Source organism: Eupeodes corollae, chromosome 3 (assembly GCF_945859685.1).
Source record: "Eupeodes corollae chromosome 3, idEupCoro1.1, whole genome shotgun sequence".
Taxonomy (NCBI): domain Eukaryota; kingdom Metazoa; phylum Arthropoda; class Insecta; order Diptera; family Syrphidae; genus Eupeodes; species Eupeodes corollae.
Genome location: NC_079149.1, coordinates 117,338,938 through 117,411,026, shown reverse-complemented (window position 1 = coordinate 117,411,026; position 72,089 = coordinate 117,338,938). Strand labels below are relative to the sequence as shown.

The window sequence follows — 72,089 nt, the reverse complement described above, 5'->3', positions numbered from 1 at the left end:
GGGCTTGTCGTCGCCTTCCGTCGACGGGAAAAAAACCTTCCTTCATAAAATATCTCCTCATAAATATCAAAAAATAAAAACAAGACCTATTATTCAATTTATCAACGAGCTTCATCAAAGCAAAAAGCTACAAAAACTAAAAACTGTAGTTAATACCAAAATCCCCTAAAACCTACCTAAATATCTTTGTATGTTTGTATGTCTTAAGAATTAGAAAAATAAAAATGTACCTACCTATACCCGACTTTCAAAAAAATAAGATATGTATTCGAAATCAATCCAAATACATCTACTACTTCATTTTACAATGACCCCATTAAACTATTTCATCCCTCTGTGAGAAGGGTGCCAAGAAGAGTCGTTATCAAGTTGTTGGTTACGTATAACAGATGAATTTATGAATTAACATTGAAAACAAATACATAACCATACATACCTTAACATCGAACTCATATACATATACATATTCATTAAACTAGAACACCCGACAAATTGGCGCCAATCTATCTGGGAAAAGGAAGGGGGTCAATGGGTTTAGGATGTCGTCGTTGTAGTCGCCACAGACAAAGGACGACAAAAGCTGACGCCATTATGTGAGATTTTCCAGACTCTCTGGAACGATAAACACATAGCAAATTTTTTGAATTCTGATGCTCCAGCTCCTTAGTGATTTTGTGCGTACTTCGTATTTTGGGTTATTTACCCCCCTTGAACATGAAATAAAATAAGGGTGATGATTTTGATTGTTTGTTCAGTACCATAAGATATTTAAAGCAGTAATAAATCGGGATAACAACACAGAAGAGTATTCTTCGTTATATTCTTCCATGAGCCATGATGTCATCGGAACTCTACATTTTACTATATCTGCAAAAAAAGAAAACCTCACCCTTCCGGTTGATGGCGAAGTGGGTGTGGGTAAGTTTTATATGCGGGCGTACTATTTCTTTTCAAATACATATATGCTTGTGAATGTTTTTATTATTTTATTCACAAGTAAGTTTTTAGAAAATCAGGTCATCTTATATAATAATTTGAGGACTTATTGAGCGGGAAAGGTTATTGGTACTCCTACTGTGTTCTTCTTCTTTTATTGTGTTCTCTTTGGCTAGTAAACAGAACCACCCTGTCAATAATTTTAATGATCTATTGAGGGCATTGACGAGTATGTATTATATAAAATATTTCCAACATATCTTTGACATTGTGTGGGTGTTGACATATAACAGAACTATAGAACAGTGGGATTTTCTTATCCTAGTAGACAATTGTCTACCATATCTACTTGAAGAATTTTTTATTGATGTTATTTTCCAAAATGACTCAAGGATATTTCAAATTTTAGTATTAAATGAAAACATAAGTCGTGACTAAATGTTATAAAAATTGTAGAAAAATGAGTAGTTTTTTCCGATAAAAATGAAAGATTTTGGTGTATGAAGCAAAAACTTTTGTTCAATTGGTTCATATTTCCTTTAAATTATGGGTATACAGATAAAAATTTAATATACAAGGACAAATATCATGAATCAAGACAGATATATAACAATTTGTCCTGAGTGTAAAAACAATAGTCCACAAATTACATTTGTATGTCTTCGAATAATATCGTATTTTATCAACCTATAGTTGTGGAAAGATTAGTCTCTCTAAAATTAATTTTTAATAAACATGTTTAACTTTAAAGCTTATTTGCATTTAGTGATGATATAGAATGCAAAAACTGAAACGATTGTATTTAAAATTTGGACTTCAGCTTGAGGTGAAATTACTATTTTAAAGAAAAATAAAATGAACACGGGGCAACTTTCTTCTAAGAAGGTGTATCTTTAAAAATTTAAATATCATTGGGGCATATTCATAGATGTTTACTAAACTCTTGCTAAGTTGTTATTAAGCTAGTCCAGAGTTTACGCTATTTATAAATAAATTTATACCTAAGTTTAGGGCTAAACCTGTTGTTTAATTATAAACATATGAATTGCTGTGTGACCAATTTCGTGCGACCTATTTTATTTTAAAAATAAATATAAATATTTTATATTTATTTATTATCGGATCCCTTTCATGGATATGGAAAACCATAATGATTTAATAAAAAAAACTATTGCATGATTTTAAATGGCCTCAGTAATTATTGGGTTCGATCCCTGCCTATGCCATCTAAATTCTTTTCACGGGTACTGCCTCTTGCGAGGAATTGACAAATTCTCCAAGAGTAACTCTTGTCATAAAAAAGTGATTTCGCAAATTAGCCGTTCGGATTTGGCTTAAAACTGTAGATCTCCTCCAATCCTGACAAAATTACTGTGCACACAGGAATGGTTGAGAGTCGTAAGTCACTAGGCACTAGTTCTCAACGGACTGTTGCCAATTTATTTTATTTTAAATTAAGGTTAAAAAATTGAAATTTGATTGCCAAGAACAAAATCTAAATCTTGTTGATAATTGTAATTGATTAGAGCTGATAGCAATTCTTTGTGTTTTTTTCTGTTATTTGTTTATTTGTGTTCCTAAGCCTAACAATTTGTATCTTAGTTAAGTAAACTTAAAAACTATTAAATTTTTTTTTTTTTTTTTAATTATTTGTGTTGTTCATAAAGGGGCAAGTTCATAAAGGGACAATATCAAATGAAACCTCATAGCTTTGTTTTGTAACCCAGGACGAAAAAAAATCTTTATATTAAAGTTTTGAGAATTAATATTGGTGAAATTAAGAACTTTATCCTTTGAAGAAGAATCAATCAATTATTTTCTCAAAAGTATAGGGCTGGAATTTGACATCTGTCTGTCATCAAAAAAAGTTGTTAAACAAATTATTTTCTTTCAGTTACATTTATGAAAATGGATCCCATAATATCGCTTAACAAATTATTAAAACCAACTACAAAAATGGTGATTCTGCCCTAGCCACATATTGTGCTTTAATAGGAGATTATGGTTTATATAATCGTCTAACTAAGCAAGCAATTATCAAAATTGTGAAGAAATTTAAAGAAACTGGATTGGTTACAAATATTCTATGGCATCGTTCGCTTGTACCACTGAAAATGTCGATGCTGTAGTTAATAGTGTCAATTCCTCATCGTTCTAAGGAATTGGATTGTCTTACGACACTTTAAGGCATATTTTGCATTTGGATCTACACCTTCATCCATATAAAGTCCAGCTTACCCAATCAATGAAGATCACTGACCATTCACAACGTCGTCGTTGATACTTTGAATGGGTGCTTGAGCAACAGGCTGTGTACGGCGATCTGTGAGCTTGGCAATTTTACGAATAAAAATGATTTTATATTGAAAACAATTTTGTGAAATGAAGTATAACGTTTTTAACATCTGGTAAAATTTTGAGAAATATCAAATTGACAGTTTTTTTTTACAAAAAATGAAAACCTAAAAAAATTAATAAAAGTTAGTAAAAATTGATTTTCGACTCAAACATCTTTCCAAAATTTAAGGTAAAGGCATAAATCGAATTCACAGTTTTCTTACAAAAAATAAAAACCTAAAAAAGCATTACTAAAAGTTTGTTAAAATTGATTTTTGACTTAAATATCTTTTTAAAAATTAAAAATATCGGTTTCAAACTTATTTTATCGCACAGAAAATATTATTTTCGACGTCCAATGTTTTTTTTTTTTTTTATAAAAATCCAACAGTCCATTTTTTATAAAAAATAAATTCTACAAAAAATAGTACCTTCATAAATAAAAAATACAATTTTTTAAGAAATGCTACTAAAATTGGTACAAATTGGGTTAGCAAAAATAGATTTCGAAATCAAACTATTTCATTATATAATGCAAAATATTGTTGGTAATTTTTAAGAATAATTCAAATAAGTTTTTTTTTTAAACAAGAAAACCTACAAACTTTTAAACAAGACAAATCGACAAACGGGATGAAAAGTTATCAGTGTGGGTCGCATCCCAGCCTCTTTTTTACGATAAAATATATCTTAAATATATTGTAGTGTGAACATTATACAAAATATTGATTACTTAATTAAAAATAAAAAAAAATACTAATTAACCACAAGAAAAGAATTTTTGGAATATAGCCAGAAATAGTACCTATCTAAAATACCTATAAATAATATATACAACAAGTATGTTTGTAAGATGATTAAACCGAAAGTATTTTCGTTTGTTTAAAAAACAACAAAAAAACATTGAAGTAATAAACAAACACAAAACACTAAATCACCAAAAATTTGATGTACCTAACCTATTCAACATTCAAAAATGCTTTACTTATACACACCAGGTAATATTTGTTGTTTGTATACTTTAGTAACAGAAATAATATTTTTAAATTTATAAATGTAAATAATGATATATCTCATTCAAACTAACGTCAAATCGAGCATCTGGCTGCATTTTTTCATATATTTTTGAATGAAGAATTCTGATGAATAATTCTTTTTTTACGATAGAATATGCATTTCTTTGTTTGTTTTATTTTCACACACGAAAAACCAAAATTTTATCGATTTATTGTGGCCACTTTAATTGAACAAACTCGTGCATACGGGTAGACCTATACATTTGTGTTTATTTTGTTTGGCTAGACCACTCGCTTTTCGATTGCAATTTTTGATTATAAAAGTTGGATTAAGAATTTAATGCCAAATATTTTATAGCATTTTGGTATAATAAAAATGCACCAGAGAAGAGCTGAATATGCTTCACCCCCAACCAATGATGGCTGACCTACACTGAATTATATAATCCCCAATATGCACTTTTATATACAAATATGGGATTTTGTTTTTAAAATTAAAAATTAATTGAAAAATATATATTTTTACCCTCTTAATGTTAAAAATAACTTTTGATTAATTTTGTTGGGGACGGTTGTTTGTTGCTTTAAGTTACACCTCAAAGTTTAGATCAAAGTCTATTACATTAAATTTTTTGCGTGTTGTCATTAAGAGTTAATTTATATAACCTTTATGTTTACTAGGTATTTTTTGTTTTAGGTAATTGTGTTAATTCATACATTTTTTGTATTTCTGTCATAGTAAGCCATTAAGTTTTATACAAGTAGTTTTATTTTTGTAATACAATTTCTTTTCATGTTCCATCAGGGAACTTATTGACAAGTCCGAAGGATCAAATTACACCTGTGCTATGAAATACACCGATTTCCCTTTGGGACGCCATAGTTATTGATCCATTAATACATTAAGGTTTCTGGTTTCGAACTTAGAAGCAAAAACAAAACCAACAAAAAAAGGAATCATTTATGTTATGGTTGTATACCTAAGGAGTGAGTACAGTCTAACAATCATGATATCGACATGGAGCTCAAATAACCAGCTGTGAAGGAATTACATACATTGAAAAGAGTCAGCAGGGTATATAATATAAAATATATAGGTAATAGGTAAAAGGTAAATTATTGTTTTTAAATGCGGTAAATAGGAATTATAGGGATTATTATGGATTTTTTGATGGAAATGATAGCGAAGTGGAAAGAAAATAGGTTTAACAATAATTTTACGTGACTTTTGGTATTTCCTAAAAGGATATGGTGTTATTTTTGTTGGACTTCGTTCTAAGAAATGTATTACCAGTGCTTAAATTTTTTAGCAGTTGTAACGTTGCCAGTTAAAAAAATTAAAATGTACCTTTAAAAAAATTATTTGTTAAATTTTTGTTGTTAAATCTATTTTGTGTTAATACAATTTTTCAATTTAAGTTTAATATATGCAATTTTTAAAGCTTATTAATATACGTTTTACATTTAATTTTTGTTAGAAAATACTGACCCGTTTTTGAGATATCGAATTGACTTTTTTATTTATCAAATATTATTAAGACAGTATAAGATATTTTGCAAAAAATGGCTTCATAAGTTCTTGAAAAGTAACGCAAATCTTCTTCATACCTAAACCTCCATGTTTGAACTCAAACGATTAAATTGTTTGGGCTTGAGGTGCATATACAAACCGACAGGTGGATTTAATCGGGGGGCCCACATTTTTCCACTTCGTTACCAATATAATATCATGTTTGATTAAAATCTCGAATTCGAATTTCTTACGCATCCAATACTTCTTAAATACCCTATTTTTTAAGTATAGAAATTTGGGTCACATTCATCTCGAAAAGGAAAATTTTAAACAATTAATTAATAATCTCTAAGCATTTAACTAATTCGTAATTTTCTTAGTATCTTGCTACTTATTATAGCTATTTCGGCCTTGTCCTTTTTATGATAAACGGTGTATTTAAACAAGTCCAAACAGTAAAAGTTTAAAAAATAAATAAAACAGCAAAAATACCTTAAGTTTGAGAACGGATTTGTAGTGTCAGAAACACAGAAGTCATACCGATTTAGTAAATAACTACAAGTTAAATTTTGAAAAGTAAAATATCACTCTTGCATTAGGTCTCTTTGAATTTAGTAGCTTTATTTCGAAGAAAATGTTAGTAACAAGTTGTTTTTAGTATTCAATAAAATTATAACCTTGACAAACCAGCTAAAACATGCAATTCCTTAAAGCACGTCAAATGAAGGTAAGGTTAGTTTTATTGAAAATATACGACACCATTATTGTATTATGACATAGCACGTTTTAATTTTTCACGATACGCGTTTTTCATTTTCTATACATATATATTTTGTTTTTGAAGGACACACACAATAAGTTTCTTCAACCTGAAGGCACATGGCCCATATACTTAAACCATATCCTATGCTTGCAGTCACAACAAGGACAAACGAAGAAGGGAAAAGTGTAAATGTTTGTTTGACATGGCATAAAATTAGCAAGACATAGTGTTTTAGAGGTTCATTTACATCATAAAATTAAATATACAAACAAAAATAGAGGAGAAGTTATAACTTTTTCTCGTGGCTAAACTTTCATGTGAACTTGCAACAAAGAATACATGTACCGTTACCATGACGACATACACCCTTTCCACAAGTTGTTGTTTTAAATTTGCAAGGATCATACATCCATACGAGTAGCTATGTACATAAAAGTAGGTAAAGGTTGTTTATTTCTAAATCATGTTTATAGTGAAATAAATCTACGAAGAATTGTAAAATTTAACTAACTTAATTAGGTTATGTACATAAGATTCTAATAGTAATAGAAAAACGTGCACATATCTTGTTTTTACTTTTTTTTTCAAACGCACCTCAATTAATTAAGAAATAAAATTGCATATGAGCAAATTACACGAACTTGATCTTGATAAATATAATTTATAGAGACAAGACATTGAATGGATAAATATCAAGCAAAATGATGTCATTAAGGAAAGAATAGGGGAAACATTCTCAGAAGATGTGTTGTTTTGTTGTTAATATTTTAAAAAACTATAGTTTTAAAAATTGATACTTATGTTTCCAAAGTTGACTTCAACCGTTTTCTGTAGATTTCTTAAGAATTCGTCCAATAAGTTCAATATTTAAAGAACCGCTTCAGTTCCCGAAGTCTTATATTATCGACAAATTTTGTCTGATCTTCTTGACAAGTGGAATTAATGTCGGTGTTTTGTGAGTTACAAAAATCATTTTCCAAATTATCTGAGATCAATTGTTTTCAAGTTATTTTTAACTTATCGCTTAGCTACATATAATTGGAATAATACATTTCAGGCATTTTTCGGGTGTCATCTTTTGACATTTAAAAAGTAAAATGTGCCCCATTTCTACAAATGGAATGATATACTTTTTAAAAACGTGTTAACATTGTTGGAATTCAATTGATACTTGTGAAAATTGTTCCCATAGATATTGTACTTTTAAGTCGTCGAAAATCACCTTCTTGGCGGGCAGTAGTGAAGTATGCCCAGGTTTGACGATTCGTTGTCAACAAAATGACATAAAACACAAAACTCGATTCCTGAAATGCATTCAAATTATACCGATTTTTATAATTTTTCACCATCAGCGGAAATAATTATTTATTGACTGCTAAATACAAAATTTTAAAATATCAATTTACAACCCCTTTTAGAAAGACATACCGTCTTAATAATTTCCCAAAATAATTTAAAACTACAATAAGAGTCGACGTGCTTAATTTTGTTCGAAACCCTTTTCTTTTCGTCAACTTTTGTATTTCCATTTCAAAATTTGTTTAGGATTACACCAAAACCAGGTACAGTATTCCCCGCTTAATTGCATTGGCCATTTTGTCAGATTTTTCGGTCAATTATCCGTGTGGTTCAATAAGCCCAATTTATAAAATTAAAATTTATAAAAATAAAATATTCATCTTAATTAATGCCCATGACGATGCGACCATCAAAACTGAAATTGGAAAAGACAGAAAACAAAAAACAGGAATCTGCAATTTTGTAATTTGTTATGAAGCAGCAGTGCTGCCAATTTCAGTGCTTCCAAGTTACAAAAGCTTCGACTATTAATGCACTTCTTGATTTTGACTTGTTTAAGGTTGTTAGTTGCATTTTTTTAAGATCCATTAAGCGATTAATTTAATTACAGTGTGTTTAATTACCAAAAATAAAGCTGTTGTATGTATATGGGAAATATACGCGATTTTTTCGATTAATTCAGAGGGAAAATCAATTAAGCGAGATGCAATTAAGCGGGAGTTACTATACCCTACTTCAAGAACATAGACCTAAATGAATAATTACTTTCACAAATATATAATGTTTGTTTGATTGGGCTTTAATGATCGATGTTCTTGATGAAATTAATAAAAAAATAATTGATCTTCTGTTACCCGACGTTTAGCTGTCTATTTTCCATCTTCTATAAGGGATTTTTCAAATTTATTAGTTTTGAGTTAACTGTGCTATTACATTTTTTTGTTGTTATGAAAAGTTGAATAAATAAATAAATAACACAAATAAAAAGATAAATAAACGAACAATTTTAAATAATGGAACAAAAACACAACAAAGGTAAAACTAATATCACAATTTATCACTTCTTATGGCAACACTATACAGCGAGCTTATGTTGTCGATGTCTTCTTTATGAACCAGTTTTAGTTTTTTATTAATTGCATCAAGAATATTGATCATTAAAGCCCAATCAAACAAACATTATATATTAAATCAAGTACTTATGATCCAACACCCAAACACATACTTTCGTTATGTTTGAAATCTCTTAGACCACTTTTGCGACTATCAATAATCAATTGATTGAAGTATTGAAATTCGTTCTTTTATAACTTAATTTATCAAGAAATTAAAACATTTTTTTTATGAATACAAGTGTCTGCAATTTTTTGATTATCTCATTAGTCTTGAACATCATACAAATTTGATACTTTGATATTTATCAAGCATCAATTGATAAACGACAATCGCGAAAGCGGTGATTATTTTTTGACCTTTGTAAGTTTGTTTGTAATCGATGTTTAGTGAGAGTGTTTCACGTCTATGACTTAGACTTAGCAGACATTTTATCTCACTTTCATACTCATTTAATTACAAAAATCTCAGAAGTTTGTTGTCTTGTTAAAGCAAACTAATTATGTATTTAAATTAGAAAAACAGGTTTTTTCTTCAACCTATGAGAATTCAAAATTAAGTTCAGAAAAAGTTATATCTATAGATAAATCCTTTTAATTTAAAATTCAAAAAATCCCTCTCACATAGCAATTACCTTAATTGTTCAATAAAACCACACGTTGCCTTTGAAATGAATTAAAAAGATTGCATCATACCTATTATTCGATTTGATGCAATAAGGTACTAAAAATAAAACGAAAAACATACAGTATTGGGTTGTTTTCAAATATGGAAGATACGTAAGTTATCCTTTGAGGTCATTTGTTGGAATAACAATAACGATAAATTCAAGGATAAAAATAGTTGTTGTTTTCTTAGAAAACTTTATTATTCGTACAAAAAATTGTGTTTCGATGGTATCCCATCAAACAATTATTACTTATGGAAACCATACAAAAATACCATCATAAACACACCTCTCAAATTAAGCAACAATTTCTATAGAGCAATGTAAAGGTAAGATACTTATATATACCTTAAGGACATCATGTGGCATAATATTCGTGCTATCATGCAACGAGTGAGTGTTGAATATCAAATTTAACTGTATTTTTAGCTTCTAGCTATCAAAACATGGAAGGAATATATCAAGGTTATCGATGAGTTCCGACGTACTTAATATGTAATTATGTAATTTTTTTCTTGAGACGTACACGAAGGCAAGTATTGGAGAAGCATTCGTAAAAAAATAGTGAAAAATTTTATTAATATGAAATTATATTTAAAAAAATACAATTTAACGGTTTTCAAAAATATATTTATGCATTAAGTTTTTTTTAATTAAATGGTATTTTTTAAAAGAAATGTCAGTTATAATTTTAAGTCTTAAAATATATAGCGCAAGAATTTTTGTAAATAACTTCTCTCAACAAGTGATTTCGGGAAAGGCTAAAAATATGATATTCAATGTGCATAGAGAGACGTGTTAAAAAAACTAAACGATATTTACAAAAATCATTTTTAAGATTGTTGGGCTTTATTAAAAAATACAAAAATTACTTGAAGAATGTAAATTTTTCCTTACATAGGTTTTGGGGTTAAAGTATTCCTTCAAGCACCTCACCTCAGCGACCGCCGCCGGGGCCACGACCAATAATAATTATTTCGAAAATGCAAACAAAATTTTAATGGTTCTCTTGACTTTTGGTATAAACAAAAGATCAGAAAAACGAACTTCTGTGGGGATCAAGGAAACATTATCCAGACAGATGGATTGACTCCAAATAAATTAAATGTAATTTCTATGAACTTGGCCAAATAAAATATGATGCACATCCACCTGAAATCGCTCATTCTAAAGACCTCTTTCGCCATCCGTCGTTGTTTGCTACCGCAGCATCAGCCGTCAACCTCGATATAGTCTCAGTCTCAAGAAGAAGCAATAATTTCACTTAAGAGTGGCCATGATTCAAGGTTATCCTCTTGCCCGCACCGTAGATGATCACCTGTCACGTGTATGTAAAAGAAAAACATCATACTGAGCGTTACATACTCAAAGTATGTATGTATATATTTGTAAGTCATTGGAATTTTCCTCTTTGGGGAAAATTGTTTTGTGCACGTCAAAGCCGCGTCAAAAGACACACTAAGCGATTGACGACAACGACGTACGACAATAACGACGACAACGGGAAGAAAGGACAGAACGACGAACGTTCTTTATGATGGAGGGTCATTAGCCTCACTATGACTGCCTGCCACTTGTCTTAATACTCTTAATATTATTTTCAGTTAATAAAAGTAATTAATTTCGAAAATGTTATATTTTCGAAAATATTATAGTATCTCAAGGCAAGGAGTGTCCTCGCCACCGCCGCCGCCGCGCCGCATGTTTAAATTTATTTTAAGTAATAAGCAAAAAAAATATTATTTTTTGTGTGTTTAATTAATGTTTTTAATTTTCTTATACGAACCTTCATTAAATGAAATACTAGCAATAAGGCATAGTCCCGTGACAAAGAGCTTTGTTGACTTCGACATGGTTTTGGTAAGATTAGTAGTCTTTATAATATTAGCGAACGATTAAGCAAGACAGAGATTGATGGAATTCAATTTATTAATTAATGCACACACAATAATAACAATTAAATCACATACACTGACTGCAGTCAGTAGTTACAGAAATTAAGGGTAAATCACAATTTCCGGTGGTGATGTGATGTTAAACTTTTTTTTTATTTTTGATTTTTTTTTATCAGAAAAGATAAATTGGAAGAGCTAAACTAAACACTTGCCCAACTGAACAACAACTGACGGTTATTTTCTTAAAGAAAATAGGAGCTCCACACAATTGGGGTTGAAACTTGAAAAAATAAAGTAACAAAAACAAAATACTGAAGAAGGCATCAGTTAGCTTCACGCACAAGAAGTCAAGAGTGTATGACGTATTTGGAAAAATAGAACTACAAAACAGTGTAAAGGAATTTTCACACAGGGGATGTTATTGAATTTAACAGAGAAGAGCTTTTATTTAGCAGACAGTTTGCAGAAAGCTCGAGTAAAATGCTTAGTTCGCAGTTAAAAGTTTATGTGATGGTTTGTGTCTATGATAATAAAAAAAAATATTTCCGGTTGCGACGTATGTTGTTGTTACAGATTCAATTTAAAATTTAAAAAAAGACAATGAAATTGAGTTGATTTGGTTCCAAAGGCATAGAAAAACAAAAAAAGATACATTCGATAACTAAATTCACTATAAACTTATTATTAATGCTTTTAATTAGTCTTTTTTTGTTTAAATTAATAACCAACAATTATTTTGCTGTTAGAACGATAGTAAATATATTTCAATAAAATAAATAATTTTATTTTGCGAACAATTTTTTTATTAGTATGACTAAAAATTGAAATTTATACAGAAAATGCAAAACATTGATAAGAAAAAAATAATTAAGAAGCTGAAAGTGTCATTTGTTTGAGTAAAACAATAAATAAATTAGGTAACGGAACAGGCCGTTGAGAACTATAGCCTATTGACTTAGAACTCTTAACCATACTTGTATGCGAGTAAAGATGTTAGTAATGGAGTGGCTTATAGTTTTAAGCTGGATCCGAATAGATAATAATTTGAGAAAGCACTTTTCATGACAAGAATTGCTTTTGGAGCATTTGTCAAATTCTCTCAATATACAATACCCCTTCAGATAGGGATTGAAACCAAGACCTCTGGATGATAGGTCTACGCACTAACCATTAGTACTTACTGTGTACTTACAACTTTTAAAATTGTTTGGAATATTTCTATGAATTTAAGTCGAATCGACTGCCGTAGAATTATTTTGAATTATAGGTTCGAATACTATCAAAAGAAGAAAAGATTTGTAAGAAAAGCTATGAAAAAAGAGGCTGGGATGTCGATGTTTCGAAAGGATTAATAAAATATTAAAAACAAAATTGTAGTCAAGATAAAAAAAAGTTGTAAGCTAATATCTTTATATGTTCTGGCAATACTTGAGTAAAAACACGTTGTTTATCGTTTTTTGTTGTTTTTGAAGGTGTGAAAAACAGTATAATAAAATAAGCACTATTTGAATATATGTTCCTAATTCCCAAGATTTTTATTCGAAACCCGATTTTAATAAAATTTTATAAAAAAATCATTTCAGTTTTTACCAATTTTGTGAAATGTTTTTAAAGATTTGTATTTAACAGTAATGGTAATTGGATTTTCTCAAAAATTTTGTCTGAATGGTAGAAACACTATTTCCAACAAGATAAAAGTAATTTGAAGGAAAAATGTTATTAAAGTTAAAATTGTTGTTGTTTACTTTTTGTAATAAAATCGTCAGTTCATTTTTTCTAAAAAATTTACCAAATTTGATAAATGGAATTCCTTGATACATACAATTATTTTGGATCATATATAATTTTTGTTCGGAAAATATTCGAGGTGACCATACTTACGCACACACTCTACCATCTCTCTAAAACCTATGATTTTTATTCAAGGGACCTTGAAACTTCGTAAAATATAAACTTTCGAAAAATCGAACAAAAACAATAACTTACAAATATAAAATTGTATTGAAAAATAAAAAAGAGGCTGGGATACGACCCTCGCTTATAAGTTTGTAGGTTTTCGTGTTGTGTTAAAAAAAGTTGTCAGTTGGATTATTCTTAAACAAATTAAAATTACCAACAATATTTTTCATATAATGAATTAATTTGACTTCAAAATCTAATTTTGCTAACGAGATTTTTTAGTCGTTAACCAAATTTAATTAATTTAGAAAATTGTTTACTAATCTTACAAGTTTTTGTTTCTTATATAAACAAATATAGATTAGATGAATACAATTAATTTAAAGTCAATATTGTTTACGTATCGAGTATCGAACATCATTTTTACAAAATGTTTGTACTGTTCTTTGTAGATTTTATTTTTCTATGAATAAACGGACAGTTGGATTTTTATCAAAAATTCACCAAATGTCGAAAACAATATTTTAAGTGAGACAAATTAAGTTTGAAACCAATATTTTTAATTTTTGAAAAGACATTTGAGTCGAAACTCAATAGTTACGAACTATTAGAAACGCTTTATTTTTGGTTTTAGTTTTTTGTTGAAAAACTTGCAATTTGATTTTTAAAAAAAATGATCAAATGTTCATGACAATATTTCCCATAAGATAAAATTAGATTTAAGCCAAAATCTCAAAGTTTTGAAAAGTTATTTGAGTCGAAATTCAATTTTTACCATTTTTGAGTAATGTTTTTTTAGGTTTATATTTTTTATAAAAGAAAACTGTCAATTCGATTTTTCTCAAAATTTTAGTAGATGCTAAAAAAAATAATTAGTTGCACAAAACTGTTTTGGACATAAAATCATTTTTTATTCGAAAAATATTCGATGTGACAAATTTTGTTCAGTTTTGTTAAATGGATATTTTTCTAAAAATATACTGGTTTGGTATCACGTTACACTATATAATATAAAATGTATTTCAAGTCTCTAGCGTCGTTGGTTCATGAGATATTTTGGGTTAACCAAAATGTTCACCTTTTTTAAACTGCTATGGTAAAAATAAAACACCCACGCTATGGACGACGAAAAAAATGTTTGCGAACGTACGGATGTACGGACATACGAACGTAGGCACACCCACACGCATACACATATTTCCAAAAATCTTTTATTTCGACTCTAAACATCGAGAAATGTCAAAACTTTCAATTTAACAAATCAGACCCATTACAATAACTTCCTATGGGAAGTTAAAAATCAGGTACCATGATACTCGAATGTCAAATGAGATCCACGCTTCAAACAATATTTTTCCAAAGTTTCCCAAATCTGTCTTTGTTTGTTATCTGTTCAATTGGTATGCGCTTCAGTACTTAAGAAAGCAGATTTCATTTCAGATAAGTTCAAATATTATCGGAAAGGCTATACCTATACAACATCTGTTCTTTTTTCATTTAATTTAGAATTTCAACGCATGCCATAAAATCCTGGTTTTTCAAAAACTACGGCAAGACTAAATATTATTTATCCATTAAAAGAAAACTTAGCGTGAAACAAATTATCAATATACTCACAAAGAATTCTGGAAATGATCTTTCCATTAAGTCCTTAAGTGATTAAAGAATTTTATTAATTTTAATATTGAAAGCTTCTTATAAGGAATTTGGTTTTCGAAAGAAAGGTAAAGGTAAAGGTAGGATACTAACAAGAAAAAAAAAGCTTCTATTGAGCTGAATCACCTTTTCTTGGCTATACAGATGTTAATATCACTTTTAACATATGCGTTGCCATATCTATTTTTTTTTTGAGCAAAGAATTCTCTTGTTTTACAAACTACAAAATTGTTCTACTGAAAATAATAAAAAAAAACTTTGTTATCTGTTAACATTGAACTTTGTTATGCTTGGAAAAAAAAATAATAATATCGACCAATTATTCCGGTGATTATGATCATCAAAGTTCAACCTAATACGGATGAACCCTTACTACCAACATTTCTTATATAAATCTCAATTGACTACTATTTTTTTGAAACGGCCTGTTTTATTCACCATCAATAATAATGATAATTTTCTTGTCTACAACATAAAACTATGCTTAATTAATCTATTCATACATAAAAATAAAAATAATCTCATCATATATTCAAAATCCCCTCTAACATATTCGTACAACAATAAAACATAAAAACGGCATCAAACATCTGCAAATGCATTGAATTTTGAAAGGCCTACGTACTAAACATCTTATAGACCTGCATAATGGCAATGACATAGTGAGCAATTAAGCATCGCATCGTGCTTCGTGCCAGGAAGACAATGAGGATGGCACAATGGAGCATTTTATAGATACACTATAAAGTATAGTCGTATGTAGAAAGGGTCACGCTATATTTTTAATATAGATTGTCAGCGACTGCTGCCACTGCCACTGTTATTGGACCCACGCACGAGCTCATATAATCTCGCATCTCTGAAGTATACTTAAGTCCATTAAGTTTGCCAATTAACATTATTTCCGGCACAACGCAAAGAAGTGCACTTTCTCACTCCCTCGCTAGCACGATGAACGCATCGAAGTGAACTCAAATAATCCATTCTTATGAATTCAAATTCATGATAATTGATGTATAGAATTTCATTCTCTAATTGATTCATCTTTAACCTTCACGTTTAACGTTCGTCCCTATAATTCTGTTAAATTTAAATGAGCAAGCAGTATCTTAATACAAATATCTGAACAAAACAAAAATATTTACGCCCACCAAAAAATATTTTCATGGGAAAACAAAATATGACACAAAAACGAACAAAAATTATTATAGGGGTTGCCAAAATCTTAAACTGAACGCCAACGCGTTCTTATGTTTTTTTGAACTGAACTCTAAGAATGCCAAAGTAATCCTTATCTAGTTCATGACTTTGTACAAATGTTAGGGAAGGATATAAATTTGTTGTATATAATTTCAATGTTTAACAATTTAAGTAAAAGAGGTTAAAAAAAGTACGGATGGTATACGTTATTTGAAAGGATTATAAGGACTATCAACTGGCAGAGTGATGCCCTTTTGATCTGCGGACAGATTTGATAGGATATTATGAATTATACAGGTTTTTTTTTTCTAGCGGGTAGGTTTTGGCGCCCCGTAGTGGATATTTAGTTTTGTTGACATGTGTTAAATCTTTTGTTGATTATTGAGTTGCTTATGCCAAATCACAATTAAACGACCCGTTCAGTACATAATCAGCCAACACCCGTACTTTCAAGGAACGCAAGATTGGCTGAGAACATCGCCATGGTCCGCGAAAGTGTACATCTTGGCGAATTTTGCGTCGGGACTTGGTCCTATACCTGAACAAGATCCAACTGACCCAGGAGCACAAAGTTCATGACCATAGACAACGCTGTCTGTTCGGTGACCGGGCTTCGAATCAATTCAGTGGAACCCTCTCATACAAGAAGGAAGAAGAGCTGGACGACCGAAAAGCACATGGTGAAGGACATTCGAGGCGCAATCAGCGTCACTAGCCAAAAGTTGGAGGGAGCTGAAACACATCTCCAGAAACCGCACACGATGGCGCGTAGGCGTAGTAGAGGCCCTATGCCCCTTGAAAGGTTCCCAATGGACTTAACAGGTCTGATGACCTAAGTAAGTAAGTAAGTATACTTGCTTTTAAATGAGAAAAGAACAACTCAAGTTGATCAAATTGAATGGTCTTAAAAAATATTAAAAAAATGAATTATATAGTATTTCGGTAACAATCGAACTAAATACGATGATTTTTTTTTAAATCTGCCTGTAGTCGTGCCTTTGCCACTTTTATGGATACTGTCTTTTGCGAGGAATTGACAAATTCTTCAAGAGTAATTCTTGTCATAAAAAATTACTTCCTTAAATAAGTGTATCCTATTAGTTAAAGTTTCCCTCCATCCCTGACAATATTACTAGCACACAGGAAAGGTTGAGAGTTGTAAGTCACTAGGCCCTGGTTTTCTACGAGCTGTTGCACCACATTATTTATTTTCTGCTGTATTTTGTTGGTGTTAAATGAAAGAGAAATTAAATGATGAGATGTTAAAATGAGCCCCAAAAAAGCTGTCCATATTTGTAAAAGTTTTACAAAGCATTAATAATGACATTTCGTGTAAAATAAAAAAGTTTAAAGTCCAAAACAGATCAACAGCATATTATTTTAGGTGTAATTTTGAAATCAATACCGATTTCCAAGTTTTGTATCCATATAAAAATCGAACTCAAGATTTAAGTCAAACATGACATTACGATGGTACAGAATTCGTACAAATTGGGTCCCCCGGTTCCTTCGGCCCGTCTTTCTGCTTATCCCTGCTTGGCCTTACAGCTCGAACCATTAAATCGATTGAGTTCAAACTTGAAAATTAAGTTATAAAGGAGATATACACATTTTTATGGTCAAAAATCGAAAATTCTAGTTTTCTAAAAAACGACCTGTTAGGTTTTTAGTTAATTTTCTCTAATTTTTTCTATTTAACTTCTTCCAAAAGAGGAACCTCCATATAGCCGTTTTTTGGTTTAAAATTTTCCCAGGAACTCATTAATCAATTTCAATATTTTTCTTTTGAGCACAAGCTCTGATGTATCTTAATAATATATGATGATCAAAAATATTAACATTTTTAACTTGCCATAAGAAGATATTGTAATCAGTATTTCTCGACGTTTTTAGGTCTCTAGAATCGAAATAAAAGATTTTTAAGGAGATCTTTGCGCGTGCGTGTGTAAGTAAGGGAAGTTTTTTTTTATACAAATAATAATGCAGACAGGACCTTCAAAAAAATTGAGAAGGTGTTTTCTTACCAAATTTAAAAAAATCGAATTGACACAAAAACTTTAAAGAGGCTGGAATGTGACCCACACTGATAACTTACCATCCCGTCCTTCGATTTGTCGTGCTTAGAAGTTTCTAGGTTTTAGTGTTGGGTTGAAAAAGTTGTCAGTTTAAGAATCCTTAAAAATTACCAACAATATTTTTTATATAAAGAAAAAATTTTGTTTGAAGATCTAGTTTTATTAAGAAGATTTTTAGTCGAAACAAATTTTTATCAATGTTTGTAGCATTTCTTATATTTTTACAAAAAGGATTAATGAAATTTGATAGATATCAAGAACCGAACACGATTTTTTACCAAATTTGCGTACTATTTTTTTTTATAAAAAACGGACTGTTTGATTTTTATAAAAAAAAAGCTACTAAATATCGAGAACAATTTTTTCTGTGAAATAGAAAAAAGTTTGAAGACAGTATTTTTAAATTTTTGAAAAGCTATGTGAGTCGAAAGCAAATTTTTACCAAGTTTTAGTATAGTTTTGTTTTTAGATTTTAATTTTTTGTAAGAAAAACTGTGAATTGGATTTTTCTCAAAATTTTACCGAATGTTGACAACAATATTTTTTACGAAATAAAAGTAGTTTAAAGCCAATATTCCAAAGTTTTGAAAATATATTTGAGTCTAAAACAAATTTTTACCAACTTTGAGTAATTTTTTTTTTATAAAAAAAATTTTCAATTTGATTTGTCTCAAAATTTTACCAGATGTTAAAAACGTTATTTTTCGTTGCCAAATTGTTTTTGGAGATAAAATCATTTTTGTTAGCAACATTTTCTAGGTGAACATTTTTTTCAGTTTTTTTTTTTATTTATAAAACAAACTGTTAATTGGATTTTTTTCCAAAAATATATTTGTTTGGCATATCGTTACGATATGTTATATAAAATTTAATTCAAGTCTGTGCTGTTATGCTGCCTTGCTAAAGTTCAATTCGTTGTAAATCACGAAAAATTGACAACCTTTGATTTCCTGATACGCTTTTATAACCAGAATGATCAAATTTATACACTACACAAGGAATAAAGAATACATTTTACACATATGCAGAAAATATTTTAATTAAAATCATATTTTCTGAAACGAACCACCTGACTGGTTTTAAAAACAATAATGCCATACAATTTATGAATTTAATTACTCCTTTATAATATTTATGAAAATAAAAAATTGAAAACGTAAATAGGAGAGTAAACTTTCGCTTTGTTTGGAATAAAGATATTACCTTATTATACACTCTAACTAGACTAATAGCAGTGCTAACAACAATATTTTTATTATATGATATTTTTAATCTCTTATTTTTTATGAAGAAGAAGAAGCCAAAAACAAACAATATATGCAAATAAAAAAAAAGTTTCCATTAAGTTCGTGCGTACGCATTAAGAATACATACGTATACAAAAGATCACAAAAAAGATCCAACCTCTTTAACTTATCTTTATTATACTCTTTTACGTTGCTAGTTTGACTCATAAAATATTGACTTATTTGATGTTTATATTTACACATTTAAATCCTTATAAAATTTTAAAAACAAATTTAACAAATATTATGAATGTTTATATAACACTTTTTATTAAATATTTATAATGTGTCATCTGTTTCTTTTACGGCAGCTTTTAGAAAACGGGTCTTAAAGCAATTAAATTAAATTAAGGACAAGACAGACGAAATTTAAGTATAAAAGTTTAAAGCTGTTAAATCACCAGATGTAGGTGTTTATATCAGTATTTTTACGTTCTATTCCTCTTAACAGTTGCACCAGTCTTAATATATAACAAGTAACACACTGTACCGCTATTGTTAGTTCAAAATTCGCACCAAACCAAAATTCTTTTTAAAATTAAATTCTGGAGTTTCCGCTCCTTAAATGCGACAGATCTGCTCTTAACTTTACCTCCTCAGCAGTGAAAATTGAACTTCTCACTGAAGATAATTTTCCAATACTAATGCTTATCTTTTTGATGCATTTTATGGACCCAATCAGTTGGTGTTCGACCGGCTTGAATTTACGATGAAATGTGTATCTGTATAGTATATGAATCCAAAGATCGACTTGGAATAGACAAACCTTAGTTTTGATCAACACTATGGGCTACAGCATCAATATTATTTTTTTTCAGCGGCGGAAATGATTTCGTTTCAGCACATCTTAAACAATAGCTCAAATTTTCAACCAGTTTCACTATGAGCGTGAAGGTGCTGCCAGAATGCTTTAGTATTGCAAACGGTGTCTACAATATCTGCAAAACGTTTATCATTTTTGTTGTTAATTTTAACAATTCCAATGCATTGTTTACGAGTGTATTGTTATTAACGGCTTAGTTTCTTAAAATCAAATATCAAATTTGTCCGATTTAGAAGCGACAGCTGTCACAATAGCAGGATTTTCAAAATTAATCCAATTATTGGAAAAACCCGTTGTGATGATATATATATAATTTCAGTATTTCGATCAAATGTTACCAAATTTTGTTCACAAGAAATTTAATATTTTATTCATCAATTCAATATGAAACGATGCCCATTAACTTCATGTAAAATGTCCAATTAAGATATTTCTAAAATTTAGAACAAACTAGATCAAAAATGTTTGTTCCAATCAAAAATGAAAACAAAAATTAAAATCGCGTTTTAAACGAACGACACTAGAATTAAGTCAATTTATTTCGATCATCGTAACGCAATATGCAAAACTTTAAAAACGTCTTATGACCTGTCAGCGACTTTTGTAAGCCTTCATGTTTATGTTTTCTAAAAGCAAAATTTTGCAAAAAAAAAAAATTAAAAAATAACCACAAATTCCTGTGTGGGTTGATTTATTTTTTTGGTTTTGTTTAACACGAAAATGCGTAACTATTTTTTCATTTCAATTGACATAAATGCCATAAAATGAAAACGCAAAGCCGATATAATGGTGTTGAATACATGAAAGCGAATTTCAAACCTTATCCCACAAATCAGCAGAGTTCTTGTAGGTATACTTGAGCAGGCGTAACCGCGGCGCACGCGTAAGCGTAAGCCTATAAGACCTATGGGCTTCTAGCGAGTAGCTTAGAGAAACGATTAGCAACATGCATCATATCCATATCCAATCCAGTGGCGTGCATGCGATTGGACTATAAGAACACACATAAGCACCTACATATATTAAACTTTTTGGCTAACTTTGTTGTCAATTGTCGCCTTAAGATGACAAATTACCAAGCTTTGGGGGAAAATTTTGTAGTTTTAGTAGCTCAAACTACTTCGAATGACAAAACTGTTACGTTCCTACCAAAAATAAAACAACAACAGAAAAAAAAACCCTCGTGCCCACCTTGGGTAAATTTTGGATCTGTTTATTTGTAACAGAGAGGCTGCTGCGGTCACTGCAATCTTACCAAATACTTTATTTACATACAAATATTTTTTAACAAGATGAAATAAAAAGTAGAATTAATACAACGGACGATATTTATTAATTTTTTTTTTTAGTAACAGCGTAACTTTTTCTTGTTAATTGCTTTATGTCATTTTGGTAATCTTGACGTGTGGCGCGACACTTTTTTTGGTTGTTTTATCTGAAGCCGAAACAAGTTTGCGTTCCTTAGAGCGTTGAGCGTATAGAGCGTGTCGATTGTATTCTACCTATATATGAAAGTTAAATGGTTGATGGGACGCTTTGGCGCGTGGTTTTACTAGTTTCGGCAGCAGCAGTGGTGGTGGCGGATGGCCGCGGACGGAGGACGTGACGGACGGGACAGGCGAACTAGGACTTGGACATGTCATTGTATTGATTGGTAGTTTAACCTGTGTCCGCTGACATCGATTACGGTCCATTTATGGGCTTTGATGAATAGCACTAGTCAATGCGGGCTAAGTTACATGCAACAAAAAACAAGAAACTATGGGTGGACCTGGACATTTGCGGGCGGCAGTGACGATGGTTTGAAGCAATTAGCCAATAACACGACCTTTAGTGACAATTTTGCAAACAACAAACATAACTAATTTTGTAACTTGAGACACATTTTTTTTGGGTGAGTTGCTTTTTGAAATGACATCAAGTTAAGTTAAAAATGTAGGTGGACTGAAATATCTTGTTAACGCGAATACTATATCTTAGTATGTTTATCTTTGGAGCATGCGCGCAAGTTGAAATCTGATATGGTTTTAAGAAGGATGACGAAATTTCTGTACGTAGGATTAATTTATCATGGGAAATATATGTAAATTGTGAAATAAGTTGCAGGATAGTTGCAAATGCTGTGTATAGTGAAGGTAAAGTCTGTAACCATTGACACTAATCCCAAATAATAAATTATTAGTTATCAGTTTTGTATTTATCGATAAACGTATTACATTTACAGCACGTCATTTATAAACTAGGAAAATATAAATTTAAAACATGAAAATATATAGCTTTATTCTAACAGTAGAGCGAAAACCATATGAATGGCCTGAGGTTAAAATAAACACTTTTTAATCCTTCGATTTTAAGTATATTTTAAGAAATATTTCAAATATCAAATACTTGAAAATTGAACCAAATGATTGGGATCGGATTGAATTAATTTTTTTTTCGATTGAAAACAAGTTTTTTAACAGAAGTTTTGGAAATTAGAAGTATATTTGGTTCCATAATAAAAGAAAATAGCGAAAAAACACCAGAAAGGTCCAAATTTTAAAGGTCTGTATACCTTTGCATAAACTTCCGATGAATATGATATTTTAAAAAAAAAATATTTAATATTTGGAAGTTAACAAATAAAATCAAGTAGAATGTCTTTAATTTTTGTGCGTACTCGTATGCTAAATAAAAAAATGTTATTAATTTTTACATACAAACTTTGTAATTATGTTTTTTGGCATACAATCTTTTTAATATAGTATGTTTATGATCCATACAGCTTTTCAACACCAAACCAATAACCTTGGGAAAAATTAAACATTTCTGGTTGTGTTCAAAAATTCTTGTGATAGTTCATTCTTATGTTAAACATCGCATTAAAATTGTGATGATTGGGTTAAAACCTGGAAGTAAAAGTCTTAAGCAGATTTGTGTTACGGGTTTTTTACATTATTTTCAAAGACTAAAAATAGCAATAGTTCCACTACAAATTATTTGGTCATAAACCGAAAATTAGAATTTTCTCAAGAACCAAGAGATAGATTTTTATTAAATTCTTTTTTCATTTCTTTTCTAAACATTGGTTCTTTCAATAAAAACCAAATTGTATTGCTACAGAAGTCTTCCCTCTACAGTGCCTATATATTATTTTTCGGTTTTTTTAAGAACTAATGAACCGATTTCAATATTTTTTTTTTCAAAATTCAATATCTCAAAAACTAGTCATTATTTTTTAACGAAAATTAAATGTAAAACGCATATTAATAAGTTCTTAAACAAATATTTTTTAGCTAAGATTGAAGAATTCTATACATACAAAATAATTCAAAAAAAAAAAACAACTATATAAACGATAAATTACATTTAACTCTTTGAACATAATTTTAAAATCCTCACATTTAAAAAAAAACTTCCTATTTGTAAACAGAGTCTCAGGACACACGAGTAAGTTCGTGCGATCCAGCCGTGCACTCTATTTTAAATAATTCGGATCTTAGAAACTTACCTGAGAATTCGAAATTGTTTTTAGTGCGTTGATAGCATTAACTTACCTTTCTGTTTGGAAAATCTTAAAATCATACTTTTCAAAAACTGACAAAACGAATCTGAAAGAAGATTGATTTCGAAACACATACATGTTTGATACTTTTTGTTATACAAAATATATTTCAAAAAGAAGCAAAATTGAGATGTTGGCTACCGATCTAAAGCTTATCATTCTTTTAAAAAAATCAGTTGAAACGACAGAAATGTAGATGTGGGACACTTAGGCGTATACGTACTTTTTTATGCGATTGAGTTTTCAAAGACATAATAATACCAACTATCAACCCAGAATGATTTAGCATTGATTTAAAGTTTCAATTACTTAAGAAAAAATATATTTTATCGAACTTTTCCGAACATTTTAGAAAATATAACACATATACATAGGTAGGTCAGGTCACATTAGTTATTCTATGGTTTTGGAATTAGCTAAGTAATTTTCTCTCAAGGCCAGTTGTTATGCTTAGAGGAATTTCAAAATCATGTCATGCGTATTCAAGAACGTCGGAGTTTAATGAGCTCACAAAATGCTGTCTTTGTAGTGACACGGAGTGGGTTTTATTTCAGTTAGGACAAGAGCTTTAAATAGCATCAAAATTGAAATAAAAAGGAATAAACAAGTGATAACGATGTCAAAAAGTTGCTACCTTAATGAGTTCCAATGTTGATACAAAGATTTTTTTTGCGACTGCCTACAAAATTGAGACTTTGGTTTTGATTAAAGTATTGTTCTTTACATTAATGGAATTGTTAAAAACTGTCTCTTAAAACAAAAACAAAACTGCTACCTAAATAAGTTTTAAAAAAACTGCTGAGATCGGATCCATACTTCTCCTTTCTTATCCAAAGGTAAAGTCAAATTATCATCTTGAGAAATTTATTCCGAAGTTAAAGAGTAAGACTTATTTTGAAAATATTGTACATTTTGTGTATTACAATTTTGTTTCTAATTATAAAACGCTTTTTGTTGATGTTTTTTAAATTCATACCCATTGTCTATAATATTAGAATGCGTAAAATTGAATTTTATTTGAGTCAATCATCATTGAATCCTGAGATATTAGTGGTCAACTGTTTTTTGTTTTTATTTTTTTAAATTGACAATCAAATACATTTTCGTGAGAGTTTATTTAAAGTTAAAGTAAAAGATAAAAGAGGTATCCCTAACGTAAGTTCTTAACACACACAGAAATATCTTTAAATACCATTGATATATGTATATTATAGAGACCGGGCTGATTACGTTAATTAAGTTAAAAAATGGAAAGAATCGATCCAAAATTTCTAAAGTTCAATATTTATATTCTTATACTTAACATTTAATATTTTTTTTTAATTTATTGAGATAAAATAAATAAATTATTAAACGGAATATTTTTCTCTCCGTTTCCTACAATTTTTAAGCACTTAGTTTAAAATGAAGGGACTTACTTTGTATTTTGTTGTGATATTCACACCATGTTATAAATGAAGATAAGTCTTGAGATCCAAAAATATGTCATGCGAAGAAGAGTGATTATGAATCAATTCTTAGTTGTTTAAGGTTTTACAAAATATGGTAAAGCTTTATACAGGATTATCCATTTAGCGGTTTCAAAAGTAAACGTAATTAATACACAAATAAAACATTTCTTTTTTATTATAAAGTTTGAACGTTGACATTATGTGTAAAAATCATTTAAATAACCACCACGCAAATTATTCAAGCATCAATTCTTTTGAGGTGGCACTTTTTGACACATATTGGGCGGTATCTCAGCCATAACTTGAATGTTGGTTTTAAGTACTCAACAGTTAAAGGTTTACTTGCATAGACACGGTTTTTCGCTTAGCCATTTGGCCAATCGTTACGTTGTCAGTCATTCAACTGAAAACAAAATTCGTTTAACAACTTAGTTTGCCGAATTCTTACACTATACTTTTGAAACCACAAAATGGATAACCTAATAGTTTTGTTGATGAACATTCAATCCGTAAATTATGGTTTTTCTGATTTTTTTTAGTATAATATCTCAGAAACTAAAAAGCCTTCAGGTTTTTGTACTAAAATTAGGGTTATCTACTGAGCATTTTTATGTAAAATGGGAGTAGAGACTGAGCTTGGCAAAATGAAAGTTTTGAAAATTTTCCAATTTAACTCGCCTCTATATTTAAACAAAAAATTTGTACTTACCACTTGTATTATTTATTATTTTTTTTTTCAAATAGTTTTTTATTAGATAAATTAAAGAAACAAAATTTGGACTTGACATTTTATTTATTTTTGTGATTTATAATAAAAACGTTTTTAAGCTTATTTGGGATTTAAATTAAAAAAAAACTTAACATAAGTAACTACATAATGTTTGTATTTATACGTGATTTACTTTTTATTTTATTTATTGCCAATATTACTTATTTCCTTAAGGATTTTATCAAAACACTATAATTTAACATAAATCTTGTTCCAAAGGACACTTTAATTTACAATAAAAAAAACCTAAACACGTAGTTTATTTTTTTTCAAAAACATTATTTACTATACATCTATATTCGCAAAACAAATTAATATATTTTATATAAAAGAAATTAACAAAACAAGAAATAAAAAACATACAATTAATTTGTTTACATTTTGTATTTTTATATGATTCTTTACTTATTGCTGAATTTTTTTATGAATTATTCACTCATCAATATATTTTTGATTTTATGATTGTATTTTTTTTTTGTTTCATGTTTTAGATTAATATTAATTTAATTAATGCAATCGGTGCAAGTACCAACGCCACAATTGGTACGATTCCACTGGATCCGTTGCAACCATCAGTGGTACACGTCCGGCAGTACAGCGTTCGAACATAGGATGAAGTTGTGTCTCGAGAACATCTATCCGCTGGCTCATCAATATCCTCATAGAAACACGACCGGGAAATAACTTGCTTGCCATAAACTGCAATTATATAAAACAAAACATACATAAGTTAGTGAGTATCTATATATGAATATACATTAAGTTTAGTATGAATATATCTTTTTTTTTAATTAGGTAGATGTCTCAATTATATTAAATTGATTTTAAAAATTTTATTTTTTAAGTTGCAATGACTGCCATAATTCAACTTAAGGAGATACCACTTAAAAAAGAAGGTGGCATGCAAGCTAATTATACATGAAAAGAATTGCCAATTTGATTTTTAATAAATTTTCAAATTAAATTACATCTATATGGTCGTTTTGATAAATCGATTGAATTGCTACTGTACTGTAATGGACTTGGATGCAGACTTAGAGCATAGAGCTATAGGTCTACATCTACAGGTCTAACGCTTCGCTGAGATAGGAGTGCTGCTCGCATAATAAGAGATAAAACGATAACCAAAATAAATAAATTAAATGTAAAATAAAAAACAAAAACTGGAAAGATATTTAAAATGCAATTGCATTGCACTATACTCGTCGTCATCTCTTAAGTCGTAAGTCGTATAACAGATAGATTGCCGATTGGATAGATTGGCATCTGCGTATAGTTACGCATATTTCTAAGCCGTATTTGTCGTGGCTAGTGCAGAGCAGCGCGTCGCGTCGCGTCGGGCCATATGAGCGTAACACTGGCTACCGATAAAAATCTAAATCAAAACGTATGAAATCGATTTAAGTATATAAGCTACCTATAGCCTTAGCCTACGTATAAAGATACTCTTATAGCTGATGTGGTTCTCTTTTATGAGATAGTCATTTTTTCAGCGTGATGATGCTGAGATGAAGGTAGATAGTAGTAGAGTTTTAAAACAACCCGCATCTATTTTAGATTGGCTAACAAAAATATTAAAAAAGATATAAAAATTTGAAGAACGGGTGTTGAGATGGTGGCCAATGCAATGTTTGAATGCACATAGATATTTTCATAAGCATTTATAAATTAATATATATTTTTAATGCCAAACAAAAATGTGGGAACTAATGTAATATGAGGTCATTAATGGAAACTTTATTTTATTTTATTTATATTTTTAGAGGTGTAACGCAATGTTCGAATGAATGTAGGTATGCGCAGGTATTAAAAAAGAATTTGTATCTTTTTTATAGCAAATCAAAATTAAAAACAAGACTTTGTGGGTGGGCTTATAGGCTTTAAGACTATGTCATAAATCATGGAATATTTTATAATTAAAATTATAACAAATTTAAAAAAAATCTATTTATTAAGATTAAATGATAGCTGGTTGGTATGGAACGGTTTCTTGAGCATAGAAGGTAGGTATCTAACCTGCCCACCCAGATTTTTATTGCGATTCATTTTTTAAAATGAAAATAATAATACCAACTTAAATAAATTAAACTAGACATTTTAAATGAAAATTTTAGTTTTTTGTCAGTTATAGATATACAAATAGGATCGATTACAATTTTGTTCCTAATTTAGAAATAAACTTATCACACAAAAAATATTACTTTAAAATAAGGTTTTCACTTTGAAAAAAACGCTGACCGACTGATTTTGAGCTGAGGTAGACAGTGTTATAAATTTAAAAATAAAACACAACATTCAGTTTCAAGCGTCCAGCACCAACTGGCATTTTCTGGCATTTATCTTTCAATTACAAATGGTTAACAGGGTTTACAGGGTTTACCACACTTTAGTTTTTTTGCAAATGTTTTAACGTACGGTCATTTTGTATGAAATTTTTCTAAATTTAAATCAAAACAATTTCTATAATTTTATTTTAAACTCAATCTATTTGTGATCGCCCGTAGATTTTTTTAAAATTTTACACAATACTAATCAAAATATTTTATGTTATGTTAAGTTAAAAATCATGTTTAAGTAGGTTTTCATTTATTATAGTTTAATAAAACAAGTTTGATTTCTGTTTTTATTTCAGATGTAGCTATTTTAGTCAAAAATCAATTTTCATTTCCATTTTGTTTTCACAAATATTTAACTTTGTTAACATTGTTTCTAGAGATAAACATGTTATTCTTCGATTAAAACTTTTTGAAAGTCCTTTTTGCATATTTTAATTTTAATATCTGTAAAACAATATTTATTTGAAGTCGATATCTCTATAGGTTCTTAAGATGAGGTAAAGACTAATCAAATGTTCATTAAAGTCCGTACACACGTATAAAATTCTCTAGGAAAAACATTTAAATTAGATTCTATATACCTTTAAACTTCAAAACGTATACAAATTTTTATTTTAGCAATAACTTCCAATGGTAAGTTAAAAATGTTTAAAAGATCTTTTGGTGCCATTTTGAAGGAAATATAACAAAGTTTAAATGTCCACCATTTGAGGGATAAAGTGTTTTAAACTTAAAGGACTTAGGTTATCAAACTGATTGGAAGAGTTCTCAGAAATATTAGAAAAATATATTGTCGATCTACGTATCTGCTAACAATATAGTTCCTTAATAACATTTTTGATGTTTTTCTAAAACTAAGATATGTTATATTTTTAGGAATTAACAAACTAAATATCAACAGCTACATTGAGGACTCCTATTTAAAGAAAATGCAAACAAAATTAGAAAATATGGAGTTCTACAATTTCTGTCACAACATTTTTCAAATTCGTACCACAAGAAAACAGTTATGTTATACTAAACTAAGCAAAGCTTTTTGAATTTTACTCAAAATGTTGTAATAGTTAGGTTTACTACTCGAGTAATTCTTCCATAGATTTTTTACTGTTTCTGAGTTTTTTAAGTATTTTTCTTCAAAAAACACTAAAAAAACAATTGGTTTTTTGAATTTGCCTTTTGTCTCAACTATCCTTTTGATATGACTATGACCCAAAAAAACGAATCATCCAAATCGGCTTACTTAACCTAGAGTTTATATATAATTAACCCAGTTATTAATTTATTTGTCTCCATGTTGTTAAAAGCCCACCTGGCTACGCAAGAAAACTTTTTGAAACCTTTTAAAACTGCTTTTCTCATTTCTCTCAAATCTGCTAATGACATGTGTAATCAAAAAATCGTGTTAGATATTAAAGAGGAGCATAGCTTTTTCTACAGTTACAATACCCCATAAAGATTGAGTTTTTTTGAATGTTTTAGAAATATTCGACAAGCTATGCTATATAATCAAACACATACAAAAAAAAGAATTAACATATTATTTCAGATCCTTGTGGGTGAACTGTCGCCATTCGGTTTCGGTGTCACCATTTGGTCATATTTATCCTCAAATCGAACACACAAAACGTGTGCAAATACTTTAAAGACAGTTCACATCAGGTGGTAAAGTATTCGTTATAAGTTGCGTTATTTTTTGTCTTCTTTTATATGTGAGCTTATGTCCATGCAATCTTACATATACTCTTATAGTACACTGCTGCTGCTGATTTTTTACTGCTTGCGCAAATAAGTTCCAATTCCAATGCAATCCATCTGAATAGGTTCAAGGTTATATATCATGCGAATCGGGGACCACTTGAAATCAAATAAATTTGACATACAAGCTAAAGCTATAAAATTAAATTTAAAAACAAAATACAAAAATAAGAAACAACACCAACGACAGTCGTAACTCGTAACAGAATCAACAACAAACACAAATTACGTTCACAGCGAGCGAATTTATCGATCGGCATGTATCCCAAATCAGAAAGTTGCTGCAGCAGCAGCGGCAGCAGCATATCTCAACTCAGCGCAATAATCGCCTGCATCTGCATCGTCTAAATGCGTCACGTTTGTCGGTCCGTCGTTCGGCGTCGATCGGCGATATTTTTGGTCGTCATCATCATTGTTGTTGTTGCCCTCTATGAACATAGATACCATACTAGATTTTTGTGAGATAGTATCTCGCATACGATACGCAACGGATCGATCGCTTTGCATTATGCGTTCGACACTCTATGTGACACAGAGCGCTATAAGCCGTTTAGATACGAATTTAATACATCATAGGTCGCAGTATATCTATAAGTACAACCTCACAGATGGTATCGTTATAGAATAAGCCATATAATAACCCCCCTGGGAGGGGCTTTGTCGTTGTCGTGCATATACCCACTGCACTGCCACTGCACACCATACGCATATAAATAACAACCCCAGAAAATAATTTCTGCAATATGTTTGAGCCTATATTATTATTTGTTTTCTTTCGTCAAAGATAAAAATATAGGCTCGATGGAAGGGGCAACGGAATTTATTCCAAATTGTTTTCGCATTCATGTCTTTAAACAGATTTATGTTTACACATTGTAAAAATTGTTCATAAGCCAAACAGTTATTTGAAAATTATTCGAACGAGTTTTGTTAAAACTGCATTTAAAAAACAAAAAAAAAACTTAAAATGGCCCAAAGAAAAATAATTATCGAATATTTAATATTTTTCTCAAAGAAATGACAATTTCATTGAGATATTAACTGACTCCAGTTTGAATCCAGGTTAAGCCAAACATTGACCCCTTTAAATTTTGTTTAGTTTGACAGTTTGTCAAAAACAACTTGTACATATTATATGGACACACAACACACCTCGATTATCTCCAACTAAATCTTTAACAACATGTAAAATTCGTAAATTTATCAAAATATGATAAGCCCACACATGGATTGATTTAAAAGTAACAGCCGGCTGATTTGACAGCTAGTTTGAAAAATGTGGGTAGATGTTGTGTTTTAAAAATGTATACCACTATGACGGCAACTGTAATACTTATAAATCCAAAGTTGACAAAAATATTGTGATATATATCGATTTGTTTACATGGTTGTTTAATAGAAACGAATTGCTATTAACAGTTTGTTGTCACCATGTTTTTTTTTGATAGCATCTGTCAAATTATTTTTCAATGTCTTTTCACTTATGATAATACGCCACCTATTCGTCAAGTTACACTGGGATTCGTTCTTTGACTTCCAGAGAGATAACAAGTGTTAAAAGTGATTGCTAGTTAATTTAAAATTAAAAAAATTAAAAAGTGCATTTGTGGGGTTTTCCTTTTAACAAGGCAGTAAGCCACAATTTCATCAACTAAACGGTAGCCCAGTGGAGGTGGCGTCCGCAGACAAGCCCAGGGGTCGTGGGTTCGAGTCCCAGAGCGAGTCAGTGAAAAATTTGGAAGCTTTTTTTCATAATCGGGAAATTGCCGATTTTATAAATTGGGAAAAAAGGCAAATGATGAAAGAGAAAAGAGCAGGGGTATCGAAAGATACCTCTGCCAACACATCAGGCGATGTTGCGGTGGTGCCAGCAGCGGTACCGCAAAAAACCGCAACAACATCAGGTCAGGCATCTGACCAGTCAAAGACCTACAAAAGAAAGCTGACGAAACAAAGTCCAAATAAGGTAAAGAGGACCAATTCGGCTAAACGGCAGGCCAACAAAAAAAAAATGGAGAAGAGGGAAGGAATCACCACGGACAGTGAATTCTCAGACTACGCCGAGTCTGAGAAAACTGAATATATGTCAGAAGGTGGAGAGGGGCTCTTCAGGTCTCCGAATAAGGATTTAATCCTATCGGAGCCAGAGCCAGTCCCGCAGACAAACAAGGCTTTGGAGGTAGCGGCGGACCTCCAAGATGAAAGAGAACTGGTGCAGGCCCTGCAAGACAAACAGGCAGCCATCAGCCAGTTCGAGCAAAGCCTAAGTAAGCTCAAGGAGGAAATTGAGCCCCTCCTCAGTCAGCTAAAGCTGAAACAAGAGGCGCGCCGAAAGCAAGAGGCAGCCCAAAAACAACAGCAGCAACTAATGCAACAGCAGCAAAAACAACAGCAACAACAACTACAGCAGCAAAACCAGCCACAACCCAAGCCCGCTCCCAAAAACACAGGAGCGGAGCAAAATAAAAAGAGGCCATCAGTAGTGACAGGCCCAATGTCCGAGGGCCCATCGACTTCCGCTAAGGCCAAGCAACAGCTACAACCAAGGCACCAGGAGCAGCAGAAGCAGCAGCAGAAGCAGCAGCAGAAGCAGCAGCAGCAACCTCAACAACAGCAACAGAAGCAGCAACAGCAGCAGAAACAGCAGCAGCAACACCAGAAACAACCACAGGCCAAGAAAGAAAAAATACCACCAATTAGGACCCATAGAGTTGACCTGGACGACATAAAACAGGTATGTAAGTCGGCCACTAAGGGCAATTTTTTAATTAAACTCTTAAGCGAAAAAGAAAAGAATTATTCGGTCCAGTGCTTCTCACTGGCCGAATACAAGTTAGTAAAAGGGTTGCTAAAAGAGGCCACAGCTGAGTTCTTCAGCTACACGCCAAAAAGTGAAAAGTTTAAGACGGTCCTTCTGAAGGGCATAAGTTCCTGCACGGAACCTGAGGAGCTCTTAGCTGAGCTCCGCCAAAAAGCCAGTGACGATCTCGATTTTATCGGGGTCAAGCCTTTCACTACGGTGAAGTCAAGACGAGGGGGTTATAGGCTGCCAATGTTCCTCGTAACATTATCGCCCCAAAGCAGTTTGAATAGTGTCGAGAGAATCGTATCTCTCGACAATCAAGCTGTACGCTGGGAGACATTAAAAAGGCACGACGACATTCTACAATGTACGAAGTGCCAGAGGTTTGGCCATGCCAATGCCAACTGCAATATGCAGTTGCGTTGTGTGAGGTGCGGAGAAACCCACAAAGAAGGAGAGTGCAAGCTGGGGAATGAGCGGGTTGAGGATTTGACCCTGCTCAAGTGTGTCCTTTGTGGAAACCAAGGGCACCCGGCTAACTATAGGGGTTGCCCTAAGGTCCAGGAAATGAAGCAAAAACAGGCCAGTCAAAAAGCCGAAAAAAGTCGAACAGTTCGACAGGCTCCAACACAAAAATTCGTGGATCCCAAATTCTCTTACGCCCAAATGGTGTCAGGGAATGGGAATACGAGACAGGCTCCACCAACGGTTGCCCCCAAGGCCCCTGTGCCTAAGGCACCAGAGGTGCAGCCTGACATTGTGGCCTTGTTGTTGAGCATTCAAGGTCAACTAACAGGGCTGCAAAGTCAGATAAAGGAGCAAGGCAAAAGGGTAGATCATCTCTACTCTTTGTTGCCTGGCCTGGCGCAATTTAGACCATAATGGGCGCGCTGCCGGAGACGCGCCTTAAAGTCCTAGCTGTGAATGTAAATTCACTGATAAGGATTGAACGAAGAGCCAATATGTTCCAATTGTTGAAAGACTACAGTCCCGATGTGTTTATGGCTAGCGAAACTAAGCTAAACCACAAACACAAATTGACTCATAAAAATTACAATATCGTAAGAAGAGACCGGCCCGATTCCACTCAAGGGGGCGGTGTCGCTCTCTTTATACGAAAAGGCATTAATTATAAAGTCATATACAACAATGAATTGCGAAAGCTCAAGACGCTAGAAGTTTGCGTTGTATGCATCTCTCTCTCTCAAGGGAAGCGGATGTATATGATTGCGGCTTATGCGGCTGGAGCTCCGCAGGTTACTTACTTTGCTTCAGAACTCGAGATTGTTTTTAGGGAACTTAAACTGAGCTTGGAAGAAAACTATTTCATCTTGGCCGGTGATTTGAACGCAAAACATGAAGATTGGGGAAATCAACATAGTAATCCCAGAGGTAATCATCTTTTTAATTTGATGAATCTTTACAGCGTTGAGTATGGCGTCGACCTGCTGGCTACTGAAAGGCCATCGTATCCAAGAAGCGGCTCCTTTCTGGACCTTTTGCTTTACGACACCAGACTGACAGTTACAGACAAAGTGGGTAATCACCCGCGAAACTGCTTACAGACAGTCGAGTACGACAGTGATCACTGCGGACTGGCTGCTGTAATGCAGATTCCGAACGAACGCGTGGAGTTGGAGGAATACGTTCCAACGCATTCTTACAATTACAGTAAGATGCGGTGGCCTCGTTTCACCAATGCCCTAGCGAGAGAACTTCGTTCGAGTGACATAGCCCCACCAAACAACAGAAACCTGACAAATACAGAAATCGACCAACACTTACAACAGATGGACGAAACAATAAAACGAACGATGGAACGGACAATCCCAAAGTACAAAGAACGGGACCAAATGGACGCTTACAGAAACGCGACAATTGACGCACTACGTAGGCACAAAAGTGGCTTACTGACAAGACTCAAAAACTTGCACAGACGACTTACAGACCCACGCGACTTGGAGGTTAGGACACTGAAATCGTCAATAAAAAATGTCAATCTGTTGATTAAGGAGAACTACAGGCTATCAATTAACAAGTATTGGGACCGCAAGATCCGGTCAGTTAATTCGAGTGACCCTAGTATGTTCCCCAAAATCAACAAGATATTCAGGAAAAAAAACGATAATGACCTTCCGTGTCTTAAACTCCAAAGAACCGAAGAAAACAGAGACGTACTCATGACAGCGCAAATAGATCCAGAAGAAGCCATCTTTGACGATGACTTTTATATAATTGAAGATCCGAAGGAAAAAGTGGAGGCGGTGGGAGCTGCTTTCCAGCAAGTGTACAAGGTGAATGTTAGCATTCGCCCCAACCACGACCTGGAAAACAGAGCCCTACTTAATCACTTTTACCTTCGAAATGATATGACACAATGGCGATCTGAGAACCGCGGTTTCATGCGGTTCAATGACGATTCCTTGGCAAATGCCATAATCGCCGAGCAAACGGGACCAAGTCCTTTGTTAGTGACGAAGGTTGAGCTTCAGCTCATCTTCAATTCAATAAAAAACAAAAAGTCAGCAGGTGTCGATGGTATATCCAACGTTGTACTAAGACATTTACCGATGGAAGCAATTGACATATACACCACGCTCTTTAACAATGCACTGAATAATGCATATTATCCAGCGCATTGGAAGACCGCTGTGGTTCATCCTCTCCCGAAAAAGGGAAAGGACAACTCCAACCCGTCAAATCTTCGGTCGATAAGTCTTCTTCCGAGCATCAGCAAAGTTTTCGAAAAGATCATTAATAGGGCTCTGACTAAGTGGGCTGCGGACAACAAAATAATTCCGGATAAACAGTTCGGGTTCAAGGCGGGTCATGACACAATTCATGCTGCGTCTAAACTCGTTTCTGATATCCAATGGAATAAATCAAAACAACAATGCACAGGTGCTGTTCTGGTTGATTTGGAAAAGGCCTTTGACACCGTATGGTTAGAGGGTCTTTACCTAAAACTGAGCAGGCTTGGCATAAGCAAGCCATTGTTGTATATACTTTATGATATGCTTAACGGTAGAAAGTTTGTTGTCAAAAGTGGCAATGTAACTTCTACCACAACATTCTCAATTAAAAATGGTCTTCAACAGGGAGCGGTGAATTCGCCGATTCTCTTCAGCATTTACACCAGCGATCTGATAGGTAGTCTTACAAAGGCAATTGCGTACGCCGACGATCTAATTGCGTACAGAACGGCCCGAAAGGTTGAGGTTATTAGAAATCTCTTGCAGCGTGATTTCGACAAGATTCAGCGATATTGCGACGACTGGAAACTGAAAATAAATGTCCAGAAGTCAGAGACAATTCTGTTCCGGACTCCGTTGGCTAGGGCCACGAGGGATACGTGTAAGAATTGGCGCAAGATGGTCATCGTTGATCTTCACGGGCAGCCATTGGCGAGCAAAAATGTAGTGAAGTACCTCGGTATCTGGTTAGATCAGTATTTATATTTCGACAGACATATAAATGCTGCTCTGACCAGGGCCAGAGGAGCCTTCGCTCTGACGAAACGACTGTTTTTTAGCAGTCGGCTTGACCCCAGAGTGAAGGTAATTTGCTACATGGCCCTCATACGGCCAATGATCGTTTATGGTTGTCCTGTGTGGTTCAACGTTGCCCCTTCCCAGATGGAGAGGTTTCGGGTGTTCGAGTGGCAGTGTTTACGACGCTGTACCGGCTTATATCGAACAGCCGAATCTTCTTATGTGCATTACTATTCAAACGAGGTCCTATACAACGGGGCTCGAATCAACAGAATTGACAATTTCGTGATAAAACTCGTTCGAGGTCACATTGCAGGAGCTATGTCTTCGACCAACAATTTAATTTTCGGGGCGTTCTATCCGAACGACGAGTATTTTGAGAGTGCACGCTTGAGCGGCTTCATTCCCCCAGAGGCATTTCTCTTTTTAGATAGATGCGGTCTGATACAGGATAGATTGGCAGTTCCGTTAATCTACCACGTCAGACGAAGAACCGTGGATAGGCGACTCCTGTACAATCGGGACGTCATGGCACAAGGCGGAGCAGAGCTCCTTCGGTTCAGTAGGGCTGTGTCCGAACGGGACCGAACTGATAGGGTGAAGCAGGAGAACCAGTTTTGGTGGCTTCAATCGGCACTTGATAGTGGGTAGTCGGGATGGGGTTTTAAGCCTTGGCCGGCTTACATACTTGTTTTATGTTTAGGGTTTAGTTTTAAGTAGAATAGGCATGGTGGCACGAAAAAAAAAAATTAAAAAAAAAAAATTAAAAAAAACAAAAAATAAAAAAAAAAAAAAAAAAAAAAACATTAAAAATCATTAAAAAAAAAATAAATAAAAATTAAAAAAAAAAAAAAAAAAAAGACAACGAAATATGAAAAACAAAAATGGTAGATAGTTAGATTTGCTGCTGTGGTTGTTCTAGTTTTAAGTAGTTTATAGGTAGAATAGGTAGTTTAAGTTAGTTTTTAAGTTTTATTTAAGGACCTTATTTTAAGTAGTTTGTAAGTAAAAATAAATAAAAAAAAGGTTATTGATATTAGTTTTTTCAAAATTTTCTAATTAAAACAAAACAAATAAAATTTAAATAGAAGTAAAATAGATCTTAAGGCCGAAAGGCATTAGTAATTAGTGTTATAGTTTAGCTTAGAGTGTCCGTATGGGACCATTAAGTTAGTTGTAAGTTATGGATAATTAGGCTAGTTTTATGAATTTTTGTCTAGCTTTAAGATAGGTTTAAGATTGAATAAATAAAAATGAATTTAAAAAAAAAAAAAAAAAAAGTCAAGTTACACTACTTAAAATGTAACTAGGAGCATTATTAAAATAAGTGATATTTAGTGTGTTATTTTCTCAATTCGGTGTCTTTTGGTTGAAATATTCAGACAGTACGGTAATTTAACCGTACACCGTACTCAACCCTACACCGTACTCGTACACAAAAACGACTATATACTAATAATACATTCAACAGAAGCCCAGACGAAAAATGACGCACAATCGGTCAAAATATCGAATCGTCTGAACGCACCGTATATAAATACATTGCCACGATAAACCGAATCGTTTTTTTACCGTACGACCGAAAACGATTTGCACAGACAAAACCGAATGACAAAATCGATCTAATCGGTAATTTTACCGTATACAGTTAAATGCCGTATAGTCTGAATATACTCATTTAAATTATATTGACACTGGCTTATACGGTAAAATCGACGATACGGCAAAACCGCCGATTCGGGATCGTATGAATGGGCTCTCATAACGTCAATCATGCATTATTAAACTCGGATGTTTTTCGGTTGCGTGCTTTTGACACTTCTCTTTCATTACTTGTTCTCACACGGCAGAACAGCTGAAAAGTTGGCTGTCATTTTGTTTCAACAGGTGAAACATTCAAACTATTCCTTCATTTAAATTAATTTGGTTGGAAGATCTTTGCTCCACTTTAAATTGGGCTTCGGCATAGTTCTTGTTTATTCAGAAACACAAGAAACAGTAATAAAGCAACGCCAAGACGCAAAGAAAGGCAAGAAAAAGAAATGTCAAAAACCATCCAAGATAATCCTGAACCCACAACGGGTTGAGACTTTTTAAAGTATTTCTATTTCACTTACTTTCTCTTTCACACTTATTTGAGTCTTTCTAGAAACGTCTAAATGTAATAACACACTAAGTCAAGATGTTTAGAATGCGCTTCATGGGCCTATTTAACGGTTCGATCAACTTTATTTCAGTGGAAGAAGGTATATCTTATTCATGAAATCACTTTCATAAAGCTCTTAAATACCAAGCACAGGTATCAGAATTTTAATCTCTTATAGGCTGATTAAGAGCCTAAAAGAGATTTTCAAACTTTCAAAAATATGTGTAAATGATATTGATCGTTTTATCAATATGGGTGACCTGTTGGGGCAACTTTCCGCCCACGCTTCTCCCATGTTCGGCCGTCGCATCCTATTCTTTTAATTCTACCGAACAAATATATATTTTATGATTCTCCTATACACTTTTCAAAGACGTATGTTGTTGTAGATCGTTTATATATTGAATCAATATCCTGAAAATTATTCATCACATTGCGAAATTATTATTGGGAAAATTTTAATTGGGAAAATGTACTGAAAAGACAAATTAAATTTGACAAATTTTGCTTCAACAATATGGCCACTGTGAACTTTCAATATAAGGAAGTATCTTAATTAAGAAGGAATTATCCGTTTTTCTATAGATTCTATGGGATAACCACTTCTGCCGATAGGAAAAATTTCGTTTTAATGTTTGTTTTAATAAAATTAGATTTAAGTTTGGGACATAGAAGCAGACAAAAATTCTACGGGCGCCTGTGTAAGGAATTTGTACAATTCAATTGATAAATATAATTATAGAATTAGCCTCATAAATAAATCAATAATTCATGAAATTTAAATTTTGACTTCAAAGACTAAAAACCGCAATTCCCAACATTAATTAAAAAAAAATTACAATATTTATACTAAATATGATATCCAAACATGAAATAAAAATAAATAAAACAAACAGAAATTTATTAATAATAATAACCCAAACATATATAAAATCCCACCGCACGCATTTCTGCATCATAACGAAGTAGTTTTATACGGCGCGGCGGCGTTCGGCGGCGGCAATAGCGACGGGCTAAAAAACGTATCTGCCATCACATTTCAACCATTTTCCAACTAATTAAGTTGTACAGCAAGCGATTTAGCTATTTAGTGGACAGTGAATGTCTATGAAGAAAAAAAAGACGCGACTAATAGATACTTTTTTTCCGCTAAATTAATTATGAATTCGTTTAAAACATTCAATGGATTGTCCCCGAGTATATACATAGTTGCATATATATCTGATGTATCTAAGATATTATTTTGAACCCACCTTTTTGTCCTCCCCAAATAGCAAATACCTAGCCTAGACTTATTGCACTATCTCAGACTGAAACTAAAAGTTGCAAGACACATAATATTATTAAGTAGATACAGCAGATAGATAGACAGTACACTGTACAATACTCTCTATCTATATGCTGCTGAGTTTAGATAATTTTTATCTTTTTTATACATTTATTTGCCAATTTAGTTGTTTGTTTGTTTGCAATTCACTTTGTCGAATATTTATGTTGCCAATAACCAGCTCAAAACTCGACTTATATGGTCTGATCAGGTTTATAGTTTATGGCCTGTGGTGGTTTACTGTAATTTGCAGGATGTTGTTATGTAGACTTACGTCGAGCGTAGTCGTGCGTCCATCGTCGAGTTGGTTGTTCTTCGCTCCAACTTAGGCCTAAGCCGAAGGTATTCTTCTATCTTCATGTCCATCTGATGCGCGTACCTCTAAAGTCAAAACTTACCTACTTCTTTTTCTTATATACAAAAAAATGTATCTTCAACTATTTTGTTGAATGTTCACCCTGCAAATAGATAATTGCTGCAATTATGAAATTTATTCGAGATGCTAGATATATTGTTGAAATTCGTGCGGTCCATTAGTCGTCGTTTCGTCGAGGTGATTCTTTATTGGACAAAGGCTTTTTTATAAAAATGTACAAAATATCCATTAGGGGGATTATGCAATTAACGCGCTGCGAGCTAAGGCTGCTGAAGCAGCAGAATACAAAAACAAATACGAGTAGATCTCGAAGAGAGGTTTCTTTGGTAAATTGTAATTACGTTGACGAAGAATTAAACATTCCTTGCATGTTCAAAAATGTTGTTTATCTTTTTTGTTGTTGTTTTTGTGTTTTTTAGGTTTTTTTAAATGTTATGTACGTGTTGAAATGCTTGTCAAATTGACTGGGCTAGTTGAAATTGAATTAAAAGTCGCATTACAATATTCGATTGGCTTAGTGTTACGCTGAAGAACAAAGCTAAGTGCCGACAGCATATGCATTAAGCTAAAAGTCCATTTAGCGGCGCGATCAGCATTTTCGATTTGTTGGCATAAGATCATTGTTTGGCATTCAAGTTGCAAGTGTGTAGATAGTTAAATATAGGTTACTGCTAGTCTCTTATGCTGGTTACAAGTAATACAATAAAATCAAGATTCATTCAAGAAATCCGACACGAACTGTTGACACATAAATAATAACATTTTTATAACCAAAAACAAGGCTTTTGATTATCAAGAAATTGCACTCATTGATGATGACCATGACTACTATAAGCATTTTAGTCTTTTCTCAAACTCTTTAATTAGCAACTAAAAGGTCTTGCAATAGAGAAAGACTATGTTCAGATTTAGTAAGCATTGGTTTTTCAAAATGCATGCACGGAGATAGCGTTCAACATACAACATGGCTACCTAGGAATGGTGTCTACATATCGAGTGTTTTGGCTACGAGAGGACTTTATGCTGAGACCTATCAAGAGTAGTTTTCTGTTCCTCTTTCTGGTGTGAATATCGTTAAAGCATAAATAAATTAAATTCAGGAAAATTAATATCCGTCCGGAAAATAGAAAAATAAATTTTTAGAAAAAAAAATAACTCTTTGAGTGATATCCGATCGATCCGTACATAATTTGCACTTATAATCAAAAGAAAACTGTAGTGTTTTACGAATCACGGTACAAACAGAGCAAATAAATTCGTTCGCTGTAAAATCAACAGATGGAGATGATGCGGCAGGGAGAAATATCTTTCTATCTCACTAGTTGGTATCCATTTAGTTTTTCACATGCAGATACTTTTTGTAAACGACCGATGCAGGGTGCATGTTTCTGTTAAAGTTAAAATTAATTGTCTAGTTCGTGAAAATCATTTTATTGTTAAAAATACATTTTAAATATAATAAAATAAAATATATTATTGTTCAAAGTTAAAGATATAATTGTTGTCTCAATAATAAAAGATGAAACAACAATAAACACAGTCAAATATCCGTCCAATTTTATTTTCTGAATTGATTTCAATGATGCTATAACTAGCCCCGTATAATTTAGAATAGGCAAAATAATGGTTATTGTATTTCTTGCAGGTTGATCAGGACAATAAATTGAATTTCTGAATATTGAAGTAGATTTGCGAAAAAGAAAGATAGTGTAGAGATTTGTCAAATCAGGTGCTGATTTATTCATCCAGATTTATGAAAAATTTGACATTTATGAGAGCCCCTTAAAAGATTTTTTAAACATACTTATCCTAAATTATTATGTTTTCTCACAAGCACATTAATATGTTTTGAATTACAACTTTTTTCATACATGATGACATAAATAATATACCTTCTTTATAAATACAAACTTTGAATGATGCCTCACTCAGTTACTTTATTCGAATTAAAGCTAATGTTAACAAACCTGAAAATGAAAAACCCTGTAAATTCATATTTCGTGACTCATGTAACTTAATTCAATACAAATCTACACGCTTAAATCTCATCTGGATGATAATTCAAAACAGTGTTGTGTATAGGAGTGTGTTCAATGGAATACTGAAGCTCTTAATTATCTAATTAAGTCTGATCTTCACAATCGTGATTCATCTCATCATGTAGTCTCTTCAAAAGTGAGCTTACTTACCTTACCTACAGATTTATTCTAAATAACCCTGACAGGCATCATACAGAAGCATAAAACGATCTTCATATCATAATCCCAACAATAACAAATCAATCCAAATTTCAACAAGATTGTAATCCTTTCCCACAATTAACTAAGTTGTCATTAAATTGAAGTTGTGTTGCACGAAGTTAACTCAATTTAGTATATAATTGGAAATATTATACAATTACAAAGGTGCGTCAATTTGCAACTGAATAAACAAAACAATCAAACAAAATAGAAACAACAACAGCAATTCAATGAAATAATAATAAAACTAAAGAGAGTAGATAGAGAACGATGACAAAAAAAAACACCCTTTCATCACCATATAAATCAAATTTGCATTTTATCCCCCACAGCGCATTACACTTCGGGTCATTGTTTTATTTTTGTATCCAGCGTTTGATCGTGACCCAATCTAATTGCTTTGCACGCTATATATTCTTGATCAGCTAAACCGCACCCGCCATATCGATTTTCAGCCATTCAGCCAGCCAGCTCCCAGGTCCACTGACAATTTGATCGTTTGTTTGTATATTAATTCAATTTTTCTAATGTTAAAGAAATATTTATTTTTGTTTTTAGATTTGGAATATTTTCGAATTCGAATATAAAATTACTGCACAATTTATGTGTCAGTTTTGACACAGCGGGTGACTGCAACAACAACAACATCAAGAAAACAACTACTGTTGGACTGCATAATATATAAAACTACATCATCGCCCCGCCAGAGCAATGCAATTGCAACAAAAATGTGGTCCAAGTGCATTGTCTCGCGGGTCTAAGTGGTGTGCGATAAATTGTTACAAATTAACACCATCATTCATGACTACTATCACGGTTTTACTCTATGCTTTATTTTTTTTATTTACTGAAGCTCTGACAGAACGTGGAATTATAATACGTGAGTATCGACTAGAGCTGCCAGGTTTAAAGCTCAATCAGTTCGATGACAAAAATTAATAAAACACAGACAACATAATTAAATACTTATATAACTCAGAACTAAAATCACAAATTTAAAGGTCACTGTGTGATTTTTTGACACTTCTCTATGATAGAAATATCAAAACTGACGTTTCGTGTATGTTAACTTCATAAACAAACCCTTAAGACTAAGATCACAATGAATTGTCGTTTTTGCAAAGCTAACACTTTTGAAATCCTTAATTTTTCTTCAACTTGATCACCAAGATTTACTTATTTTTTGACAACTACTTTGATTTCTGACCTGAATTAAAAAAAACCCCATGCTAGAGCTCTCATGAGGTAAATTATTTAAACAATAAAAGAACAGAACATAAACAAAACTCTTCGTATAAAAGTATAGACAAATTTGTTTATTTTTGAACACACCCTTCAAAAACGAATATCTGTCAACTTTCATGACAACCAAAAACACACTATATATGAAGATGTCAAACCTTCGTACGTATAACCTTTCAAAACCTATTTGTTTACATTGTTGCATTTAAAATGTTGATTAAAAGATGTAAGCTACAACAATAAAATTTGCTATGTTCTAACGCATACCTAGAATTAACTTATGAATTTTCACATACACATAGAATAAACTCCTCAATCAGCTTTCAAATTTAGAAAGTATGCAAAACAAGAGGTGTTTGATAACAATTTTGTACACAATAGAACGAGAATACTATACACTACACTACTGTACATCTATTAGAGTACGAGAAAGCTAATCAAAAAATCAAATGGGGTGGCGCAACAGTCCGTTGTGAACCAGGGCCTAGTGACTTACAACTCTCAACCATTCCTGTGTGCGAGTACTGTTGTCAGGAATGGAAGGGACCTACAATTTTGGGCCGAATCCGAACGTTTTGAGAAAGCACTTTTTCATGACAAGAATTACTCTTGAAGGATTTGTCAATTCCTCGCAAGAGGCAGTACCCGCGAAAATTATTTTTTTAAATTAAGGTGGCACAGGCAGGGATTGAACCCAGACCCCTTGCATGACAGTCCAACGCACTAACCATCATGCTACGGGTACTACGAGAAAGCTAATAAGAACCAATAAATCAAAGTTGGGTGACAGTTTGTTCTAATGAGTTCTATTCAGTATTAATTCACTGTTTTTTTGTTATTATTTCAATTCAATCAATAAATTAAACGATTTTTCATAAACAGTTTTATATCTTTAAATATGGTGAATACCAATTTTGTAAGTGTTTTTTTCTATTCGTTTCTAATTTCGATAAATTTCTCCAAGGAGTCAAAGTTCCACCTGAGTTTGTTCCCATTTTTATGTTCGAACTATGCTTATTAAAACGATAGCCAAAGTACCTAGAGAGATTGAATTTAAAATCCAATACTTTTTATAAGCTCGAAATTTTGGAAGACGGCACGATAACCATTAAAGTGCCATGGTTTTCCAAGCATATCTAGTTTATTTGGTAAAGTTTTTTTTCTAAACAGACCAAATCGTTTTACAACCGAAACGGAAATTATGTTTTTTTTCCAATATTAAAACGTTTGGTGTATCTTGCAAACCAAGGAAAATGCAATTTTTGTTTACCAAATTCTGCTACGAAGTGAAGAAATATAGTCGCCAATCGCAGTTCAGAAAGTCCACCTCAATTAGACTTATTGATTTTTATTTAATGGCACGTGATACTATGATTTTCAAAATAAATTATTCTGCGGAAGGTGAATTTCAATGGTTTTATTTTCAGAACTGTATAGTGATCTTTTATAGTTTGTTTAAGAGAACGCTTTTAACAATAGAAAAACGGATATGAAACACAAACTAATATTAGGTGACAATACCTATGGTAAATAATTGGATGGTTGATAGAAAGTTCACTGTAAAAAGCAACCAATACGTCAAAATCATTATTTTAACAATAATAAAAACTGTTTTATTTTGGAATATTTCTTGTTAAATTAAAATCACTGGTTTAAAGGTCTTGACTAGTCTTAGGGGAACTTGGTGCTCATCAATTTTAATTAAAGATGGAGATGACTTTTCACTTTAAAATGTCAAACTGTAAAACGTAAAATTTCGAAAATTATAATAAAAAACTTCTCATTTTTCCCTTGCATGAATACGAGAAATTTCAATACCCCAAACGAAGAAGACGTGTAAGAAAAAGAGGAACACCTGAAAATATTAAGATTGAACCCACATACAAAATGTTTGTCTAAGAATAAAAAAATGTTTATAATTTGTTTATTCAAGTGTTAGAGATTAGATTTTCTTCTTCTATCTAAAATTTTGTGTTTAAGCAAATACAATTTGCAATAAATAACATCTGATGTGTTATAAATTATTTTTGTTGGTGTTGCTTGTTAAACTTAATAGCTAAAAATCTTCCTAAAACTGATAAAAAGTTTAAGGAAGATTGATAGTTTGGCTGAATTTTTTAGTATAAAAACTCGAGAAATTATTCCAAAATCATTACATAGTTCTTACTTTCAAGAAGAAGGTTTGAAAATTTATAAAATGTTTCAATTCAAGTTGAAGTTTTTTGTTCTTATGGCTGTTATAGCCCTTTCTTCAAGTGATAATAGTAGAGAATCTCAACTGAATTTAGAATTGGGAATCGGTAGTGCTGGCACTGTTCCTGGCATTGGTGGTATTATTGGTGCTTTAGGAGAACGTGGTGGTGCTAGGGCCGTTAATGATATAAGTATGGCAGGAGGTGCTGATGGTGAAATTGTTGATAATATCACTAATGAAGTTGGTAATTATATTAGTAAATATTCGAGCGTCAACAATCTTGACAACACTCTTGGTGGAGCTAATAACGATGGTAGTGAATCAACATTTAAAGATGGATCTAATGGTCAAAATCTTAATGGAATTTACGGCCAAGGAGTAACAAGAACAACAGGTACACAATATATAAATGGAATCAGAAACGGTCCTAGTAGTGGAGGTAGTACTGATGGTGCTGAAACTAACCTTAGAGTTGTTGGAGCTACGAATTACCCTAATGGAAACACTATTGGTTTAGCTAAAAACGATGGTAGTGAAACTACCCGTACAGATATCGCAGTTGCAGATGGATCTAATGGTCAAAATCTTAATGTAATTCCTGGTGGAGGTAACACCCAATCTTTAACTGGAGAAACTATAAGAAAAACACAATATAGAATTAGAAACGGAAACGACAGAAGTGGTGGAGCTTATATTGATAGTGGCGAAAGCACTCGTAGAGTTGTTGACATTCCTGGCGCTCTTGGTGCAGATCGTGATTTAATTAACGGCCGAATTTCAGAAGGTGTAACAAGAACTACAGATACACAATATAAAAATGGAAACGAAAACGGACCTAGTGATGGCGTTAATACTGATGGTATTGAAACTAACTCTAGAGGTGTTGGAGCTTTTTATAGACCTAATGGTGATGAAGATCTTTATGCCATTCGTGGTGGAAATGACGGTGGTAATCATATTACTAGACATTCAAGCGGCAACAATCCTGAAAATGTAAGTGGAAATATGATTGGTAGATTTATTGGTGGAGCTAATAACTATGATGGTCAAAATCTGTTTGGAACTCCTCAAGGAGCTAACACCCAAATTTCAAGTGGAGAAACTATAACACAATATGACAATGGAAATGTTGATAGTACTGAATTTGCTGGAAATGATGGTCGAACTGACAGCCTAAATTCAAATGGAGAATCAATTAAACAATATAATATGATCCGGAATAGAAACGGTAGTGGACTAAGCAATCAAAATTTGTATCTTAACAATCAAGTTAATAATGATGATGCTCAAGCAAACCGTAGAGTTATTGGAATTACTGATAAACTTAATGGCAAAAGTCATTATATTTATGAAAATCGAGGTGAAAACAATGGTGCACAAAGTGGGCAAACTTCATCTCGGGAGGAAATCAGAACATATAAAACATATTCGACTAGAGGAGGACATCTTAAAAACAATGGAAATAATGGTGCTAGTGTAGTACATGATGGCGTTCGTATTGTAAACAATAATGCAGGTGGCCGTCAAACTTCAGCTATAAATGACAGTTCAAGTGTTTATATGATTAATGATGGCAGTGCTCGTAACGAAGACCCAGTTAATGTTGTTTCCCGCAATAGCAACCAAGAAACTCAAAAGAATAAAGGTTTAAATATATTTGGAATTCATCTGGGATAATTCCCACAATAGCAACCAAGAAACTCAAAAGAATAACGGTCTTAATTTACTTGGACTTCGTCTAGGATAATTCGCAAATACCAGTTAATCTAGAGCCAAATGTTTGTCTTCAATAAAAATAAATCATTTTTCTTTGATGCTTTTATTTCTTGCTTAAAATGTTTTCTTTTAAGTATTAGAAATTGTCTTTTAATTTTATTTTTGTTTGATAAACGATAAAATAAAACATATTAAAATCTCAAAACTATTTTTTTAATGCTTAAAGTTGTCGTTTGATCAGGAAAAAGTAGATCAGATTTAGACTGTACCTCAAATACATACGGAGATTAATTTAAATAAGTTTAATTGCACGGTTACGTTTGGTTAAATTTTTTTTTATTTTCTGGATTTTAATTATTATTCCTGAAGAGCAGATTCCTTAACGTCGAAACATTAAAGGAATCGTTCCACTGATATGTGTTTCAATTTCACAAAATTCCAACGAAAGATTTCTGCCAAAAAATTTTGGGTGGATTTCAATCAGGAATTGTTTTTAATGACAGAAATTTTCAATGATTGTTAAAAATGACCTGTCAAAAAATTTCAACTTTAATAAATAAAACCAATGATAGTTATAAATGACCCTTATCATATCGACTTGACGTGACGTTTTAGGAGTTGTTAATTTTGAAGTCTATAGTGATAATCTGGCAGGGAGTGGGTTGAAATACTGTATGGTCAAAGTTCTGTATTATACTGCATTGTACTGTATGGTCATAATACTAAAAGGTTAATATTCAAAATACACAAATTGATGTATTGCCAAAATACTGTTTTTTATAATACAGTATAATACCAGAAATTTTGAAAGATCAATTAGTTGTCTGCCATTGTTTTTGCAATTTATGATTATGAAAGGAACAATTCATGTACAAATGTTAGAAAGTTATAAAACGCAAAAAAGTACGCACTTTTGTATATTTTTATTTTTAAGCCTTATTTACAGCATTTTGAAATACAGAGTTTTAAGATATAGTATTGTTATCATACAGTATTTTGTACATACAGTATTTTGGCATACAGTACAGTACCATGATCCATACAGTATTTTAACACCAACAGGAAATATTTTGTTTTTGTTAAATAACGGAATATATGCAATTTATTTTAATTTAGAAATAGGGTCTTACATATTCTATTTTGAAAGTTCCTTAAGCAAATAAAGCTTGGATTACTTTTGAGGGTTCTTAGAGTATATATATGAGTTTCTTCCTTACAAAAAGTAAATACTTAACTTTTAGGATTTAAAAAACAAATTTTTGGAATGAAAATTTAACGATATTTTGAGCTAATCGATAAGTTGCACATCTATCTTATGAAATAAAAAACTTTTTTGTTTGTTTCTCGAGGCATGCACCGAAGCAAATCACCCCCACTCTTCCACTTCTTACGCAAATTTAGTACATTTTTTAACTTGACATTTGTATTAATTTCATTTGCATAGTGTTAGGAGTTATTATCGGCATGAAATAACTCCTAACCATATTTTTCCTTTTTTTGTGTGGTAGGAGTAAGAACGTTAGAACTATGTATTTCATATAGCACCAACAATAACGATTTCAAAGCTCTATTTTCCATTTAAAGTATTTAAAGTTGACAGACAGGCGATACTCATGGAAATATTTTTAATTTTAAAACCACAATTAAAACAAACACTAAACTAATTTTGAAAACGTATTGAGACAAAGTTGAATTATTTTCCTAAACCTATAGTCTTTACATAAAATTTAAGAATGAATAATATATGTATAAGGAATGCAATGAAATTGACATTGACATATTCCGTTAAAATGCGACAGAAGACATTTCGAAAAATATATTGCAACTAAGCGGAGTTTTCATTTAAATGAATTTGGATTGATGCAACTTTTTTGCACTTAACCAATCATCGTATAGCAGGAAATTTGTTTTGCTTTAATATAAAGGCTCCATCTGCATGAAAATGTGCGCATATACATATATTTCTTTTTGAACAACAAAATAAGAACTGACCGAAAATAATTGAAAAGAAAATTTCAAAAACTTTTTTCGAGAATAAAAAGTTTAAAAATTAAATAGTACAAAACTAGATCTTTGAAACAAAAGACATTTCAAAAAAGATCAGCGTAAAAAGAAAACAGATGCGATATACAATATAATTTTTAACAATTTTAAGTTTCTTCCGATTTTGGTATGAAAATTCACCTCGACTGTTGTGACAGGTGAAAGATTTGGTACGATGAGATTGGAATAAAACTTAATATGTCATTTTTATTTGGGTATTATCAACTTTCAAAAATGAATGCGTTCAGTATTTTAGTGCAGGGAATTTTTTTAAATTATAAAATAAAAATTTGGACAAAAGAAAATTGTTTTTTAATAAATTAATAACCGATAGCCGTACTATATATTATTTTTATAGGAACATTTTGAATGCATGTATTATCTTCTGTGTTTTTAACCAGGAGTTATTATAGGTAGATTTCTATTATTCAAGTACTGCTTCCCTTTGAACTTAAAATTGACATTTGAAGTATTACATCTATATATGCACATATAAACGTCAAATGTCTTGAATTTTGTCTTTGCAATTAAATTAAAATTTTATGTTAACCGAAAAATAAAAATTGATTCATTAAATAGTGATATAAATCAACTGCTATATGACAACAATTCATTTGCAAAATGTAAACGAAATGTTTTTCTGGGATACGATGTTTGAAAGATTTAACTTTCTTTAAAATTTATCAATGGTCGAAATTTTTGGAGTATTGAAAATAGTGCGTACAGCACTCGAGAAATTTTTGTTGATATCTTAAAACTAAGATGGTTTATTTTTTGAATCAGAAAGCAGCTAAATTTTGAGTTGGTTTGATATAATTTGTATTTACAAACAAGATTTTTATTTAGACTATTTTTGTTAAGACTAGATTTTTAAGCAACATAATACATATGTATCTCGCCTTAATTAGTTTTGAGAAATAAGCTTATTTATATAAATTTGACTCAAAATTGAATGCGTAAATATCACATAGTAAGTTCTGAAATTTTCCCACATATCTGAACTCGCTTTGCTTGCAAGCTATGTTCAAAAATATTACATAGTTAAATCTATAATTGTTACATGATTTAACGTTTTGCGATAACTCATGGCATAAAGCCATGACAAACTTTTTATGTTCACAGTGAATTATATGAACTTTTTGTCATCTGTTTAAAACGATGAGCCCTCCTATGCAAGTTATAATTTTTGCCAATATTTGAATGATTTTGTATTAGATGTACTCTCCTCTTGTTGTTCCTATAAAATCTTTCCTATACAAAGATGCATGACCTTCAACCATAGATATAATAAACATTGACAATAGATAATAAACATGCGATTTTGACGTTCATATAATATGCCTTATTTATATAAGTAAAAAAATGTATTAAAAGTATTTACTTTTGAATTAATTAAAAAAAAATAGATAGAATAAAAGTTTGCCTACGAATTAACTATGTTTATACTTTGTTTGCATTATTATCATATGCCAAACTTTTATCTTTCTTTTATCTAAATTTGTTTCTTTCTAAAGAAATGCAAATGCAATATAAACAATTAAGATTGTATGTTTTTAAATATAATTTATAATAAAAATTTGTTTTTTTTATAATGAATTTCATCATCTTTATTTGGTTAGCTAAGAAGGTTCCATCCTATTAGCTTTTAGAGGGTTAAAAATATTTGACAAATTTTTGGGTATAAAAGCTTGAGAAATAATTTGAAAGTTATTACATAGTTCTAACGTTTTAAGAAGAAGGTTAGAAAATTTATAAAATGTTCGCATTTAAATTGAAGTTTATTGCTCTGATGGCAGCCATAGCCCTTTCTTCAAGTGCTTCTGTTGGTGGAAGATCTAGCGAAAGTGGTGAAACTGGGGATGGACTTGGTGGTGGAATAGGTGGTAGATTAGGCGGAGGACTAGGTGGTGGAATAGGTGGAGGATTAGGTGGTGGAATAGGTGGTGGAGTTGGTGGAGGAGTTGGAGGTGGAGTTGGTGGTGGAGTTGGTGGTGGAGTTGGTGGTGGAGTTGGTGGTGGAGTTGGTGGTGGAGTTGGTGGTGGAATTGGTGGTGGAATTGGTGGTGGAGTTGGTGGGGGAGTTGGTGGTGGAGTTGGTGCTGGAGTTGGTGCTGGAGTTGGTGGAGGAGCTGGCGGTGGAGCTGTCGGTGGAATAGGTGCTGGACTTGGTGCTGGAGTTGGTGGTGGAGCTGGTAGTGGAATAGGTGCTGGCCTTGGTGCTGGACTTGGTGCTGGAGTTGGTGGTGGAGCTGTCAGTGATATAGGTGCTAGTCTTGGTGCTGGACTTGGTGCTGGACTTGGTGCTGGACTTGGTGCTGGAGTTGGTGGTGGAGCTGGCAGTGGAATAGGTGATGGTCTTGGTGCTGGACTTGGTGTTGGACTTGGTGCTGGAGTTGGTGGTTTAATTGATGCTGGAGTTGGTGGATTAAACTTAGGTGGAGTTTCTGCCACAGCTAATAATGGAGTTAGTGGTGAAAATGGTATTGAAATTGGTAGTCAAGCCGATAATGGAATTATTATCAATGCTGTTCCTGATGAAAATAATGGTGAAGCTGGTGCTGCCATTCCTGTTGAACTTCCTTCCGCACTTTCCAATGGAATTGGTGGTGGATCAAGCGATGGGACGCCACTTGATAGTGGATTTAGTGTTAGCCTCGCTGATTTAATCAATGCTAATCTGGGACGTAACGCAGATCAATTAATTGGAAGTAGAGGTGCAGGAATTGATATTGGATCAAACAATGAAGTGCTTGACAGTGGATTTGGCGTAAATCTTCCCGATTTGGTTAATGGTAATATAGGAGGTAATGACGGATCAATTGGAAGTGGAGTTATAGGAATTGATGGTAATAATGATGACAACATAGATCGTACTAGCGGAGTAACAGTGATTCAACGTACTGACGATATTGCCAATGCAGGATCAATTATTGGAAGCGGAAGCATTGAAAGTAGCAGTTCAGAAGAAAATTCTGGAGAACAAGGTGGAGTTGGCCCAATTAATGGAATTCCTAGTCGCAGGCCAACAATTGAAAGTGGTATTACCTGCGAACGTGTACAAACTGATGTAATTAATGGTAACAATGGAGATCGTACTAGTGGCAATAGTGGTAGGGTAATTTTTACTCGACGCACAGAAGATATTGTTGGTGGTAAACAAATTCTTGGAAGTGGAAGTATTGAAAGCGGCAGTTCTGAAGCTGGTTCTGGAGAACAAAGTGGAACAGTCCTAATTGATCCAATTCCTATTCGAACACCAACTGCTACTGATAGCCAAATTGTAATTACAAGTGAACGAAGACAAACTGTTGGCAGTAATAACAATGCTGGCCTCGCAGCTACTGGCAATCTCGTAACTGATGGAAGTGGAAATGTTGATATTGACAGCACTGGCGCAGATGATGGAGTTAATATTGGAGGTGGAGCTAATATTAGTAACGCAAATATAAGATTACCAAATAGTGTAAATTCTGGTAATAGACAAACCGGTAGCAGTGTTGACAGCATAACAATCAACGGTGGAAATGGCAATGGTGCATCAGGTAGCACACTACAAAGTGGTCCATCAAATGATCGCACAGTAATTGTTAGGCGTACAAGTGATGTTACTGTTAATAATGTCAGCGGTGCTAGTAATTCACGTGGAGGTAGTCTTAGCGACGGAGCAAGTGTTGAAGGTGATTTGAATAATAGCAACGATCGTGCAACTAGAACTACACGAAGAAATGGTATTCTTAACCTTGGTATCAGCCTTGGTTAATTTAAATGATTTCAATTTGAAAACAGAAATTGAATTCAATTTAAAATGCAGCTCCTTCATTTATGAGCTCCTTATGTTAAAATAAAAAGATTTTATATCTAAAAACAAAACAGTTCCTAAATTTAATTTTAATGTTCTTAAAAACATAATAAAGTCGTATTTTTCATGATTATAACAATAAACTTTGTATCTCAAAATAAATAATGAAATTTTCCTTAAATTGTAAGATTTTTCATTTAATTTTTTATTTTCTCTTCACCAATAGATATTATTGTGTATTTTTAGGGTATTCAATGTCTAACTTCAATGGCTAACTTTTTCTTTTAATACCTTGTTTTTTAATGAACTGTTACGAAAATAACTTGACAGTTAAGTTTTAATCAAAACTTAATTTAATTTGCCTGTTTCATACATCATCATATATGTAGTGAAATATATCATGATCAATTTTAAATAACTTGTCAAACATGCCTTAAATCATGATACATTCACAAATGCAAGTTTATTAGGATTCATTGAAGGTATGCTTACACTCTACCCTCCGGTGTACTTGGCTGGCATCGGCTTGTCATTTGTAAACATCACGCATTCACAAATGGGTGTGTTCAATTTAAGTTATATAAAAACACAACACGAATTTCTGTATAAATTGGTGATTCGTTAAATCAAACATCACTCAAGGGTCACCTCTGCCTACATTGTAGATATTTATAAGAAAAAACAACTTAACATGACAGTTCCACTGACAGTTGCTGTCATTTAAACCTTTTCCTCGAAACAAACTTATCAACAAAAAAAAAAAAGAACTTACCTTCTTGTACTAGCTTCTTGCAGACAGGCCTTGTGTTGACTGACTTAACTCCAACCGAGTATGAACAGTTGACATAGCTCCAATAGCGTTGTTGTTCCGAAATGGATTCCGGATCGAAGGGATCATTGCAGAATTCACCATTTGAGACGTCTGTTGAACACCGCCAACATTTTAAGATTGCATCTGCTGTAAATCATAAAAAAAAGAGGAAGAGAGATAGAAAAAAATGCAATTAGTCTTCGTTTTAACTGATTAATTATTATTATTATTTAAGTTGTTGTAAGTCTGAGCACACATTGAATGGGCAATTGAAATTACTCATTGCGTCAATTAGTAATTCAGTGTGGAATATTATTTTTTTATCTATCATGATCATTGCTTATGTCAGTCAGTTCGGTATGGCTGTTATACTTGGTGACATAACTAACCGTGTTATACTGTTGCATAAGTTACGACATCTATTACAATTCACCTAATTCTATTTTCTAGAAAGAAATTGGCTCATCAGTTTATTTATAAACTTTTACATGATAGAAGAACATTTTTCTTAATCGTGCACTTTTTAAAAATTTAAATGTTCATCAATCTTATAAAAATGGCAGTTCATTTCTGAGAGTACAGAACTAAACGAACTGTCACTTTCCAAGGAATGCCCCTAAATGTCAATATTTCATGATGATGATTATGTTTTGGATATGTATTTAAAGTTTGTCATTGGGTGAATGCGCTGTACAACATTTTAAACATGAGCCACATGTATTAATCAAATCACAGCGGGATAAAGTTGATTAATGTTTATGTGATTGCTGATAAGGTTCTGATTTATTAGACAATATGACGACCGACGCGACGGACGAATGGAATTGTCGGGCGGTTGGTCGTGTTGGTAAGAGAAAAGAAAACCGTGTGGGCAATTTGATTGAAATAAAGGGGTCAGTGTTGACAGCAGCAAAGCTTTGTAAATAATAATTGTGAGTTCATCACATTCACAATAAAGTTATTCAATACTTTCATCTTTTAAATTTAAAGGAATACGTTTCAATGGAAAGTACATTTTCTCATGAAAATAATGAAATACAAAGAACAGTTTTCTAGGAAAATCATTATCAAACGCAGTATTTGAATTTGGGATTAGGAAAATTTTCCTGAAAAACTTCGATTGTTTCGTTGAGGATGTGACAGCAGCAATATTTTTAGTTAATTTTGAGCGACACATACGGTTTCAATTCTTCTATCACTAACTTGTTCCAATAGCTTAAATGTGTGCTTTCAACTGCGAGTACAAATAAATTTTAATCATTTCAATGCTTTGCTGAAACGTCTGTTGTCAAATGTCAAAAGATGATAGTTTCATAACTGATATTTGCTCAAAGGGCGGGCTATTTAACGTGAGATTATTCATTAGAAAACCCTTTAAACTGCTTCAAAATTTTAAGTGATAGTGGATTGCATAATGTTGAGATAATTCCAGAAAGAAGGGTGGGCAATTAGCTTATCACTAAATTTGAATCGCAAAAATGGTGCGTTCTGTTTAACTGCTTTTTTTGGGTAAGCTAATTTCTAAAACTCCTGTTCTATCGTTCTATCTACGTAAAATAACTTGGGATATTCTTTATACAGTTCCAAAAAAAAGTTTAATTTCAGAAACTGTCGATTTTTAGTAATTTTCTTTTTAAAAAATCGATCTAGTTTATTTGACCAGTTTTTAAAAAAGTCACTGTTCGAAATCAATTTTTCTCCTTAAGGAATCATTTTGTTGACTTTTTGTTTTAAGCCTAAATATTGGAAACGGAAATTAGAGTTTAAAATGTCACAAACTCAGAAGTAAAGTGGATAAAGCAAATTCTTAAAAGTACAAACAGGCATTTTAAGTAAAATGTTGAAATTTAATGAGATGTTGAAATTGTTTTGCTAAATTGTTTATAATTTTGCGCCATTAAATTTAATTAAACCCTAGAATCTCGCTAATCAAATCAAAGCAATTAAACAGAAAGATTGCATCATTATGTATTCACACCCCTATACATACAAATTCTATATAGCTTTAGTACGTCAATGTATAATATTTACGTGTTCACACTAAATTTATTCCAAAATGTAATTATATACGATTCTATTTCATTATTATAGTGTAGCAATTAAATGTTTAAGTATTAATTCCTAGAACAACAAAAACACACAGAACCCGTATATCGTCCTTTTTACTATAAATTGAAATTGAATCCATATAAATCTGTTGTTGGTTCAACGTATAGTTCATTCAACATCATCAAAAAGATACGTGACTGCAGGCTATAAAGTTTCACTATCAAAGCAGCTACCATACTAAAAATATCCTAATGACCCTCCATAATCCATATCCACTACAGTCTCCATGTAAGATACTGGCTTGAAGTAAAGAGCGCATACATGAGTATATCCTTTTTCTTATCCTTACAAAAAGTAGATTATATAAACAAACATTGTATAAACCCTCACTTTGAAACCTCATTTGTCCTTCTCTGTTGAGTAACTTATGTGTGTGATATGGTGACGATGGTGATGATGATAGAAAAATAACTAACATTTATTTTAAGGGTAAATATAGATAGTTGCAAAAAATAAAACATAAAATTATCAGTTTGGTCACATAATTTAATTCTCCATTAGTGGCACTCACACTCACATTAGTTAGAGTTTCGGTCTCTAAAGAATATAAGAGACCGTTAAGCAATTTGAATTCATTAAAATGCAGTTTGCGAATTTGAATGGCATCGTTTATTTTGTAAATTAAAATTTTTGTTTTTGACACGTTTTACAAAACACGCATTTGAATTAATTAGACCAGAATTATTTATGCATGGTATACATAAATTGTAGTTTACATCAACTGTATAATGCATTTACATATGAATGGTAAAATTTGTGTAAAAAGCACTTTAAATGTGTTATAAAAGAAAGGAAATTTCGAAAACTTAAAGTTACAATTCAATTTTAATTTTATTACTTTCCATTATGACATTTCAGTATAGTTATAGATTTCTTTTAATTGACCAACAACCATTAAGATTGTGTTCCAAAAATTTTATTCATAATTCAACAATAGCAAAACGATACCGTTTTTTTTTTTCTTAAATAAAAAAGATAGGATCATGAATTTAGGTTTCAAAAATTTAAATTTTATATGAACCACGTATTTGAACTGACTCTTGAAAACGTTAAAATCGGGACTGACATTTTTAAAGTAAAAACAAGCAAAAGTTTTAGTTTGTGTGAAATATTTGATTCAAAAAACAAACAAACTTGATTTTACGCGTCAAAGAATCATTGTACATATGTCGTTATTGAATCGTTTTTGAAAAACTAACGATTGTTTTCGTTTCGCTTTTTATAGAATTTCTAACTTTCTAGGTTCTAACTTTTACTTACTACATAAATTTAAATAAATGATTAATTAACCAAAGTGTACTTTTGTTCGAACTATTTTGTTGAGTTTGAGTAACTATTTTCTGAGTTTAAGGAATCTGAGTTTAAAGAACAAACTTTCAAAAAATTATATTCGTGTTTTTAAATAATGGAATTCAAACGAACAAATCTGTATAACATTCAATTTTATATTTAAGAACTTTAAGAAATTAAAAAACTGCATAATAGTCCAAAAAATTAGATACAAAAATCGCTTTACTTCGAAAATCTATGACAAAGATTTTGGTGAAGAGCTTTTTAAAAATTCCTCTCATTTTTGAAGAGGCCAAAAAGATTTAAGGGTCTCAAGTGCATTTTTTTGGTGACAGCTGTCAAATCTTTAGTTTATTATTCAGTTATTTATGCCAAATCATCATGGCAAGATAAACGATTGAACAGAACTTTAAAATGATAAAACTTTTAATCAAAATATAACTAACCCAAGAGCTCAAAGTTCATGACCATAGACAGCTCCACCGTTTGTTCGCTGACTGGGCCTCGAATTGTTTGGAAGAGAACCCAAATTTTGGCCAAAAAATCATATTTAGTGACGATGCGTATTTTTGGATGAAGACTGCGTTACCTGGTGATAATAAATCCTCAAAAAATTACCGTTTAGTGTGTATTTTGGCGTGGCGCCGTAATTTTTCCGCACGATTTTGAAAACGAGGTTAGTGAAAAAAAAAAAGTATTACACTTTGCAATTAAAAACATCTAGTCCTACATAAAAAACACTTAACATATGCTTTTTAGCCAAGCTGATAGATTTAATGAAAAATGTTAGTAAAATTTAGCATTTAGTCAAAAATTGAATTGAGTCATGTTTTGGGTGGGGGAAATTTTTTTTACTTTCACTTAGCTAATGTGAATAGCTCTTAAATTTTGACCATCTTGAAATTTAGTGTTCTGCCATTGATATAAAGATGCGTTCACATTGGAATATAAAAGTTGACAAAAATCGACCTTCTGAATAAAAATAAAAATAAATAAAATTAAAAAGCTAGGCCTATCCTTAGGGAACAGTGATATTTATCATTGAAATCAAACGGAATTTAGATGTGATTCCTTATGATTAGAAATGCGAATTATGTACTGAAGAATCAAAAACCATGCAAGGATTTTTTGTTTGTGTTTTCTATTTTCTTAAGGGAAAATCATTTTTCTAAACAGCTGGTAGTTTTTTATGATTAAGAGTGAAACGATTCGTTCCACTGATGTGTGTTTCATTGACAGATTTCTTCCAGATCGCTTATTATCATCATTGTCAATGATCACTATTAAAATGGTGCCTTACCCATTTGTATGATCTGTTTAAATGTGTTTTTTTTTAAATAAAAAAGCAGGGTCTAATAAATGTTTGGTTTATCCTTGCAACATTTTATAATGTTTAATATCAAAGCTAACTATCATCATTAATAACAGAAACCTTAAAATTATCTTATTTCTCTCGCGTTTATAGCTAGATCCTAATTTTCAATTCTGCCTGAAAGGGTTTTATTTGTATTTTATAAACAAAACCGAGTTATTAGACAAACAAATCAACCTTGTGGTAAGTACTTTTAAATTTTCTGAAAAAAAATGAATAATTAAATTTAATAACACTGAGAGTTATTCCTGTTGTAAATACTATGATGATCTTGAATCAAGACTATGACTATCACTTTAGAAATATTTTATAAGCAAATATATCACACTTCTCAGTTCTCACTGTCACTCGTCTGCAACGACTTTGACTTTAATAAACATCTTGAATTAAAACTGGGCACGGCCAGGCCAGGCCAGTCGCCTCGACAGTGCTTGTATATTTTTCTGTGAGATAATAACTATTCCCAGATTATTAATAAGAATCTTGATTAGTTACGTGGTTTATTCTCAAGTATTCGATTGTTATATATAAGTGTCTCAATTCTCAGTCACGTGGAAATAATTAATTCTGAGGAAGTTTCTTATTTGATTGCAGACAACATACATATAATCTATACCTTAAGTCTTATTCACTTTACTTTATCCATTACCATATACCTTTCATTAAGATTTTGTGAACTACTTAGAAGCATACCAGGTCTGCTGAAATCAAAGCAATAAATCAGAGTGCCTTTAAGCTGACCTTTATTAATATAAGTATACAAATCAAATTGAAAATGACGGACAGGTCTTTCGGGGATTCTTTTCGTGGCAATTTGTAATTGGGGGACAGATCGTCACTTTTGTTTTATCGCTGTTCTAGGTAAGCCTAGAGCTAAAACCAATTACCTACCTACCGATCGGTCTTCTATGTAGCTGTCGTTGATTGTGCCATAAAATCGGACACAAAAAAGTGTAAATTGGTCTTATAACATCGTGTATTCACTTGGGAAATCCATTGTATGAAATACGCAGTCAAATGTAAAGTTTTTCAAAGCTATAAAATAGAATTGTCGATCGCGTCTGCATCTGCATTGTGGTCAGTCGCTTGGTTGCTTGTTCGCTTGTCCGTCTTAAGCTCAGTGGAAATCTTGTAATCGGGTAAATTAAATTAACAAAGAGGTATCTGACTTTAATCAATGGCCTTTGTAAAAACAAAAGATGCATGTAACTATAACGTATATTTAATTTTCAACTCTATGGTCTAAATACACAAAATTTCTGATTTATCAACAATGTTCAAATACAAATTTTTGTTTTTGTTGAACATGAGCATTGATTTATATTTAATTAAAGTTGACCGTGCGTCGTCGGTTGCTAGCAACGTCATCAAACCAAGAGTGAAAGGAAGAGTTGTTGAGAAGAGCTTTAATTGACAGGTAAAATGAAGACGAAAAAGAATCACCTAACCATATTTCAATAATGAACACATTGATTGAATCTCAATTATTTTTAACATTGATTTCACTAATAAGATAAATAAATTAAACCATCATGGGAGAAATAGGCAACAAAGAAAAACAGATTATATCAAAAACAAGCCTGTTTATATATATGGGTTTTTGTTCAAACCTTCTACATAATTGGTCTTTTGAGACTCTACTAAATACATATGTAGGTGTATATGAGCTTTAGTCAGTATACTAGACGAAATTTCGAAATAAATCATATTATAAAATCTGCCGGATTAACTACAATATCGATTCCTTAAGCTACTTTATCATTTCTGAACTTGCTTATCGACGCTGTCAGAGTCTGGCATTTAAACGTCATTTAATTCAATAATCAAAAGAAAATAAAAAAAAGAAAAGTGATAAAGTGTAAAAAGCGAATTTTCATTTTTACTTTTGTTTAAGATATTTAAAAGCCACTTTTAATAGCACTAAGTGATGATTCCGAAAAAAGTATCTTTCATTTCTTTACGATTATCTGTTCGCTAGATACGCTGTAGTACCCGTGGCATGAAGGTGAATGCGTTGGACTGTCTGCGAGAGGTCGTGGCTTCGATCCCTGCCTATGCCATCTAAAGTTTTTTTTTCACGGGTACTGCCCCTTGTGAGGAATTGACAAATTCCCCAAGAGTAATTCTTGTCATGAAAAAGTGCTTCCTCAAATTTGCCGTTCGGATTCGGTTTAAAACTGTTGGTCCCTTCCATCCCTGACAACAGTACTTGCACACAGGAATGGTTGAGAGTTGTCAGTCACTAGGCCCTACAAACTGTTGCGCCATCCAATTTATTATTTATTTCGATACGCTCCTAATCATTTTTTGACTTTCTTGATTCTTCATACTTTAGTTATTATGATGAATTTTTAACTTACATTTTTAAAGTTTCTATTGTTTATTTTAGTTAAGCTAAAACTCCACTTCAGATTTATATTGAAATTTGCGGGTATAACGGAATATAGAAACTGTATGGTTGCAATTTAAATAATATCACAGAATTTGAACAAAAGTTTGGTGGAGCAGGGAATGTTACCGACATTCATTTCAAATTTCTTTCGTCGGATTAGTAAAAATTAAAACAGTTTTGGCTAATTTACACGATTCGGTAATAGTGACTACTTATAGGCTCCTCACATAGTTGGAATACCACAAAGAAGTGTCTGAGAACCAAGTCTTTTTACAACAGATTACTTACATCTCACCTCAATAGTTTTTGTATCACCGAATGTTTGTGAACAATGTGATTTCGCTAAAATTTTATATTTTTCACTGAAAACAAATCTCTTTAGTAAACAAAATTGATTGATTAACTACAAGAAGAACTGCTGCACGCTCTAATTTTTCCTTATTTTTCACTTCAATCACATTTTCCCTACGGAATCGTTATTTGATTTTATGATTTTGGAATACAAATGTATTTATATTTTGGAAAAAAATTATAATTTGGTTTTGTTTTGTTCTCAAAAACTAAAACAATATTTTCAAGGAAATTTTTAAGTCCGTTTAAATACAATTTTTGTTTACTTGCCAGCACATCAATTTGATTCATTTAAGCTGTTCTTTTAAGAGCTTTTAAGAGAAAAAATGCTAAAGTTTTTAGAGGTTCCTTTTTAAAGCAAGTTGGTGTACCACAAGGCAGTGTCTTGGGCCGATCCTGCTAAATTTGTGTTTAATGAAACTATATTGTGCTTACTGCGAAACTATGTTTCACAAATTTGTTGAAAAATTCGCTAAATACATAATATTTGCCTATCTTTAGACTTTTATCAAAACTTTGTTTTTTAGTTAACAGAGTAAAGTTGGATTGGTTCAAACATAAATTCGACTAAAAGCCACAAAAGCTGTTTTTTTTGGAAGGTGATTTTAATCAAATTTCTGTAATAACATTTATTTTCTTCTGTATTGTTTTGCAAACAAAAAATCTGAAAATGTTCCAACTACAAAAATTAGAATCTATAATTTCAAATCTTAGTTATCTGCCAAATATGGCTTCAAATCGCTATTTTATGGCAGCAATTCGATTATGATATAGCAACAACCATTATGATTGGTCATTAGGAGACACGGCGAACGCGTTTGCAGTCTGTCATGCACAAAAGCTTTATGTACATTGACACTGTAGTCTCACCTGCCTACCAGAGCCTGCATGCCGTAAGCTATACGAGTATAATGTGCCTTTGAGCTGCCAACTTGCATCAACTACTCACTAGAAACTGGCAACTCTAACGCAAATGGCTTTAATATATGGCTTCTGCTTCTGCATTTGCTGTAGCTTGTTCAAATAATCTGTCTTTACAGCCTAAGTATTTTTCAAAGCTAAAATAGACAGTGGCGGCTTCTTTATGTGACAACTATTTAGAAGTGGAACTCTGTCTTCGCGATCTTTTCCTTCACCAAGCAACAACCAGCATCATAAGATGAGATGGGTTTATTAAGTTCATTTTTTCTAAATGATTTTGAATTGCGTTTTGGAACGTTTAATAGTGAGCTCGTTATGTGTAATTTTGTGTTTCTTTTTTTTTGACATAAAGTCTTAATTTTATTATGTTGATACTTAACATTGGCATTTATGTTTATTCAAATTAGTTTTTTCTTTAAGTTAGTTGGTTTTCTTTAATAAAATGTTCCCAATTAGAGATATTGCATAATAAGTTAAAGAAATAATGTTAGCTGACTTGAAGTACCTAGTTATCCTTTGATTTTCATGGGAAAATAAAAACACACATACGACACCTAAGCGGACCTCAATCTATACTTTTATCAATCACTTCTGTAATTTTTTGTTTTAAATCATTCATTAATTTATTCCAAAAAGCTTTGAAAAAGGTTGTCAACCTCTTTTTTGTAGATATCGTTGAAAGATTACACAAATCTAAAACTTTATGTTATCAAAGGAAATGAGGCAGAAAGTCAATTGAGTCTGTCATAAAAAATACCCAGACAGGACACCCATCAGAACCAGAATACATAAAAGGGTGTTAACAAAGTTATTTTTTGGAAATTTATAAGAAAGAAAACAAAACACTAAAGTAAGAAGTTGTCTTTATATCGGGGGTTTGTTTTAGGAGGTTATTATACTCATGATTAATTCAATCCACATCAGATGAAATAAAAGAAAGTTGATTTCTTCATCATAGGCAATTAACTTTTGTTAGTTTTGGAAGGATTTTATAATTCTTCTTATACTATTAATGCAATTAAACAATAATCGAGACTTTTTCATCGTCAATTCGTTGAAACAAATTTTCGAACATGTGGTTTTTCAAAAACGTTGAGAAAATTAAATCATATTAATCAGCGTTTTTACTTGCAACTTATAGATACTTTATGACAAGGTTTGCATTCGTAAAAAATTCAGATTCGAGATTTTAATCAAAAATGACATTACGGTGATTGAGAAATCGAAAAAAGTGGGTCGCTTAATCCCGTCCGTCTGTCTTAATGTCTGTTTGTCCTCGCCTCTGGCCTACAGCCCAAACCATTGAGTCGATTTGGTTCAAACTTGAAAATTATTTATTTAGCAGATTCGCGTTAGGCGTTTTTTCATTTTTTTTAAATCAAAAATAACAACAGCCCCATACAAATTTCATGGTCAAAGATTGAAAAAAATTTACCTAGATTAAGGTACAAAGTAATGTCCCACATCATTGCCATTTCAGAGCTAAAATGAACAAAAGAAATTTGTTGACTGTTTCTTATATAAAAATATGCATATAGCTTCTAAAAATGTATTTTTAGACATTTTAGATTTGATTGAATTTTTAATAAATTAAAAAAAAAATACTCAAGACATGCTTTTATATCATTTACTAGTCCCACCGCGTCGTTACTCGCATACTTCATTTAAGAACACATTTCGTAAGCATACAAAAAGTTATACTGTGCTTACTGTAAAATGTATTAATATGCTTTCGCGCACTTTTTTACAACTTTTAAAGGGCAATAATTTTGTCATATATTTTGTTAACAAAACCCTTACTGTTTCCGCAGCGAACGCAGTAGAAGCTCTCAAAGGGAAAAAAAAGTCGTAAATCGTCCAAACATTATTTATTGGTGGTCCGCTCGTATTAGCCTACCTAAATAAATGGATGATTTACACTGAAAGAATTTTTCAAACCCGGCTAGTAGTTCCTAAGATTAGTGTTTTCAAACAAATATACTCTTCAGCCTTAAAATATAAATATAGATTTTAAACTAAAATTATTGAAATGATTTCCCAAAAAAATCATTTAGTGTGTACGTAAATTTGTACCTATATATTTTTTTCTAACTTAAATAGCTAGTGTTTTTAAAAAACCTAAACTCCTTTAGAAATCTCTTCAACCGTTATTGCTTTTATATCTATGATGTAAATAAATATAACATAAGGATATGATTCTAAAATATTATTATTTAAAATTTTGTTGAAATCTTTTAAGTTCTGAATAAAAAAGTGAGAAATATGCGTTGCTTTGAAATGCATAATTATTACGACACCATTAAATTCCACTGAGCCGTTCAAAATGTGTATTTTTAAGAATAGCTAAATCTTTGGATTTGTTTGAAATATCTTACTCAAAAATAAATATTTTCACTATCTTCAGAAAAATAAATTCTATAACGCTAAATAAAATCATCTTGATTGTCTCAAAGAATGCATTCTCACAAATAGAGCAAGAAATTCTATTAATAATTTTGTTTTTTTTTTCAGCATCAATCTTCTATGAGGAAATTCAAACGGAAATTTCAAAATAACCCATCTATTGTTTGAATAAAGAAAATTGAGTGAAATTTATTTTTAAAAAATGTGTGAAAATATTAAATCAAAAAATATTTTATTTCATAGAATTTCAAATAAGAAACAGAGTGGGGAATATTTAGAGGCTGATATAAGTATTTTAGACAAGAAGAAATGTGAAAAGTTTAAACATTTCTATTAAATTATAATATGATCAAAGAAATGCAGGTTAATCACCTCAAGAAAAATTGTATTCAGTCTGCAGTTTTTAAAATTAGAGTTAACCTACGCTTCTCGAAAAATTGATGTATTAGTTTAAACAGATAACTTTATTTGTAAAAAATCAAACAAGTTAAATTGATCAATATTTGCATGTGTATTTTTTCTAATATTAATTACTTTTTTGTACATTCAGTGAGATCGTACCCTTAAAGCAATGATGAACTTATCAATATCATTGCTTCATTTCAAAGACAAATTTAAATTTGATTGTCTGAAATGCGAAAACGAAATTTGGTCAAAAGCTTTATTTATACGAAATACTCTTTCAAAAACCTCCTAATTTTGGACCAGAGCAAACAAAGTTAAAGGGGTGAAAGGCGATTAAGTACAAAAATTACTCAAAAATGTATTTTTTTTTAAATAAAATTTGTTATTGACGCTTATGTCATTCTTCACAGAAAATATCAGAACACTTGTATCATGCTTTTGATGGATTTGCAGAAAAACTGTCAAATTTAGTCAACAAATTTCATATTTTTATTGAGTTGTATTTTTGAAAAAATATTTGAAAACTGAGTTTTAGAGTGGTGCCAAGGAGACAATACCGGCCTCTTTTGTTCTTAATTTGATGTAAAACTCCCAAAAAGTTTATTTTTTATTACAAAACTATATAAGAACAGAAAAAACAATTACCTATACAATAATGTACTAATGACGTATGCATGTCAAATATTTCTAAACTTCTTAACTTAAGATGACACTACCTTAGAGGACAACATCCGAAGAGTTATTCTTGTATACGGCTACAAAATTCATCTCTGTTTTATTCTTTTTCAAATTTTCATAACTTTAAATACCGCACTCATAAAATGTTAAAGCAGATTGATAAGTTAACAGCTGAATTCCACCAAGTTAACACCATTTTAAATTCAATTTAACATTGAAGAAATTTATAAAAATCTCATCATGTGTGTTCCACATATTGTAACCTTTTTAAATATCAACAAAATGCGTATAGGTATTTAAGGCTCTTACTTCACCACAGAAAAGAAATCATAATAAAATTTATATTGGCTTCATAACAAAAAATTCCAATAACCATAATTGGATGAAAAAATAATAAAGTTAACAAAAAAGAATACCGAAGTAAGGAAAAGAAACTTTGCTTTTTAATTTTCCCTTTTTTTCTTTTAAATTACAAGAAGATACAAATCAACTTCATAAATTAATCCTGAATGCAATTTAAAACTGAACTGAACTGAAAACTATGCCATCGCCTATCCTACATCTTTCAAAACAAAACATACAAAAAATACCGACTGATGCATGCCATGCCTGACGTCGGTCTTCGTCGTACAAATGTACTCTTGTCCCCTGCCCTACCCAGTACAACCCCGACCAAAACCAGCACAGTCCATGCCAAGCCAAGCCAAGCCGACATTATGTTGTCGCAATCAAATCACCTTTTTGTTCATGATGCCACTATTCGATGGGGGAAAAAGGTATCCATCCATCAAAAGACCTCTTATGAACGGGTTAACACCCATCTGACCCAGTTATGTGTTATGGGTCGTCTTTCATATGTCGCTCGCTGCCATTGTACCTAAGCGTTTATGACGATGGTGACGATGGGGATGATGTGGTGTTGTGGCCCCTAAGTTCAACATTCGACACATTGTAAATAAGAATACAAATTGCGACCGCAAAACATTTGTTTATCTGGGCTACAAAATCAAAGTTTGAAGCTTGTAGGTAGGTGGATTTAGTTATGGACGCGATGACTTATGTATATGTCGAGTGATGATCATAATGTTTTGTGTTTGTCTATGCTTTTTCATCAATACACAACATGTTCCAGCAGAGCATTCGGACGAGAACGTTAATTTTAAAAATTGCACTTAATATTTTTAATGACGAATGCTGACGACGACAGTGACACCAATGACACGACTACCGGCGCACGGGGGGCGACAGTGAAAACGGCGGGCGTGTGACGTTGAATATACACAATGCAGTGGCGGCACGGTGGCTGCATGAATAAGTAACAACCATCAGCCACGTTTTAAAAAAATAAAAATTGTGTAAACTTGTTTAGATTGAAATTAAGTTATTCGTGTTGAAAGAAAGTGCCGAAACCGATAAAGAAAATAACTTAGTCACGATATATACAGGAGAAGCATAGTTGCATGCACTTGCTTTAAAGTTCTAAATTAATATTAGGTAATTAAAGTTTTTGCATTTTTTCTGCACGAAATCATTCGAAATCAAAAGTAAATCTGGGTTAAATCCGGAATCGAACTTTTGTTTAAAATCTTCAATCAATGTTAAACATCGGAAATAAAAATTAATCTCAAGTTTAATTTAATGACGTTTTAAACAAGTGCTACTAAATTAAACATAAAATCTATATAACCAATGGTTAAGTGAGATATCAATATTTTCAATGAGGACATTTGTTGAAATGTGATTAACTCTCTGTTTAATATCTTAAAATGTTTGTGTTTATAGTTACAAATCTTTTAAGTAAGTACTCAAGAAATATTAAGTTAACGAATTCACTTCAGACATATTCTTTTAATTAGTGTTAACTCTTGGTTAAAAGTGTCATTGACATAGTCTTAAATCTGCAACCAGTGATTAAATCAACTGTTTGAGTTAATATTATGGTAACCAAGCAAGTACATATGCACATATGGTTATTTAACTTAACCAATGGTTAAATCAAATTTAATTTTATACAAATATGGTTTCATCTGTACAATTAAGTGGGCCAAGTTTTAAAGCCATTTTAGAAAGTTCCTAAGTGAAAATGATGAATTTGCTTATTTTAAAATAACGTCAGTATCTTACTTTTTTGTAATATTTAAATAAACTTAAAATTACAAAGTAACGTTTTTAGGCGCCAGTTATATGAAGCAATCTTTGAAATCGATCCGGACAAATTTTTGAATCGACATTTTCCCTTTGATTAGAAATGAAAATTGTGTACTGATCGATCGGAAATCATACAAATAATTTTGTCTGAAAAAAGTATAATTGCTCATTTATTTGTCTCTAAAAATGTATTTTTTTTTATTTTTCGGCCTTAAATTCATTTTTCTGAACAGCTGATACTTTAATATTCAAAAGTGAAACTAATCGTACCTCTGATTTGTGTTATAATTTTACACAATTCCAATTCCTATGACAGATTTCTGTCAGTAAAAATTTTTCAATGGATTTCAATGACAGACATTTTTAAGGATAGTTATATTAGATGCAATGTTTCTAAAAAAATTGAGCAAGTAGTTTACTAGCAATGGATTGAAATTTTGTGATTTCTAGAAAATTATTCAATACTTAGTAAATTACTAAACATTTCAATCCCTAGTCTTTCACAATCCACAACTGTTTTCATATTTTTTGTTTAAGACACAAATTAAAAGTTTATCTTAAGTTATTGAATTAAATCTAGGAATTTTTCACATACGTAATGTCGTTAACTCTTGGATTTTGTTACCTATTAATCATGAAAGAGGTATGTTAAACCAAATTTTAATCAAATGATTAAAACTTTTATTTTAAGCTCTAATCCACCTTAAACTTGAATTTAATCAGTGTTTAAATAATACGATGTTAAAGATTCATCAGGATCTAGTAACTAAATTTTTAGAATATACTTAATCTGCATTTTAAGAATGTACTTAAATATAAGTAATAACGTTTCTATGACTTAATAATATGGTAAGATCTGACACAGTATTGTGTAAACTTATTATTTTGTGTGACATCGATCAAAAGAAAAGTCATTATCAGAAAATGTCAGATGATGACTTAATTTGACACATATCTTTATTTAAAACATCCTGCTATAGCATCATTTTTTTTTTTAATTTCCTCGCCGTTTTTGAGAAAACTGACAAACTAGGTGGTTAGTAAAAATGATTTTTTGAGAAAAGCTCATTTAAAGCTCACATGTTTGCATGTTTGAAAATTTCTTAAGTAAATTTTGTATGTTTTTATAATGAAAATATATTTGTATCACAAATTCCACTGACTTTTTGGTACAAAATCCACTTTAAAGTCCCATTTCTCGTAAAGTGTTACTCAAATTTTTTTCGAATCAAAAAAAAATTCGACAGTGAGAATTGAGTAACTTGTTTTTAGAACATGGACTATTTTGATTATGGTCTATAGCTCTAGGGAATTAGGACTGTATGGACCTTAATGCGCATTTTAGTCTGAGCTTAAATGTGGTAATGTCAAATGTTCTCCGTATAAGTTTTTGAGTAATCGATTTTGACCAATTTATAAAATATAAATCTGTTGATTTAGAATGCCTTTTTTATCTACATTCAAAAAATTAATACTAACTAAAAAAAATAAAGATGAAAAATTACCCAAATGTTAGTTAAGTAAATGAAAAAAACTTAAATTCTGGTTGCAACTTTGTAACCTTTTTTTATAAACAAAAATATAAGTACAGTGGACGTCCAGTATAACGAATGATATAATGTTCGAGGTCATTCTCTATATCGAGAGCGTTCGTTATATCGATCGACTTTTCATTCAAAAACACACGGAATTTTATTGAAATTTCCTTAAGTGAAACGCCTTTGTTGCACTCATCAATAATTAAGACTTTGTCCTTTAATGAAAGCCGAGTACGTTGAGATTTAGTATTCATTTTAATATTTTGTACACAAAACTTAATCTACAAAATTATTACGGAGCGTTTCAACCAGACGAGACTTTAAACAACAAAAACACTATTTAAGTGCTAACATTATCTTGCCGTTTTGTCATTGAATACGTGTGTGTAAGACCGTACATACAATTAAAAACTGCATAGCGATAGACAAACCAAAAAATAAGAATTCTAACAAAAATGTTTTAGTAGGCGATGCGAAGACTAAACGAAAAACAGAAAGCTTGTTATAGTTTTGAACCTTTGGCGCACACAAATACATATGTACGAGAATAAACTTATGTGTTGACATAAAAATATATGCACAGATCACAATGGCAAGAAAAAAAATCATTTTAAGGCAATATATTTACGCGTTCGTTATATCGGATAGCAAATTTTTATCATCGTTCGTTATTTAGAGATGTTAATGTAAATTTCAAAAGCGTTCGTTATATCGCAAATTCGCTATATCGGGCATTCGTTATATTGGACGTCCACTGTAGTAGTATTTTGAAACATCATTGAGATAATAATTGTACATTGTTTACTCCTAGAGTCAAATTAGAAAACTGGCACTCAACTGGAAATCCAGTTTAATTATAATTTTGTTTTACGTTCTTTTAGATTCGTAACTTTTAACCCTATTAAAACCACCAAATACATTTCGTTAATACTTAACCTACTTAGTGCACACGTAAAAGTAACTTACCTGCATTGAATGAAAATACCAAGACCAATAAGGCGCCAAAAATATATCCGTTCTTAGACATGATACGAAACAGAGGTTATTATCCTTTTAACTATTTTTTTGTATAGAGTGGTTTCTTACACAGTAATTCAATTTAAACACACGGTTATCAATTTGTAGTGTATTTTTCCTTGTAATTTTTGAATTAAGACACTTTATTTAAATATTCCGGTTCAATATTTATTTTCTAAAGGTCCTTACCACACAGGGGTATATGAACTCTATTAGTTTTAGTGGAATTTTTATTTTCTAAGTTTATTTTTTTGATTGCATAGAAAACTGCAGTGCAGAGTAACAAAAACAAATTTTGCCGAATATTTAAATATAAATTATGCGCAGCAGTACCGTTAATAAAAAAAGACTCAAACTCTCAACGTCTCGTAGTAAACTGATCGAAAGTATCTCGATTCGAAATTCAAACGCACATCAAGACCAAGAGAAGAGTTGTAGAAGTCCACACTACGGCGAGTTTGCGGCGAAAAGTGTAACTAGATGTATGTCTACTTGTATATAGAGGTCTGCAAAGTAAACGACAAATAGTTGAAAATTCTATCTCATGGAACAAGTGGATATTTTATTTGTCGTTGTTGTTGTTTTTTTTGTATTTTACTTTTTGAATGCAATTTATTTATGGGGGTGGGGTGTTGTTTATTATTGACTGTTTTCAGAGAAAAAAGGAATTATTATCCCTTCTCCGTTTTATATGATTTTTGTTTTCGTTTTTGTTTTTGTTTTACTTTATTGTGCAAGTTATGGAGAAACGCTTGTTGAATTTTTTCGTATTCTACTAAAAGAACAATGAACTCAATTGTTATAAATTAAATACATATATGTTTTGTATATATTTGCAAAATAAAAAGTGGTCTATAGAATACTAAATTTTGAGTTGATTATGAACATATGATGTGTCTGAAGAAGGACTTTCGATTTTTATTAACATTTAACATCAATTAAAT

General features: G+C 31.6%; 2 protein-coding genes across 2 annotated transcripts in view; both read right to left on the bottom strand.

Moving 5' to 3' along the window:
* The window catches only part of LOC129951969 (uncharacterized), a 15,015-nt gene extending 3,198 nt beyond the window's left edge, over positions 1-11,817 (bottom strand). The window contains exon 1 of the mRNA XM_056064370.1: positions 11,431-11,817. Coding sequence (XP_055920345.1) covers positions 11,431-11,497 — 67 coding nt within the window. The 5' untranslated portion in view covers positions 11,498-11,817. The remainder of the gene's footprint in view (positions 1-11,430) is intronic.
* Positions 11,818-26,247: 14,430 nt separating this feature from the next.
* On the bottom strand, positions 26,248-71,535 carry LOC129952157 (uncharacterized). The gene is made up of 3 exons (XM_056064613.1): positions 71,095-71,535; positions 54,483-54,668; positions 26,248-26,941 (listed from the first exon to the last, which is right to left on the bottom strand). The coding sequence occupies exons 1-3, from the start codon at positions 71,153-71,155 to the stop codon at positions 26,730-26,732; spliced, it is 459 nt and encodes a 152-aa protein (XP_055920588.1). The 5' UTR covers positions 71,156-71,535; the 3' UTR covers positions 26,248-26,729.
* Positions 71,536-72,089: the final 554 nt, after the last annotated feature.

Bases quoted from the DNA above. Each gene is read 5' to 3' on its own strand.
- LOC129952157 (XM_056064613.1), bottom strand. From the start codon at position 71,155: ATGTCTAAGAACGGATATATTTTTGGCGCCTTATTGGTCTTGGTATTT. The intron at 54,669-71,094 runs GTAAGTTACTTT...TATGATTTACAG, and splicing joins GGTATTTTCATTCAATGCAG to CAGATGCAATCTTAAAATGT. The intron at 26,942-54,482 runs GTAAGTTCTTTT...ATATAATTGCAG, and splicing joins CAAGAAGCTAGTACAAGAAG to TTTATGGCAAGCAAGTTATT.